The sequence below is a fragment of the Lissotriton helveticus genome, chromosome 1_2 (genome assembly GCF_964261635.1).
Source record: "Lissotriton helveticus chromosome 1_2, aLisHel1.1, whole genome shotgun sequence".
Classification (NCBI taxonomy): Eukaryota; Metazoa; Chordata; class Amphibia; order Caudata; family Salamandridae; genus Lissotriton; species Lissotriton helveticus.
The window spans coordinates 90238921-90311009 of NC_136058.1; the positions used below are offsets into that span (position 1 = coordinate 90238921).

At 45.8% G+C, this 72089-nt stretch overlaps 1 protein-coding gene across 1 annotated transcript; it reads right to left on the reverse strand.

Moving 5' to 3' along the window:
- Positions 1 to 810: 810 nt before the first annotated feature.
- LEPROT (leptin receptor overlapping transcript) lies at positions 811 to 48858 on the reverse strand. Its single transcript, XM_078668987.1, has 4 exons — positions 48686 to 48858; positions 23352 to 23427; positions 9280 to 9466; positions 811 to 2998 (listed from the first exon to the last, which is right to left on the reverse strand). The coding sequence occupies exons 1-4, from the start codon at positions 48699 to 48701 to the stop codon at positions 2882 to 2884; spliced, it is 396 nt and encodes a 131-aa protein (XP_078525113.1). The 5' UTR covers positions 48702 to 48858; the 3' UTR covers positions 811 to 2881.
- Between the last annotated feature and the right edge of the window lie 23231 nt (positions 48859 to 72089).

Here is a 72089-nt window from a genome sequence, read left to right on the forward strand (position 1 = left end):
CTTGCAACTATACATGAGCTGTAGTGCATTTTATCAACTGTGGCAATGGATAAAGTAAACAATGCTTCTTAGAGTGGGTCTCTAGCAATGGAGTACAACTTTAAAAAATGTATCTTGTCAGTTGAATACATTTAATAAAGCATGAGGCTATGAGCAAAGCAAAGTCAGCATATGGTAACCTCATGGCAGCAGATAATGGCGAGATACACGCATTAAGAGGTGAAGCCAAAACAAAGGTTAGACTTCTTGATCCTGGGAACATTTAGTCATAGGTCAGGCCAAAAGTGTAATAAAAGAAAAGCAATATGAGGACCTCATGAGCGGAAACATAATACAAGATACGGTAGTGTTTGGCTGGAACAAAATGAAAGCAGTAGAAAAGATGTCAGTATCTGAAAAGAAGAAATTGAAGACGTTAACATAAGTCAGTGGTTCAAAGACTGCATGAAAAATATGTGGTGTATCGTGACAAACATTGTAAAAGGTTTGAGCCCAATTCACAGTGGAATACCTTGGGAATACCTTTGTAGTACAGGAGTAAGCAGTGAGCTGTCCAGGAACATTCCTAAATTACTCCTCCTGCAGTTTACGATCAAGCCAGGTGTGCCACAAAATTACACAACTCCCACTCATCAAAATCTTTGTAAATCATGCTTCTTATGATTGGATTGCTGGTCCCATTAAATGTGGAGCAAGACTCAGAAGAGTGGGGCCCAGGCAAAACGTAGGACTAGGAGTAGGATTTGACAATCACAAACAGTCCAATGTGTTGTCTAATGTAGACAAAGGAATAACAACAATGATCTGGAGTTCATGGCAGCACTTCTGTTTATATATATTTTAATATAATCTCATTTTGAAAGACAAAATAGATTTTCATCTTAAAAAACATCAAAGTCAACAATTTATAACAAAATTACAATTTGGTATACATAATCAGATTAATGTCACAATAGTTCAAGAGGTGTAGTGAAAGTGAAGAAGTGTATGATAATAGCGTTAAATACTTTTAAAGTGGTACAAGTTGCATTCTGCACCATTTCTGAAAAAGTTCCTAATGGTCAATTGTGGTTACTGCTCTTTCTTTAGTGGTGCAAGCTTAGGTAAGTACACTCTGATAATGAATCCATGGCCAGTTTATAAAACCTTACTATTTGTTCTTGATTTGTTTTCTGATGTAACAATTTACAACAGATGATAGAATCATAGAACTATTCTCCCCATGCACTATCCATTACTGTTTACTTCAAATTGCTACAGGCTTAGATGCAACTGCTTAGGTTCTATGCTTTTCAATCATTAACCAGTTTGCTGCTCTTTAAAATGCGATGCACGTTCTGCAAACAGAGGTTTTGGGTCTTCAGCGTGGTAGTTTCTGGTAGTAAAACGTTATATTATCAGTTCTGTACATCATACTTAATACAAAAATTAAAATCACCATGAGCAATTACAGAGTAGTGGAAACAGTGTATTTAACAAATCCAGGTAACGTTTTAACAAAATGTATTTATTTTATGGAAATGAATACATTGAACTGGATAAGACTTCACAGAGACTTGTGGTATGATTATTTTCTTCTCAGCAGTGCCGGTAATTCTAAACAATCCCCTGTCGCCATTATTTAATGTGTTTTCAATAAAGGCTACTCATAGATGTAAACAAAATGTGCGTTCAAGAAGCTGAAAGCTTAAGAAAGCACAGAATTAGCCGTATGTAAACCAGCCTAAAATACCAATAATGTTCTCATCGTAACTCATTTACTGTACTCCTTTAACCCCTTCCATGCTGATGACGGCCCCCGTCCATCATGCATCACCGTGGGCGCGTGCTGATGACGCCTGGGGGCCATCATGATGCCGTCCACTCATTAAAACGCCCGCACAGGCGCAGAATTGCGGCCGCGCCCAAGGGGTTAACATATACTATGACATTCAAAAATATACATTTTCTGCTTGAACTCCGGCCCAAGAAGCAAGAATATTATGCAGTCAATTATATTTTAAAAAATATTAAATTACAATACATGTCTTTGATAAAGCTGTGTGAAAAGTGCATTATTCACAGTATATGTATTCTTTTATATAGCATACGCACATTCTTGTTAGCAAGTGAAATTGGCACTATGCTGAGAACTTGGATCAGTACAATAGCTCAATTGAGATTTCTACATTTATGGGTTATCAATTACAACTTCTACCACAATGCATCCATGAAATAAAACTTGTAAGGCTGTATGTTCAACTCGTTATTGGTCCTTAGACAGCATAAATTGGAAAGGTTACTTGTTTTTTCTTCATATCATTGACATTTTAAAGCCGCACTTTACTTGCTCATTTCACCTAACTTCCGATTATACCCTGTTGCTAAAGTTCCCCCCATGAGGCTTTACTCAAGTCCCAACTCCACAGGATGTTCCAAAAAATTTAAATAGATTTAAAAAGCAAAAAGTAGGCTTACAGGCAGAGTCTGAAAATGGTAGATTATCCCTAATCATGCTACTTAGGTAGAAAACAGTACAAAATGCATAACCAAAATGAGCTATATAAAGCTAACTTAAAAAAGCTTCAAAATTAATGGTTTTCTAGAAGAAAAAAAAAGTAGAACCTGATGCTGGTAGAAAGTGGATTATTGTCTTTTAGATCCTTTGTTCAATAAAATCTGAAAACGTCATGAATTTTCAGTATAAAAACACTCATGCTAACAAAACACAATCATGTTTAAGTACATTCAGGCATTTTGAAACTGTAGAGTCCTCTCCGATTGTAGGTATAAACTGGTTGCGGAACATATTACACACCAAAACTCAGTATTTATACTCTCTTCATACAAAACGATCGCAAGGTGCTGAATAATGTTGCCCTATCTCCACACTGTGCAAACTCTACCATTGTTCCCAGCTAAACTCATCCCCCTTATCAAAGACAAGAAAAAAGCCTAAAATGGTTATGAAAATAACAGCGTTTCCTGCCAAGACGAGGCCGCAGGCTCCCCATTGGATCTAAAACACAAGAAAAAAAAGTCATTCATTACTTACAATGTAATTACTCATTGTTGTGATTGTTAAATACAGGAAAGTCACAAAGATGCACTGCTACGAACATTAAAAGGTTCAATGCAATGTGTTGTTATAGGTTTCTAATTTGCCATTGGTTATATATTGTGAAAGGAAATGAGCCAAAGCTTTATTTAGGACAGATAAATCTGGTGGACTGACTACATTTTCATGCTAGCAACAAAGATTAGGGAAGTCCATATTAATTTCCAGTTGAATGAAAAATCACGTATGACAGCAATCTAGTGAATAATCTGGCTGATTTAAGTGATCATTTTGGGAAGCTCTAAATTTCACGTTCTGAAGGGGAAAAAAACAGTCACCTCTCGAACTGCAAAACTCCCAAATTAAAGTTGCCACTGCAGAAACAACAAGCAATTTACCTGTAAAATACAATTTCTTTGACTTTAACAATAGTTTGTGCATTATTTTGCCATGTAGTTGTTGGGCCAGAAAAAAAAAACCTTGAGGAAAAAAAAACATTTTGTGGATTACCCACAGATGGAATCTGTATAAATCCTGATGACGTCGGCCGTAAGCGACATTATCCTACTATGTGACCAACATCTTCAGATTCTGTTCTCCAGAAAAGTGATGTGCAAGGACAGGATGCAACTTTTATTTGGTATGCAACTATCTGCATTTTAATTTGTTCAGGGGCACTACTCTTCATGTCGGAGGCAATAAATGGTCTTGTGAATCTGGAATGCCTCAATTCATATTAGCCACCTATAGTTACTTTCATCTGTATTACAATCTATTATTTTCATACTCGGACCAACCACACACAGATAGTATTGCCCCAGCTCCCATATGGATAGTCAACTGCTAGGCCATATTCCCTCAGAACAAGAACACAGGCAACACCATGTGCAACTTGAGGCATGTGGAAAATTAGGAACTATGAATATGGACAATGATTCATAATAGCAAAGCACATAACTATAGCTGGGTAACAGTGAAGAACGGGGAGGCTTTTCACATAGGAGTTCTGAATGACATCAAATACAGTATTAGAGTGAAACTTAAATTGTCTACCATGTCACTTAGTGCCTTAAGGTTAAAATCATCCTCGTTATTCTCTTTTTACCCAACTACAATTGCATGTTATGTATGGCCCCTCAATGAATATGCCTCTTTCTGCCTGATCCCCCCCGAATTTTTGGACTGATGCTGCTGTTTTTTTACTTTGTTGCACTAGGGTCCAGCTAATCCGATCCCAGTATGTGGGCTCTGACCCCTAAAACAGGTTTACAATTGGTTAAGGTTTAGTTAACTTACCTGAAAAACCCTAGTATATTTGTACCCTGTGTATCTACGGTTTGTAAGTTAAATGTCACCAGTGAACTGCAACACCTAATGAGCTACCACTGAAGAGACAAGCTAAAACATGACTCAAGGCCTGTCACAGCAGTCTTGCCAGACAGTTGTAAACTGACATTTCAACTCCTTAGAATCACCCTTTTAACAGCCCTTAACCTTCCTTTTAATCAGCAGTATTTCACCCCTAAAGTAGGCCTTCCCAACCATAAGGCAAGGTCCATAGCTTTAAAAAGTAGGACATATGTATTTATTGTTTTTACATGTCCTTAGATTGAAAAAAGCCTCAAACTCGTTTTTCACTGTAGCAAAGCTAGCTGTGCCATCGGAAACACTACGTTACTTTATTACACTTAATCTAACTTCAAATTGGCACAAGCCAAAAAAATACTCAAACACATTATTTATCATGCTTTTAAAAAACAATGTGAAAGTCAAATTTTGTCTAACTTTTGCAGACACAGTGACTTTACAAAGTCACTGTTTAGCTGTCTCATACCTCTGGTACCCTTTTTAGAGTTAATCTCCGACTGTCACCTGTCAGCCTTCTGGCTCCCTGCAACAAAGTGTGAATGGCTCCCACAAAAAGGACCAAAAGGACCTTGGGTAAAAGGAGGTGTGACCTCCTCCTGACAGGATGGCCTGGGAGATGTAGCCAGTAATTGCACAAGCTTCAGCAGGGCATACCTTGTCATAGGCAGATGCAACTCACACCTCGGCCTATCTTTTCCATTGTCCAATAGCACCAATCCCAGTGGAGGAAAAACCTGTTACATAACTGCAAGGAGGGGGGTAAATGTCCCTAGACACACCTCAGGTGTGTGCCCAGGGCTCTGCCCAGGGGAAGAAAGGTTCTGCCATGTTGAGGTTTGGCATAACAGTGCACTGTTGGAGCCAAACCCCCAGGACATTATGTCAAAGTGGGTATGGTTGCCCCTGGGAACTTTTTCTATTTGTCAGGGAGTCTACCCCATCCACAAGCTAGTCCCTGGCATAAATATGGCACTCTTGGATACCTATATTGGACCACATCTGAACCTGTGGTAGACAGAAGGGCAGCACCTGCTTTTGAACCTGTGAAGAGAGACCGCCAACAGCTGGACCTGCTACCACTTGTATACAGAAGAAAAAAGCGGACTCCAAGGGTCGATTGGCTGACTTCCTGTTAAGCTAAAGGGCCACAAAACCTGCAAGAATTATACATTTTCAAAGAGCCCCATTGACCAGAACCAAATGGATGTGCACTGGGCTATGCTGGTGACTTCTATGAAATGGAGTCCTAACCCCCAAGTGGTGCCCACAAGTTCAAGGACCCTTTGCTAGTGTTAAAGTGTAGTCCTCAGACCCTACGATCGGCAAAACAGGACACTGAGAAAAAAAAATTCAGACCTCTTCTGCCAGAGAAGCAATGGATACCAGGCCTAACACCAAAGCCACAGTTAGGTAAATCAAATCGTCAGTCAGATTTCCTGCTCAAAGGATTTTGAGTTCTGGAAAGAAAGTACAGTGGCTTCACCAAGGACCAAGTCAAACAGCATATGACCGCCGATAAGACCTTTCAGGGCACATATTCCCGACTTAGCCTGCTCTGAGCTGTCCTACCATCAATGGCGAATGCATCAAGTTTCCTGCCAGAACAGAGGCTCCCACAGAGGACCCGCGCTTCACCAGGTCACAGTTGTTGAGCCCTCTTCTAAGTCAGTTGTAAACTTTCCACCGGGACAAACCTAGTCCCTGTACCTGACCAGCAGTAGATTGCAGTGTTCCTTACTGTTTTTAATTGGACCCACTCTAGGACAACCAGATTACCGCGAGTGGCGTGCTGTGCTTTTAGGCACTATTTTGACTTAAAACCTTTAAATATCATACCCCTGTTACTCTACATCAAATTTTTGTTGTTTTGGTATCTATTTGTTCATTAAATAGCGCATTATTTTTTTAAAAACTGGAGTGGGATTTTTTATTGTGTTTTCTACTTTTTAACTGTTTTGGTACTATAAGCCTGTCTGCTCTGTGCTACAGAAAATTTACCAAACGCTATCACACCAAATTTGGAAGGAAGCCAGAACTTGTTCTGCAGATTGGTTTTTTTATACTTTGGTGTAAATCTGTTCCGTAGTTCTTGAGAATTTTAGGGTAAAAAGAATTCTACATCTGGACAGTTGGGTCCACGAGAGGCGTGAGCACCGATGGGAAATTAGAGAGCTCTGACTGACCCAGGGAGGTTTTATTTTCCCTTAGGCCATCCCACTCGAGTCAGACCCCGTTGGATCGAGCACTGTAACTGGCTGCCAGCAACATCAGAAATATTTTGCTGCCAGCCATTGCAGGAAGATATATATATATATATATATATATAGATATGTATCCAAGAATGAATACGCACTCAACAGATGAAGAATTCTCCTGAATTCTTTTTTTTTAAAGCCAAACCAGCATTTGCATTCAATTGCACTTTTTACGCGTTTCAGAGGACCAGCTCCTTGATCACAGGCTTGAATGCAACTTCACAGCAAAACTGAAACGGCACCCTCATCTACATACTAATTACTTATATTGCCCTCCAGAGGGCCTTATAGGCGAGTGTAACACTTCATGCATGCTGGGATTTGTTGTTCCGCTTTAGTCCAAACTTTTCCTCTTCCGTGGGTTCTGCTCCGTGACATTCGCATTCTCTATTGCTCACAGACCTCCACTGGGCCTCTGAAATACAAGATGCCAGGTTAATTTACATTTTCTCCCCTTGTCTTCTGTTCCGTTATTGGGCTACGGACAGTGCCAACCTCTGCAGCCTCACATTTTCCTTCTGTGGTGGCGCAGCCTTCCTGGCAGGACTGCCAGCAAATTCATTTCCAAGGTCTCTAAGAATGGTGCTCTGAAATCTGTAAGGCAGAAGTACATCCGAATGCAAATGCCAGTTTTGCTTTTAAAATAAAGAATCAAGGGGAATTTGTCATCTGTTGAGTGTGTATGTGTGTGTGTGTGTATATATATATATAATGTGTTTACAAAACTCATGTCCTTCTAATGCATCATAGATGTGCAGAGGTATTGAACACGTTATAAATCTTTGTAATGAAGTGTAATTCTGTGTGCAGATGACAGTTGATGACTTGTGCCTAGTATGTCCCACACAAGTGTTTAGCAGTAGGTACCAAGTATTTTAAGAAGCATAGTTATTAGACAGAATCACCGTAGCAGGACAATTTCTAAATAACCTGTGCAGCAGGTACTAACCCATGTGCATGTGCTTGTTAAGGTTCACAAGATGGGCCATCTGTAAATTTTTCACTACTATATAAAGGCTGTAGATAGTATAATCTTTAGTACCTTCAAACCATGGTATTTTAAGGGAATAGTGTCTTTATTGACAAGTGCTGCATTGTGCGTACACTGTTCTAAATATATACTTTTTAATACTCTGTGGTGTATTTCTCATGAGAGTTTCACTGTCTGCAAACAGTGTGCTACAGAGTAAACCCTCTCCATAGAGTAAACTGTTTACAGTACCCACTTTTCTACTCATATCCACTTCATTTCTCAATGTAGGTGGATGTCTGAGGGGTTTGCTACAGGTAAAAGCGATCCTTAGTAGAGGACCAAAGTCCTGAACCTCCAATTATAAGGAGGGGATGTACCACAGGTCCAGACCGCAAACAGGCAAACACTCCAATAAAATCCAGGTACGCGGGCTCACAGATGCATGATAAATTTACTCTTCCATCAAATGTGCAGACAAGTGTCCGCCCCAGACGCGTTTCGATCGCCTCCGCGATCTTGCTCACTTGACGCGCTGGTGCCGGACCACCACTTTTGTATGTAAAGCGCCAAATCAACACCGTGATCGGTCATAGTGAAGGGTAAACATAGAAATATTACTATAAAGGGAGCACACAATTGGAAAAGAGCCGTCTTGAAAATACAAAATGATTCAGTTCGAAATCCACAAAGTTCATGGTAATCTTATTCTTGGTCAAACTGAAAACAATTAATAATGATGCGCCAAAAACACGATTGAATACTAAATGTAACCATGCCTAATTAGTGAAGTGTTTAAACAAAGATATGGGGCACTAATTACAACAACTATACATTCTTTCTGAATAGTGTTGATGTCAATTATCCCCCTCGAGGCTAAAGTTAAGGCAAGTGCCGTAACACAAAAGGTTATTTATACATCTAGATACAGTACTTTAAGCCAAGAATGATAAAACATTGCTAATACATAGGCATCAAAAAATATATTAAAAATGTATTATAAATGTACAATCGTAAATAGAGGCCCCTGGCACTCAATAAGATTAAAACAGAAGCTCCCTTTATAAATATGTGCAAAGATAATGTGATAAAGTGCTAAAATAAAACTCAATAATAGTTGATAACGACACACAGATTAAAAAACATGGGGGGGTTGTTTAGGCAAAATTCAGGGAATTGCTAATGCTGTCACACTCTGCCAATAAAGTGCTAATGCTTAAATGGCTGTCAACCTCAGAAATACAGTACAAGGATAGGTATGTGCAAATAGTTCATGAAGTGTCCCTACCACCCCCTTCTTATGTGCGTCAACCACACAGATGTCGTCAGCGTCCATTATACAAGCCAGTATTTAGAGACAACTGTAAAATGATTGCGTTGTACTACGATGTCACCAATATATGTTTTATTTTTGTTATACGACTCACTTGGTGATGTTTTTATTACCGAGACACATCACAATAAATACACGTAGACTTTTCGCTTCTGTGTTAAATCAGCACAATACCGTCACGTTTTCAAAACTGACTTTTTAATCTGGAAAGGTATTTATAAAGCTGCAGCGCCCTCTGGTGGATTATTAGAATGCATAAGCAAGCGAACATAACTGTAAAACACAGAAAATAGGCCTTGTGAAATACAGAACTCACCAATCCAGCTCGTGCAAGAACAATAGCAAACCCAAAGGCAGAAACAACAATTCCCGTTGTGAAGAAAGAAGCCAGCTCGCTGCAGGCGCTGCTGGAAGCATCCGAATCGCCATTTAGCCTCTTGGAAATGAAATATGGAATTGGGCTGATGACGTAGAAGAGCAGGACAAACATCGGCCAGTATACTCTAAGGAGTGAACCACATGTACAAAACAATTAAACATACAGCTTTTTAAATGTTGTTTTCTTTTTTATCCTCATTTCACCGTCACTAATATAGCCACATTAGCTATGTCGTCTATCTGTATGCGCCCCAACAGACATATATGTATCATAGCTGCCAAGGTTTCAGATTGCCATGTGTGAAATTTTCATAATTTCAGTGAAATTATGAGTGGCATTTTAACGACTATGAGTGACACTTTGTTATGAGCAAAAATCAAGCAATGAAGACGAGGGAAACATATAGGGGCACGGCAGGCAGCTAGGAATGAAGAAAATGTTAGCAGCCATAGCAAGTTACCAACATCAGGCACACTTACATCAGTTCGCACATCATGCAAACATTGTACATCAGGCCCAACCTATTTCCTGCAATGCTTTCTTTGACAGATCAATTTGCTATTGGTAAATGAGTAAATGTGCAGTTTAATTTGTCATAAAAGTCATAACTTTCTAACAAAAATAAGAAAGTGGAAATATTTGTAGTTCTTGCCAAGATGTGAGGTTTTTAACAAACCTTCACACAGGCTCTGAAAAATCTCTTTACATCTTCACGCATGGCTGCATGGATCTGTACCACACATCACTGCCTGTCACATTCCTGCTTGAAACAGGGCAGCAGGCCGCTGAAGACTATCATAATGACCACGCTCGTCTGGGATTTACGTCCGCCACCATACATTCTACTAGTAGTAAATGTGCTCCACTCTGACTCCGAGTCATGGGGTCACTGACTGAGTGAGTCCCCGCCGGGGTCTCTCAGGCCGCCAACGCGGTTTTATTTATTGCGGCCGGCGCTCACCTCAGCCTGCGCACGAAGTCAGTGCAGCACACCACCAGCCACGACTGACTGCGAGAACTCCCTCTCGATTTGAGTGGCCAGCTGTTCTGCCACAGTGTGCTTACAGTACTTCCTCCGGACGTGACCGCAAGTAAGCGTCACATCGGGATTATGGCCAGTCAAATCACCTTGGCGCCCTGTGAGTAAACCTGGCTGTGTCAGCCAGTTACATTACAGCATCGTGCTGAGAGGGCGGCCCCGCCACCCCGTAATTCATTGCTTAAAGTGTGTGTCCGTCAAACTTAAGCGCGGCGGGCAGGAAATTACAGCACCAGCACCGAGGATTGTTTAATGTTACTTGTAGCCGCGCTCTCACTCAGCCCACGAGCTGAGAGCAGCGATTAGAACATACATGATTATAATGAACTAGAGCAGCTGCTGGCACCGGCTGCACAATGCTCTCGGACGGGACTCGGAGCAGCAGGAGCCGTGTACAGACGCCACTGGTGGCGCGAGCGGTAAAATGCGTGACAATGCATTTCAGTGCGGTGATGCGCAACACCGCACTGAAATGCGTGAGTGTCACACCTGTTGCGTGATACTTGACAGGACTGATGCATTAATGAACACGTTACCACTCGCAGTGCAACAGTGGTGTAATTATTTTATATTGCCCAATTTTTGAGTCAGTAGGCTGATCTTACTGCACTATCCCAGAGTGCCCCACAACCGATTTCCCTGAGCGCTAGCAAGATCAGGTAAAACAGCAGCTGCTTCTCTGTTTCATCAGGTTCAATGAAAAATAGAATTAGGGTATCCGTTACCTTCAACTGCTGCTTGAAGACGTGAGACAAAAAAATACTAAAATACTGCCAGAATAAAGAGAGATTTGGGCATGTGCTATAAAGAGGTTCGCCATCAGCCTCAGGAAACGTACACTGTACACATATTTGTTTCGCAATTTTGACCAACTTTTTGAAGACCAGTACAGTCTATGCAGCGTGAAGAAATGAACGTGCTTTAGGTAAGCAGTTCTAACTATTCAAATCAATACTTCAGGAGATGTTAGCCAAAGATCTTCAAGGAGCGGGAGATACGGTTCATATCTACCCAGATTAGACAGGGCTGTCAAACTTTGGCATCCTTTGCTACAATTCATTTCCAATACCAGTGTGGTACTTCTAGCCGGAGTGGTTACTTGGAGACCATATTATACTCAATATCCTGACTCTTCTGTCCTCCCCATACTTGAGCTGACCACCATGAAGTAATCTGCAAATATTTAAACCTAGAAAGTGTGCCCCTTGTCTTATCGAAAATCTCCTGCAGGACATAGACAGTGATCCAACTCTGAGATTACCCTCCTCCTCCTCAAAAGTTCAAAGGCCAGCCACTCTAAGGATAGTGAGGCTATCTTTCATACATTCAGGTGTTCCAAGGGAGACCCAGATCAGTGAGTTATTATACTAGTGGGGTATTCCAAAGATTGTCCTTAAGGCACACCATACAGAGAGGGCTGCTGTCAGTACCTTTAACCTAACTTTTTTGAAAAACTTCGGTTTCCAATATTTAAAAATCTTGCTCTTTTAACGTAGCTGAAAAGAGACACCCCAAAGTCAATTACTTTGGGACTTAGCTTACCATGCAGAAATGAGTACACTGAAAGGCATAAGCATACACTTGAAAGTCCGGTAATGCTATGCCACCACTCTCATTTGTTCCTAAGCTTTTTCCACGAAAGTCTAGGTATCTTATACCCAGATAAAGGATATCACTTCCCCCTGCAATCTGTTTATCATTTTCTTAGGGAAAATTATTGGTATACAATCAAATCAAAAGGGAGAATCATCATCTTCACATATTTATTTACTCGTCCATATAGGTTTACAGAGAGGTTCCTACACTTCCGCAACAGTAGGCTGATTTCTTTAACCACTCTAGTGATATTGGTAGGAGCTATGTCATTAAACTTCTGGGTTATTGTGACCCCTAAACATCTGATTTCATGTTTCAACTTATGTGCATCACCTCCTTTACACCATGATATATCCTCTTTTTTATCCTGGTTAATTTGGTATCCCGAGAACCATAAAGCCTAAGAATTGTGATATGTGGACCTGCCGTATATATAAGGATATCATCCGCATATAGAGGCAGTTTTATGGAGAAAGAGTGTGCCATAAAGGAGGTGATTATAGAATCCACGTGGATCGTCTGTGCAAAGGGTTCAATGTATAGGACAAGGAAAAATGGAGAAACAGGCACGCCTCTGTGTACTAATACTTATATTGATTGGTCTGGATAACTCTCTGCTAGCTAAAACCCTGCCCGTTGGTGAGTGATGTAGCTTTTGAATTGCACTAATCATAATTTCAGGGAATTTAAAGCTTCTGAGGACCTCCTATAGAGAAGACTAGTTGATCCAGTCAAGTGCTTTGGCCGCGTCTAAAGTGACAATTGTAAGTGGATGATCTAAAGTTGTGGCATATCCATGGCACCTGTCAACAGGCGGGTTAGTTCATTCAATTGCCTGCCCTGAATAAACCCCTCATAGTCATTGCGTATTAGTTGCTGCATAGGGTTGGATATCCTTCCTGCGAGATTTTTTATTCCTTGTTCAGCAACTTTATAGGCCTGTATGAACCCGCTCAGTGACTTTCCTGGTTTTAGTATTATAACAACTGTTGTCTCAGCCCAGGAAGCTGGAGGCTGATGGCCATCTAGATAGATATGATTGAACAGGGAAAACATAAAAGGGGCAAGATCTGAAGCAAACATTTTGTAATACTCTGCAGCAGTTAATGCATCTGGTCCCACCGCTTCCCCATTCTTTAGTAGTTTAATATGGGCGATAATCTCTTCTTCCGTGATTTCTGCAGTGATCTGTTGAATATGAGATTTTTTAAGTTGGGGGAGTTTTTTACGGCAATCCAGCTTTTGATATATAGGTGATCTGGCTGTAGATTTTCACGGTAGACCAAGATCAGGCTTTTAGCTAATTCCTTCTTCATCTCTGCTGTTGTGGAGAGCAGTGTTGGTGTCCCCGCCTGGTCTACTGAGTGAAGAAAGTTCTTAGCATTGTCAGTTCTTGATTTCATGCCAAGAGCTTCCCACGGTTTTCCCCATAGTCAAAATGTTGTAGCTTTCTCACTTTCCATTGACCTGACGATTTCTTATAGAGATATGCCTTGCATTCATTGTGTACCTGCTCCAGCTACCCCCTTAGTACCTAGAGTTACTAGCAGAAAGGGTAACATTTTCTTGTAGCTCCCTAGTTTTTAAAGCCAATGTCGGCATCAACTCCTCCTCCTGAGTGCGTGCTTTCCCATGGTTAAATTCCGCAACATTTAAAAGAAAGCCATTCATACATGCCTGTGGAACCCAACTTTTCTTTACAGTACTGCTGGGTCTGGATTGATAAATGATGGGTTATCGCTTGATCCTTTACCAGAGTTCTATCCAGAGTCCACCTGGGTCTTGGCTTCTGCGTCAGAAAGTCCATTGATAGGGTGACTGCTGCATGGTCTGATAGGAGACCGAATGATGGACCACAGCTTGTACTTGATCTAAAAAAGGTATTGTCTAAAAGGAAGAGGTCAATATGGGAGTGGGAACCATACCATGCGCTATGAAAAGATAAAAGACTGTGTTTTTCAAGTATTTTCCAGCCAATATCCGTGAGACCACGCACCTTCATACAAAGGATTTTGGATCTCACTTTCTTCATCTAGCTCCCCTTATATTTAGAACAACAGTAAAATCTACCCCTATTACCATGACTTCCAAGACGTTGTTCCATGATCAAATATAGGGGATTGTCTATGTTTGGGCCATAATAGCCACAACAGGGAAAATCTAGTGTGCTGACCATTAATTTTGCAAGTAACCATCTCCCCAATGTATCAATCCAATATTCCAACAGTTACAGACTTTTTTTTTTTAAATAACTGCTAACCATTTGCAGCTCCAAGTTGTACGAAATGATGACCTCCTGAACCCAAAAAAGTTTAGAAAAACAATCCCAACACTCTCCTCTCTCTAGGTGGGTCTCCTGTAAGATAATTTTCTAGGCATTCATGTACTTAATGTACTGGACAGCAGTCATCCACTTTCTCTTTTCCCGCAGACCATGAATATTCCATGATAGAAATGTTACTGTATTATCCATAGGATCTACACCTCCCACCATCAGGGTGAAGCCGAAGACCCCTCATGCTATGTGGTGATGATATCAGATGTAATTTGGTGAATTGAGGATTCTTTTTTTCTTTTCCTCACTTGCTCCCCACCCTAGTACACCATCCCTGAAGAATCCAACCCTTTACATTTGGTGATACCTTCTAGCCATTAGGATGATGGAGCGGAAGTAGAGATTAATGAAACATGAAAGTGAAATTATTATAATAAAGAATAGAATAGAAGAAGGAAGTAGGAGTGAAGAACAAAAATTCAAACCTGCCTGCAGAGCTATATACATCAGGGATGTGGAATTTCTATAGCCTGACACCCGGGACATATTGTTTTGGGTCAAGGGCAACAAGTTTTCATGCGTATTTTGTTCTTGGAACAAGTAGGCCCAACCCCCTACAGCACAAACCCTTTGGCCGCCAGTTTTTAGTACCACGTTATGGATCCGGAAAAGGCATTGCCTGCAGTTAAGGTAATATTTGCATCCATGTATTAATGCTGTTCAAACCTGTATTTATGGTTCATAAATGCAAAGCCTTTATTATTAGGGTGAGCTCTCTAAGTAAATGTTGTAAGCTCAGACAGCACTACTGACAGTGGTTAGAATATAAAAATATGCACACACATTTGCAAAGTTTAGCAATATGAGGCTATGTTTGGGGTCAAGGGCAAGAAGTTTTCATGCGTATTTTGTCCTTGGGACAAGTAGGCCCAACCCCCTACAGCACAAACTCTTTGGCCGTCAGTTTTCAGTACCACGTTATGGATCCGGAAAAGGCATTGTCTGCAGTTAAGGTATTATTTGTGTCCGTGTATTAATGCTGTTCAAACCTATATTTATGGTTCATTAATGTAAAGATTATTAGGGCGAGCTCTCTAAGTAAATGTTGTAAGCTCAGACTTCACTACTGACAGTGTGTAAAGTATAAAAATGTGCACACACGTTTGCAAAGTTTAACAATATGAAGATATGTATACTGCTCCCAGAATGCTCTCTGATTAGATGCAAATATTGCAAAAAAAATGCAAAAACATTTTGCTAAACTCATGAAAAAAATGTAGGTACCATTTCTTTGCAGCATCATTTAGTAAAATGTGTTGATACCTGCTAGCATTTCCCAAAAATATTCATAATGGAAAATGAGTGTAACAAGTTTTAATAAGATTATGGGAAACTTAAAAACAAACAAGCATTGGTAAAGACAGGAGGTCTGAAATTGTTGGTCAGACTTTTGGTTTTGTCAATGCGTGACTTGTTTAAGCATGGTTTTGTAAAACATTATTAGTGTGGGAGCTGCCAGGCCCTAGCAATTATAACAAACATTGGCAAAAGCAACCATTGTTTTGGTCTAAAAAAAGCAAACATTGCACAGTAGTTCCTGGCACTGAACAAAACAACTGTGGCGATATGCTCCTTTTGAAAGAACAGAATGCTGTCACTCCCAGTGAAGCTAGTCGATAGACAGAAAATGTTTTATTAAACATAAAAGGTCATGCTTAACGCCAGACCTAATTAGGGGCCCGATTATTAAATAAAGTGCACCCATGTCCTTGGATAAAGTGCAGATACAAGTCTTTTGTGAATCCACAAGATTTACAGACAGGCCAAGAAATAGTACTCCTAGCAAATATTTGTGAACTGCATTTTAGCATGAGCAAATATGCAGGTGTAGATTTGCTCATGCGAAAATCTGAGTATTTGCAAGTTCACTTTCCCTCCAACCACTTTTTTCTCAACCCATGAAGACATTTTAGGTTTGCCATTGTCAGGAGTAAATATCTAACTTTTCTCAGTATGGGAAAAGATTAGATTAGAGTTGGTGAAAACCCTTAAAACATGCAAGTTAGTAGGTTTGCACAGACTCAAAAGGGCATTTCAACCCTGGAACTGCTGCTTCCCTTTCCTTCAGTCCCAGTATGTAGATCGGCGGAAACGCGGCAACATATGGAAATTTCTAGTATTCAAACCCTGCTATGGAATGAGAACTGCCATAAGAGAGTCTATTTCAGAGCTCTTCTAGAAAAAGATTGCAGTCATAATTTGTTGCTTCAATACATTGCACAAAAGGGACAACTGGATTTTGTTACAGGACAAGTAGATTTATGAAGCAACCTGCCACATGGACAAGTAGATATTTTATTAAATTCAACACCCCTGATACATGAGAAATTTCATTAGACCTTACATATTACATTAGACAACCCTCTGCCCTCTGAGCAATATGTATTTGTTTTGAAAAAAAGGAACATTATCTAACCAACCACAGAACCCTCAAAATTACCCTATGGTGAAAAGAAATTGCAAGAGAAACGCTGCTTAGAAATCAGATCTTCCCATCAGCTCCTCTGCCTTCTCTTCCCCTCATATGCATCTCGTTAAGCCACATTACTTTCAGCACTACCGGAAACTTAAATTTGACAGACAACCAACACCCTTAATTCAGCCATTTTGCCCCCCAGATCCCACTGTCTTTGAGCAGTGGCTCGCCCAATGTCAGACCTGATCAGATAAGAGAAGTGACCATGCTGTATTTTCTACTTCTTTAAGGCTGCACTGAGCATTCTTTCTTTCAGCATATACATATAGAGATTAAGTGGTATATTCTGGGGTGAGGTGTTGTACGTGTAGTGTTTTGCCTGAATTAATGCAAATGCAGTCACATCGTACAGATCTGCATTTAGGAGTATTTGGTGACCATATTTAATGAAACAGTGCGCACACAGACCTGAGAGAGATTGCTCCTATTCGGCATGAATTGGCAAGTTATTCGACAACTTGAGTCTCAAGACCAGAACCTTCCATAATACTATCACTTTAGATTTATGTTAACACCCATTGGCTTTACTCAACTCCAATCACAGACTATTTTCAATAATGCTAGAAACTGATTGCTTAGCACACACCGGCCAACACGATTTTCTGGTGAGCAGATGAAAATAAATGTCCCAAACTTCAAATACACAAGGTTAGCTGTGGAAATCGACATGAAAAGTATTAGCTGGGCGTTCTCTGGGAGAAATTCGATGGGACATTTTGAGAAATGTATCTATTGACTATATCAAACAATCAGTTAATGACTGAATCAAGATTGAAGAGACACTGATTATACAATGGGAATCAGGCAAGAATGTCTAGTGTCCCACGCTGCTGTTTACACTATGTATGGAACCACAAGCAAATTCTTTACAATGCACTGGACACTGTGAAAATATGAAGTTCTGATGATTTTAAGTAATGAAGCCCCGAAATGCATTACATCGATTTCAGAAGAAAAATATCCATCAATTGACCAGCCCTATAATAAAGGGGCGTGGTTCGACTCCAATCAGAACAGGAATAGTCCAGCCCGAACCACCAGGCCAGATCCTCTCTAAATGAGAATACAAGCTGGACTAAATTTGATGTGCTGGTGGCTAGTTCCGGACATGAGTCGCACAGTATGCAAAACAAGCATTTGCAATGCAACAGGTCTTGCAGTTGTGAGAGTTTAAGCTATTAGCATTGTAAATGACAATGCCTTTTATTTATTTATCTGTTTTGATAGTTAACACACAAATAAAAGAAATTGTAATTTACAATGCCAATAGCTCAAACTCCTGCAAATGCGAAACCTATTTCACTTCAAAGAAGCGGCCACCATTTTCCCGGACTGCTTGTAAAGTGAAAGCACGCATGGCGCGCTGAACGCTGCAGGAAAGCATGACGTGTCCGTAGTAGGAGCAACTCATGTGCTAACAGACTAAATAAGACATACCATGAAATACAAATGAATATGACACCAAATAACAGATGACAAGACACATGTTTGATACTTTAAATGATTGGGTACGGAAGATATCCCTGTTGCCTTGGTGAAGGTGACCTACCGTATTTAAGACCAAGAGCATTTTGGCTCAAATTTTAGGAATGTTTTTAAATGTGGCATTTGAGCCCTCTTCTTAAAATATCATACAAAACAATTATAGCATGCAGGCACTTTGAGTGATGGGACTCGCTGCGCCTCTGCTTAGACCAAAATGTGTGCCAAAGTACGTCGGAGCCCCATTTCCCCCTAAATAACATTAAACTTGACACCTATTTAGCACATAAGACTAGGGGGTTTAAACTAAAATATTGCTCCCCTCCTCTGAATTTTTTAAATACGGGAATCCTGAAAGGCTTTGTACGAAACAATGAAATGCAAGTAGAACATGGACTCCGAGAAACACAGCCCATGAAGCCGCACCACACCAAATTCCTATTCACTATGCCCGGCGGGGCAACCGCTTCACCTCGTCCGTTACCATCCCCACTGTAGCGGTCATACAGCCTCAGATATAGGACAACAATGGGGAGGTGCAAAGACGACGGACTGCGTGTGCTGCACCCAAAGTTGTTCGGCAACGCAACTTCCGCTGTGCAGGCAGCAACGGTAAAGCCCTTTGAAAGCCGAGAAAGAGGCGGCCATCTTGGAACATCAATGTTTTCATTAATTCCTAAATGCGGCTGCTAACTCAGAGAATCCCAATACGCTATAATGAGAGTTAACTTTTTGTTATTTTCTAGTTTTCTGTTGGTTGAAAATCGTGTTTCAAATGAGCTTCCTTTTTACATTTTACCATTAGCTGGCAAGCACACTGACAAACCATTTAAGACGCCAGTCTTAAGTCATGTGGCAAATATGCAAATTGTGTTAAATGTTTTACATTGTGCTGAAGCTTTAATCTAAACTAGTGCCCAAACCATTTAGAATCACAACCCTATTTTTAAAATAGCATTTGCAATGCAATAGGACTCGCATTTACACTAGACCTATTGAATTGCATCACAGACAACGGGAGGGGGGAGGGCGGAGAAGGCACGAGCAACGGGAGGGGGGAGGGCGGAGAAGGCACGAGCAACGGGAGGGGGGAGGGCGGAGAAGGCACGAGCAAACGGGAGTGGGGGGACAAAGTAGTTTGCACAGTCTGAATAACACGTACGGTATGGTGTAACACTCGAAGTAAAGAGGCCAGTAGCCATGGGAGTGTACAGATGACGACATGACCATAAACAGGAGGGACTAACAAATTTCATAATCAATCAGTAGACAGCATTTAGAAAGACAAACACACAAACAAATGAAAACTATGGGCGGGGCTTCTCTCCCGTACTGATCTACCCCAGATCAACCCAAGAGCAGCGCTTGCGAGCTGGCTCACGGCTTGGCCTAAAAATAAACTATGGACTGAAATGATGCTCGGGCAATTCATTCCAGTGGCTGAGACATTTGTAAACATTTCACTGTTAACTTTCGGTTTCAATGACAATCTATTAACCCTCAGAAGCTTTGTAACATGTTGCAGCATTCCCCCCCCAACTTGAAAATGCTTCTCTCACCAGATAAGAATGTTTCTAGATGTAATTGACATAAGAATTAAATGGTTTACTCAAGCAATTAGCACGTGCCCACCCTTCCCGTCCTTTGCCCCCTTCAGATTGTTTTCAAAGTTCCTAAGATTGATTTCAGGTCCCAAGCCTTCCCAACCTATCAAACAATATAAACGTTCCCTTGATACTTGTAAATTAAAGGTTTCTTCTACGTCAAATTCAGGGGGCTCCCCTCATTTTAAATCGACCAAGGGTAAAGCAATTAGAACGAGCGCAGTGGGGAGACGTCTTTGAAGTGGCGAGGTGGAAGACAGGAGGAACCTACTACATCATAAGTACTGCCAGCTTCACTGTCAATAAAACATGATCAGAACAAAAAAAGCTATTTTTATGGGACACTAGAATCTGAATATTATTAGTAGATTTCAAACTCCAAACATAAATGGGAGCTGGTGGTCTGCAGTAATATGCATTATGCCTTTAATTTTATCTTGCAGACTGCAGCTGTTTAGAAATAAGCTCCTGCAATTGCTGCAAATAGCCCTGGCAAACCACAATGGTCACTTTGGGATACTGATGGATTGATGCTGGAGATTATATAAATATAGTAATAGTGAGACCACATTAGACACGAGGAGCACTAGTATGACTAAGTTTTGCTGTTAGCAGGGAGGAAATCATGCCCTCTAGCAGAACATTACTAATGAACCATTGTGGCAGTAAGAGAAGGTGAAGTTACTGTCCATAGTGGTAAACTATCACTCGATGTTGCTGTCACTACAAATGTATTATGCTAAAACGAGTACCTAAAACGCACATGATCTAGGACAGCAGCAAAGTGCTGCATGGGCAGTCTGCAGCACCAAATGTTCTATAGGAACTTACTGCCATACTCTCCAACCTGCATTGGTGCTCATTATAAAGTACTAGATGAGAGAGCGCAAAGGAACAAAACAACTACAAGTGCAGTACATTATGAATATTGGGTTATGGACATTTTTTTAAATTCTAAATATACATGCTGTAGAGCAGACTGCTGAAGTTAATGCAATGCGGTATTGTGATAGGTATACTGCCCTTTTTGCTATGAAAGCACGCCAAGCATTCTCAAAGTAAATACATTTCAGTTGGATAGATTCTGCCAACAAAGCTAAAAAGTGTTTCAACTGTACCACAAGCTTCCTGGATAAACACTTAATTTATAAAATCTGTCCTAAGTATTACAGCAGACAATTTATCTACAGTGTAACCAGTAAGGAAAAAAAGCTGCCTGTATGTGTTGGCAACTTTCTATATTAAAACAAACTACGAAAAGCCAACAGGTCCACCTTATATGTCGAGGCTTGAGTAAAACTTCCCAAAAACAAAAGGCTGCTGCTAGGTAAAAACAAACTAAACAAGCATTTACAATGCAATAGGTCTTGCAACTGCGAATTTTGGAGCTATTTGCATTGTAAATGGCAATGCCTTTAAAAAAAATAAAAGCCATTGTTTTTACAATACCAAAAGCAACACCTATTGCATTGCATAGCGCGGTGTCCGTGAAGACGGTAAGGCAGAGTGCAGAGCGTCACATTCGACGAAGAGTGTGCATGAGGGGAGAAGAGAAGCGACAACCCTGACCTATAGACCCCCTTTCAAGGGCATTCATCCACTGCAGTGTCCCATTCCCAGGCAGGGGCTGTGCTGTGCTTGCCCGGTGTGTGCATGGGCTAGGGGGAACACCTGTGCGCTTCCAAGCACAAACCACCGCTGACTGCTCTCATGTGGCCCTGAAGTGACATGTCTCGGCCCTACACAAGCCCCCCTCCCCTTCCTAAATAAACACACGCCACGGGACGTGCACAGCAGGGTGCTCCGTGGCTAGCACGGGGAGGTCACTTGATCCAGAGGTCTGAGTGATGGCCTGGATTTAAGCATTCACTTTACATGTTATTAAAAAAAGTCCTCTTCGATTAAAATCCACACTCTTAAATTGTAAAAGTGAGTTCTCTGACAAACAGATACTGGTCTGTCTTGAAGTTTTGTTTAAAACATATTTTTGGAGTGTCACAGCAGTGAATTGATTATTTTGCTAGTGAGTTTGTAGCTAAACGACTTAGCATGTTCTGAATTGCACAGTTAAAGAAATGCATTAAAAAAAAAACAACTATTGCAGATAGCTAGTGCGAGCGTTCATCACGTTGGTCTTTTGCAGATTATTGTAACGTTAATAGCTGTCTGGGAACCCCTGAAGCAGGTAGGTTCGAAGGGGATGAGCATGGTCTGTCAGCAGTGCTGGAACTTCATCTCACAGTTGACTGACCGTTTACTGTCACTGTGCCATCACACACCAGGCTCGTTTACTGATGCCCCTATTGGCCAGAAGGGGGCCCGGCCATACAAACGAACCACCTCCTCATGCACCAATCAGGCAGCCCAGACTATTCTCATCCGAAGAGGGACTTTGCCACCAATGCATTTCCCGCTAGCTTCCCACCACAGTACCTGACCGCTCGCTCCGTCTGCGTCACCGCGCCTCATGAATAGTTAAACAAACGGGGAGCGGGTGGTAGTGCCGCGGCGGCGGAGGTGAAGGAAATGGTTGCAAGATGGCGACGTTGAAAGAAGAGCAGAGCTATGTACTGTCCTGCGGGAGAGGGAGAGGCAGCAGTAAGGTGTGTCTTCCACGTTAAACTAACCGACAGCGCCCTGAGGGCCTTCGAGGGCTATCAGACCACCTACACCCAGCATTCCTACCTTTTGATTTTCCAGCAACTTGGGTGGCTAAACCTTTATAAAAAAAATAAAAAAGCTCTCCAAACAGTGCTTCTTTGTTACCGCCCTTTCTCCTTTTGGGACTGCCCACCTGGACTGGATCCTTTGCTTCACGCTTGTTTATATAACACGCCTCCTTTAGATAAGAAATTGCTTTACGACAACCGTGAAGCAAGGGATCCAGTCCGGATGGGCCGTCTTAAAAGGAGAAAGGGCAGTAACAAAGAAGCCTCATTTTCAATTGGAGGCCACTGTTTACTGTTAACAATGACGCCATCCAATGAAAATGAGGGGCAGGGCTTCAAGTCCCCTTCTGAAATCTCCTCTCTCACAATATCTCTCGCAGAGCGAATAGCACACTAGTCGAGACCTAAAAACTGCTTTCTGAATACACTGAATCTACGGCATAACATGTTTTTATGTGTGATGCAGGAGATTTGGGATATAAAATAATCCCAAGCGTTGCAAAGTAAGCAATCCAGAAAAGGCAGAATGAAACACCAACCAGCCAATAGATTGAGGTGAGAGGAATACTCCTCTGGGCGGAGTCAAGGCCCACTTAGCAGTTATTTTAAAATATACACTAACAAAAATAACACATTTCAGATACACAAAAAACATAATAAAGCTAAGACATGATGAACAAGCATTTTGTAACACAAAAACACATTTATAAAAAAGTGCCTAGAACAGAGCTTTACAAATGTTTATTTGTTAAACACAAGTATTCGATAACGTCTTTGATTATGTGATCCAAACCACAAAAAATCTTACCCATAATTCTGCAAAACACAGCCGAGCATCAGGAACGTTAGACCTATGGCTCCACTGAAGGATAAGGCAACAAGAGCTAGACAGAAGGAAATCAAAACATGGTTCTCATGAAAATGATACAGTGCATGAGCCATACATTTGAACAAAATTAACAATGTTTCAACAACCAATGTGTACTTTTAAGACAAAAAGCATCACTGTAACAGTAAATCTAATAAATGACCTCCATGTAGTTTCCTGCGTACGGGGTTCTGCACTGAGGGTAACCAAGCAGCTTACCTTTCTAAACATAGCTTGTAAATGTTTCTGTTGCTAGTGCCGGTAAAAGGTTATGTAGAGAAACCTATGTAGTCTTTAGGTCTCTGGGAGAGTAAAACTGTGGTTATCAATCGTGCAGCAATTGCAGCGCAACCTGGGCCCAGGGATTTGAGGTGCCCATTGCTCTGCTATTATGGCTGTCTTTAACTGTTCACACCAGTGCTTATTTTGTGCCGGTGCTTTCCGGTGCTTAGCACCGGCACTTAATTATCAGGGCCGGGTCTATGTGTGTGCTGCACGCAGTATGTATTAGTCACATATGTATGATATATAATAATATAACTCACATATATTATAACTTTAAACTCACTCCAGTACTGACTTGGCGCAGAGTGTTGTTTTTCATTGCTCCCGAGCCCCGACTCTGCTCCGGGAGCTCCCGAGTCCCGGTGAAGAAGAGTGTTGCAGCGGCTCTGAGAGCTAGAGACCTGAGCCATTGATTCGGCTAAGTGACAGTCAAAACAGAAGATTCAAAAATCAAATCTGATGGCTTTGATGCCCGCCACCGTGCTGTGGCCCTTAGTTCAGTTACTGTTGTGCTGGTGGGCGGGACATTGGCACTGGACTGGATTTGGTTGTTCGGGGTAAGGGCTGTGCGGCAGCGTGCGCAGATTTTATTCAGATTGCCACGCCCCAGCACACCCCCACCAAGTCATCATCATTGAAGGCAGTGGCCGCAGCACGACGACGTTGAGGGCATTCAGACAGCCAGGGAAGCACCAGGCCAACTTCAATCAGTTAATAAAGGCTCCATGACAGTGTGCCCCGGCCCAGCCCACCACGTAACCGTTAGTAGTAAAAAGTACTACTAAATGTAGCAGTATTACAGTAAATTAAATTAAATAACAACAATAGGAGCCACACGCATCGTCTTTACTGTCCGCCCCAACCTGTGGCGTAGGTTGGGCTGCCAAATGAGCCTCTTGTTGTGGCACTGTCTGCACGTGTACAGGGCTCGGGGACTGTTGAGGTTCGTGATACTTAAATAACGATTTTCTCGAGCCGGTGCACACACCACAAAGTCAAACATTATTTGCTGGCGCTAACTTGTACTGCAATCGGAATGGATGATCATCAGTGAATCTTAGCGAAGAAAGAACAATCTTCCTCAGTGCTGCTCCAAAATAAAAAACAGACAAATGGAGTCCACTGTCCACCCCACCGAGAATGTGTTATTATCAATCGTCCTAGCTAGCGCACAAAACAGACCCAAATGATTGAAGCAATTCTTGTGGTCAAAACGGCAGTTCCAGTTTTGGTGCTGCGATGGCCTAGACTGAAAAGCCAATCCGATGAGGGCATAAATAGCCCATTTACATTGCAACTGGGAGTCTCACGCAGGCAGCTTGTGCAGTCACATTTCTGCCATCTGCGACCTGCCCCCAGCCCCGCACTTGTGAGGCAACAGCAAGGAGCTGCACTATGAGATGTGTTTAACATCATGGATTGTCCTTCTCTTAGACCTAGCCTGGAAGAGCTGTGATAGGTTTAATACATGTTCTCTGCATTCCCAGGGGTAGCAGGAGAGATGGATTTGCTGAAGGAGGCTGTAAAATATGTGATATGTGATATTTCAGTCTGTGTTTCATGTCTTCATAATTTCACATGTCTAGGCCTGTAGCTTCATAAAGCTTTAAGATGTGGCTGACAGTTTATATGACCCCAGTGAGCAGGTTGGTGAGATATGGCAGTCCTTGCTTGCTTAGATTATGGAAACAAGAAACGGGGGTCATGTTCAATGTATTTACTTAACTGATGATATCCCACGTGCCACTGCATTGATAGGGCGCCTGTTGCTCTCTGCTTATTTTTTTCATAATTAGTCTTTACTTCCAAGAGGGTGGCGTGGGGTGTCCGGAGAGTATGTTATTAGGTAGGGGATAAGATGATTATTTCGGTGGTCATTTATAGCATGGGAGTCGGTCTGCCAGGGCACTAGTTTGGTGAAGGGCAGGTCATCATTCCCGCAGAGGGCAGTAACGTTTTTGATGCATGGGCGCCATGTTTGATGCATGGGCTCATCAAAGTTTTTGGTATTTCAAGACTAAATTCCCAAAGAGTTTATTCTTGAATAACAGAACACAATGGCCACAACATTCAGGGGGTTTTCTCCTTGTACCCAGGCAGTGAAATGTAGAAGTGGTCCCATCACCGCATGGAGGGCATATGCATCCCCATCAGAAACTCAGCGCTTCCCATGACTCTAAACAAGGAGCAGCGAAGCACAAGTTTGCCTTTTTAATTATGACATGTTAAGTGTGCATCTCACCCGGAAGTGTATCCTTGTGCTAATGAGAAAGAGGGGTTGCATGCTGCCTGTCTGGGTCTTATGTGAAGAGCCAAGTTTTCAGTTTCTTTCGGAATTCTAGGTCTGAGCTGGCAGCCCTAATGTGAAGGGTCAGTATGTTCCAGGCTTTAGGAGCCAGGTACGAGAAGGAGCAGAACATTAAATAATGTCTTATGGATTTGACACTAGTTTTTAACTGACTGGAAAACTTGAATTAAGAAAAAAGGTTAAAGCCAGTGGAGAAAGTGGGTGGAGGCGGAGAAAGGTAGGTGTGGCCTCCGACAAACATTTGAGCACCTGCACTTCATATTTTACAAATTAAGCACTGGTTCACACAACAGATGGGCAGGAGGATCCCATTAAACGTTGCTTGTATTAAGGACCATGGTACCCTTTCTATGCCATTGTGTTAAAGACACACTGGCTCTTGTAACACCCAAACCTGGAGGAAGATCCACAAACGCCGACACATATGCATGGTGGGTAATCATACCTTGAACCTCATGGCTCATAGTACTCAGGGCAGCATGGCTCATCTTTGACTGGAGAAAAAGGATTTTATATTCCAGTGGGGTGGTCAGTCCTTTATGCACTTCAAAGAGGTGTAGTCCTTTCTGTACCCTAGGAATTGGATCAGAGCACAACACTGACAAAATAGGGTCCTAATCTACATGGAAATATGAGAGGTCACTGCGAGTCGACAAACTGGATCAAGCCTTCAGTTGACTTTATCTGACAGGACTTCAGATAAGGGTCAGGATTAATTACAGCTCCTAGCTTTGGAACTTTCTTGCAGAGGTAATCACTAAGGTATTGCCCTAAAAGAGGTCAATAAAACATATTTCATAGGCATAAGTGGTTATTTTTACAGACTTTACTGAATCAAGGACGCCTATTGAAGGCAACAGTGCATTAACAGCTTATCTGTGATTCTGGAAGCTTTGCAAAAGGCAACCCACACTGACATTAACTGCCATCGATTTTTAAATGCACTAAGTGGGTGTTCATTCACACTGTAAGAAAGATTTAAGCCAATCACTTCAAAAACCCCATTACCAAGTAGTCAAAGATCTTTAAAGAACAGGGGTGTTGAATTTAATAAAATATCTACTTTTCCATGTGGCAATTTCTTTCACTAAGAGCTCTGAAATAGACTCTCTGTTTATGCCAAGGCTCATTCCATAGCAGGGTTTGAACACTAGAAATTTCCTTATGTTGCCGCGTTTCCGCCGATCTACATACTGGGGCAGAAGGACAGGGAAGCAGCAGTTCCAGGGTTTAAATGTATTTACTCCCCTTATGTCATTATGCTCCATCGTCTAGCCCATTCCTCGTTCACCCAGGTCTAAAAATGATCTGTTATGTGTGCACTATTTGACTCAATGCCTATTAGATTCCCCATGTTAGACTCATGTTTTGATTTGTTACCTTCCTTTCCCTCAAATTGTAAAGCGCTCCGATATCCTTCGGGATCAAGTTCGCGTTATATAAAACTTTATAAATAAATAAAAATAAATGCCCTTTTGAGTCTGTGCAAACCTACTAACTTGCATGTTTTAAGGGTTTTCACCAACTCTAATCTAATCTTTTCCCATACTGAGAAAAGTTGGATATTTACTCCTGACAATGGCAAACCTAAAACGTCTTCATGGGTTGAGAAAAAAGTGGTTGGAGGGGAAGTGAACTTGCAAATACTCAGATTTTCGCATGAGCAAATCTACACCTGCATATTTTCTCATGCTAAAATGCAGTTCACAAATATTTGCTAGGAGTACTATTTCTTGGCCTGTCTGTAAATCTTGTGGATTCACAAAAGACTTATATCTGCACTTAATCCAAGGACATGGGTGCACTTTATTTAATAATTGGGCCCCTAATTAGGTCTGGCGTTAACCATCACCTTTTATGTTTATTAACATTTTGTCTCTATATTTCTGTCTATCGACTAGCTTCACTGGGAGTGACAGCATTCTGTTCTTTCACAAGGAGCATTTCGACACAGTTGTTTTGTTCAGTGGCAGGAACTACTGTGCAAAGTTTGCTTTTTGAGACCAAAACGATGGTTGCTTTTGCCAATGTTTGTTATAATTGCAAGGGCCTGACAGCTCCCACACTAATAATGTTTTACAAAAACCATGCTTAAACAAGTCACGCATTGACAAAACCAAAAGTCTGACCAACAATTTCAGACCTCCTGCCTTTACCAATGCTCGTTTGTTTTTAAGTTTCCCATAATCTTATTAAAACTTGTAACACTCATTTTCCATTATGAATATTTTTGGGAAATGCTAGCAGGTATCAACACATTTTACTAAATGATGCTGCAAAGAAATGGTACCTCCATTTTTTCATTAGTTTAGCAAAATGTTTTTTGCATTGTTTTTGTGAATATTTTATTTTGAAAGCAAAGAATGACCAATTTTGCTTTCAGGCTTCTGCAGATATTTGCATCTAATCAGAGAGCATTCTGGGAGCAGTATACATAGATTCATATTGTTAAACTTTGCAAACGTGTGTGCACATGTTTATACTTAACCCACTGTCAGTAGTGCAGTCTGAGCTTACAACATTTACTTAGAGAGCTCGCCCTAATAATAAAGGCTTTGCATTAATGAACCATAAATATAGGTTTAAACAGCATTAATACATGGACACAAATAATACCTTAACTGCAGGCATTGCCTTTTCCGGATCCATAACGTGTTACTGAAAACTGGCGGCCAAAGGGTTTGCGCTGTAGGGGTTTGGGCCTACTTGTCCCAAGGAGAAAATACGCATGAAAACGTCTTGCCCTTGACCCCAAACATAGCCTCATATTGTTAAACTTTGCAAACGTGTGTGCACATTTTTATACTCTACCCACTGTCAGTAGTGCTGTCTGAGCTTACAACATTTACTTAGAGAGCTCACCCTAATAATAAAGGCTTTGCATTTATGAACCATAAATACAGGTTTGAACAGGATTAATACATGGGCACAAGTATTACCTTAACTGCAGGCAATGCCTTTTCCGGATCCATAACGTGGTACTGAAAACTGGCGGCAAAAGGGATTGCGCTGTAGGGGATTGGGCCTACTTGTCTCATGGACAAAATACGCATGAAAACTTGTTGCCCTTGACCCCAAATAATATGTCCCGGGCGTCGGGATATAGAAATTCCACATCCCCGTAAGTATCACAGGACGGTGTGCATAAACCAGATTCTCTTTTCTATTTTCTCGACATTGGCCCAATGCTATGCACTACTAGTAACTCTATATGACTACCTGGACTTGTGCAAATACATTCACCTTCCAGAGCATCCTTGCTCAGAAGAGAATACCTTTCAACTTCATGCTAATAGGCGATGACACGAGAGGGCTGACAGAGGAGGAGTAAGGTAGAGGATGGGACACATGAGGAGCTACTACTATCATTGCCAATACCTCCTTCTGATTCTTCAACAGCACCCTGAGCTTGAGTGCGATGGGAAGGGAGAGGAATGTGTATGGAATCTGGTCCAGCAAATAAAATCGCATTGTATCCACATCCCCAACCCACCTGAACATGGTTTCAGAATCGCAGAAGCAGAATATCCTCCTTAGGCATGTGCCAATCCCGTAAATGATTCTTAAAAGCATAAAAATAATTCATAAAAAGACCTGTGGGTGTAACTGGTATACAACTCAGGAAGGGAACCTCACTAAAGAGGCCTGCTAACAAATTGTCACTCCTCAGAGGCACTGAGAGCCTTCAGAGGTTTGCAGAGCGTTACTCGTTAACAAACGTGGGTGTCCTGTCAGCTGTTTTACAACTGCCATAGGATAGAACTAACTTTTAATAGGATGGAAGAGATTTCTGTCACGTTTTAACAGGTTATCATGTCTGCCAATGTCTACATAAGGCCCCAAGATCCTCCCTGTCCAGGGTCTGTGCAATATAAATAGAAGTGGGTGAGCCAAGAATTAACAAGGTGAGCCGAGCCTAGGCTTGGCTCTTGGAGACTGTGCATGAGACGAACCCTGGAAATGTTTGCCATATAAATCATACAACAACATCATGTAAAATGGGACATACTCACTTCAAAATTCAAAAACTTTTATGTGGAAGCTCTAAGGTTAATATATCACATTATAACACTGCACTGAGAAGAACTTATTAAAATTGACAGATTTTAAACATGGACTTAGAACTAACCATTCCTGCCCCAGCTCCCTCCAGGGCAATAGTACCATCAGTGAACTAAGAAGCAATACCGTTTTCATGTGAGCCCTGTATGTTTGTGGTTCAAATTCTTATAGGCAGAGCAACATAATGGTCTATTAAATCAAACAATAGGTTTTGTACAGCCCGTATAAAAAAAACACAAATTTGAAGATGCTTTCAAATGGGATAATGAAGACAAGCATTTACAATGCAATAGGTCTCGCATTAGGAAAGTTTGAGCTATTGGTATTGTAAATGACAAATTTTTTATTTATGTTTTGTTTTTGAAAATAGCTAAATTAATAGCTATGTCATTTACAATGCTAATAGTTATAACTTTCGCAAATGCGACACCTATAGCATTTCTAATGCAATATGTGTTGTATTTACGCGACTTAGATGTATTGATATTACAAATAACAATGGCTGTTAATTTTTACAAATAATTAATACTTAAATAAGTTATTGTAATTTATAATGGCAATAGCTTAAACTTTTGTAAATAACTTTTGTGAAGATTATGTTCAGAGTATTTTATTGTGACGAAAATCCAAGAACAGAAGTGAAAATTTAACATCTTTTTGTTACATTTGTAATAAAGCTTGAAACATTGACAGAACATATTTGAACCAGTTGTTGAATGGTTGCACAGAGGGTGTGGGGGTGTGAGGGTGAGGGGGTGTGAGGGTTAGGGGGTGTGCAGATGAGACGCTGTGTGTTTTACTTGGTAGGGCTGCTTCTCTTTTGGGTAATGTAAGAAGGGCAAGTCCAAATGTTCTTTCTAGGACATGCAAGATCCTCATGCCCCCATGGCATTTGCTCGTTCATTTGTCACATTCATCCGCACCTGATGCACTGCCTCATCTTTGGGACTAGATACCTTAAGACACTGAAATCTGATGTTCAGTGGTGGGGCAGGTGGAGCGCAGGCGGTGTGTGGCGGCAGCGGGGGATTTAAACATTAAAATAAACAAGTGCATGGGTGGGGAGAGGAGGCAGGGGAGGACGCGTGTGCATGTGTTGGTTTTGTTAATGCTAGAAAAAAACAGCTAGTCCCTTTATATTGCTTAGGAGGCGGAGGGGGGGTTAAAAGGCCAATAAAGATGATAACGGACGAGAGGGGAAATGTGCTGGAAGGGGTGGAAGAGACGGAGGAGAAAGGAGGACACGAAGGGGTGTAACGTGAGAGGGGGAAGCAGACTAGGAGGAGGTGTAAGAGGACTGAATTAGCAAATGGACTGGAAAACACGAGCACACGGACGTACCCTGCGCTCTGACCTTGCTGCTGTGCCCCTGTTTGGCGGAGTCGGTGCAGGAGCTGAGGGCGCCCAACAGCAGGATGTTGGTGGCTGCATGGCCGTGGCGGGAGCTGCCCTGCTGCAGCCCGCCCGCCATGCTGCATCTTCCCCCTCCGCCTTCCTCCAACAGTCCTCAGCGCCGGCGCATTTTTAGCTTTCTCAGCTGGCTTCCTCGCTCCCCGCGGGCAGGCTGATTGGATAGAGTGTGTCAGAGCCACGTCCGGAAGGAGGGACAAAGGGCCGGAAGTCTCGGGCGTGGCTATCATGTAGTGGCCGGAGCCGAAGGGAAATACACGGAGAGCCCCTTAGGGACCGTTAGTGTGCGACCTAACGGGATGGGGTGGGGGTCGGGGGGTAAAAGGGCCATCCTCACGACCTTGTCATCCCATAACAACGTAATGCGCAGCTCCTGCCCTCAAGGCTATCGCCTTCAACTTCTGCCGCGGCTCACAGTGGTGTTTAGGAGTTCATTATTATTATCAGTGGTGCGCGGCGGCGGCGGGCCGGCTGGAAGACCTGGACACGCTGGCCACAGTGGTGCGAGCCTGGTAAGGGGGGGGGGTGGTGTTTGCCTGTTTGCCTGTATGTCTGTGTCTGTGTCTGTGTCTGTGTCTGTGTCTGTGTGTGTGTGTGTGTGTGTGTGTGTGTGCCTGCCTGCCTGCCTGCGCGCTTGTGTCTGTGTCTGCGTGTGTGCCTGTGTGTGCGCGTGTGTGTCTGTGTGTGTGTATGTATGCATGCATGCATGCGTGTGTAAAAAGATCCGATGACTGGTGGGGGGATGTAAAGTGAAAGTAAGCAGCGCGCGTGTGTTTCAGTCTGTGTGGTGGCAGGCTGTGTGCGCATGCGTGGACGGAGGCGACGTGCGCGTTCGCGTACCCAAATCCGGCCGCTTTCAAGCTCGTAACACCCTCTTGTCCTTCCTCCCCCCGAGACAGACAACATTAGGTCTCCAGCTGGACACCTGCATCCTTTGGATGCAGTTTACCAGCTCGACCTAAAAAAGGAGGATCTGTAAAATCGAATATCTGCCTAAGATCACACAATTTGGTAAAGTGGGTAAGATGCTTTCTGGTTTCGCTTTATACAAATCTGCCACTAACTGGAAATCTGTTTATCCTTTCTAACCTCAAATATTAAGGCTTTGTTTTTAACTCTTGTGCATGAGGGTACACCGAGGATAGCAGGCAAAACCCACATGAAAGCTCGGCTCGTTATGGGCTCAAGGTTTCAACTGGACCTCAAGCTGAGCGAGAGCAAGACTTCTGGCTTGGACCTGGCTCGAACTTTCAGCAGCTCACCCACCTTAAAATATAAACAAACCAAGGTCATTGTGGTTTTGGACGAATGCTTTGGATTTGCGATTTTATGCTCTCCCTTGAACTGCTTCTGGTACAAAGGCAGTACTCGAGCCTGTCTCCTTGCAAGAGTGAATGGCATAATTGCCTTGCTAAATGCAGGTTAGAGCATTTTATCAAGAAGGTTGAGCAAGGTGATGTGTGAGACAATCCATCAGAATTTCTTACAAGGCAGGACAATGCAAGAGTGAGTGCAGCTGCTGATAGGTTCTATAGATCGGCAACCGTACACGAGGCACCGCTGGCAATAATGATGTTTTACGCAGTAAAGGGTTTTGGCCAGGTGCGGTGACATTACTTATGGGCTTGTTTAATTGAATTTCAAGTTCCGAGGGAATTTATTAAAGTGATCAAGGTCCTCCATGCTAAGAACTCAGCCAGGGTATTTGTCAATGTGGCTTTAACAGGTATATTTAAGATCAGTAGGGGCAGCAAGCAGGAATGCCAGCTGTCCCCCTCTTCTTTTTAAGGCTTTTGCGCACAAGCTAAGAGAAGAACCGGCCATCTCATGGCATGTTATTAATCAGGACAATACTGAGTTAATGCTCTGGAATCAGGACCTGCAAAGTAACCTGGTGAAAAAAGAAATAAGGTATCTGGGAGTTAGGGTATACCGAAATTTGGATGTGATTTTTTATAAAGTGTTTAGCAAGATTAAGGCTACTCTCAATAGGAGGCAAAATATATCCTTGACTAATTATGGCAGAGTCGATCAAATAAATATTTTACCAAGAGTTTCCTTTCTGTGCAACTGTATTCCTCTCATTTGACAAAAAATTTATCCAGAAAATACAGTGGGATATTGTGAGAAGTTGGCCTGGTATATGATGTCCACTTATGTAAGTAGGCACCCTGCACCAGTCCAGACAACCCTTATGGTGATTTAAGAAATCTTAGACAACCTTAGAAATCTCTCCAAGTGATAGCTGCAGAGAGCAGCCTCCGGGCTTAGTCCACAAGGAGTGTAAAGCAGCTTGTTTTACCAGAATGCAATCTTATAGTATAGATTAAGTGAAAAAGAACCACACAAGGTATTTATAAATGTATGTATTTATTATACATTATTCACTTACACATACAAATATCTCCTACCCAGAGATATGCACAAAGCACACAATACTTTGCAAAGAAACACAGTAAATAGCACAGAATATCGTGTGGACCCCACGGGGGGACCAAACGATATACTAGGAAAGTGGTATGAGAACTACAACTCGGATCAAAACAATGTCGAGAGGACGTACAAGTGCTGGGGACCAAATGAACCACCCAAGCTGAGTGACAAGGAACCCCCCAGAGAGTGTGTGCAGTGTGGAACCACGACCGGGTGCTCCGTATAAGTCTATGTGTAAGTCGCTGTTGGATTTTTAAAGATTAAGGACCCTTCCCAGTGGACCCTGAAGAAACCCTGTGGCAGACAGAAGGTTGGACAGCCACCTCACCCGCGGATACCCTAGTACCAACGTTACCTACACCAGGGAAGCCGGGTGCATATGTGTGAAGTGGTGTCGGAAACCACTGTCGAACCCAATGGAGAACTACAGTAAAGTGCCGCTGCTAAAGAAGGAGAAAGTGTTCGGTGGAATCCGAAGGTAGATTCAAGTTGAGAGCTGCCTGCAAGCAGGGGGGACAGAGTCTATGCCACTCAGTAGTGGCCAGGAGACTTGGAAGACTAATGCCCTCCGATGTCGGGTGTTTTAGGAAAGTTGACGATGACCTTGACTATGCAGCTGTGAGGACCAGGCAGAGCTGAGGGAGACTAGGATCCATGCACGAGCTGTCCCACGAAAGATGTTGAGTGCTGAGGAGTCGGTGTCCAGTTGGATCACCAACAAACCTTGGCTAAGGCAACCAACGCAGGAGCTGAGAAAGGAGCAACGTCAGGACCAGCAAGGTCCAGGGGACTCACCACAAGCAGGGGAGTCAGGGCAGGACTCGAGCAATCAGGGGAGCCCAAGAGAAGCAAAGATGACCCTCAAATGGACCCACAGGCCGGAGGCACTGGTGTTGCAAGAGGACCTCAAGCAGCTCACCAGAAGATGCAGGCCACGATGCGGTGTGGCCCAAGATTCTGGTCACTGGAGATGCTTGAGGTTGGGGCTACTTGGAGCCTGAAGATGTCCTTAGAAGGAAGCAAACAAGCCTTTGCAACTTCAAGTTGACGCAGTGCACAGGGGTTCAGTTATTGCAGCCCCCACAAGGGATACTGGCCTCAAACTTGGTGAGAGGGCAGGGCACGCCTTGGGAGCTGTGTAAAACCACCACCTGTGTTGCCGAACCTTACGGAGTCCAGAGGAGTTCAGGATCAGCGGACCGGTCAACCTATTTGCGGTGCCTGCGAATGCAGGGATGTGACTCCTTCACTTCAAGGGATATTCCTTTAGGTGACTTTGATGCTCACAGGCCTTGGAAGGTTCCTGTATGGTGCACAGGCACAGCCAATGGAGTAGACTGGAAGAGAGACTAAATTGAGCCCAAACGAAGTCCAGAGAGCCCAGACGGTAGAAGAAGTGGTGTCTGATCTGAATCTTGTCCCACGACGAATCTAGGGACCCACCTACCGGTAAGCCCTTAAGTACCCTAGGAAAAGAGTTAGAATGATTCATTGAACTCTCCCAGGGCAGGGTCTGGACAGTGGAGATGTTACTCCCATGTCCTTTGTCCAGTTTCGCTTCAAAGCGGGAGCTACTGGTTTGAACTGGACTATGCATGGGACACCAAAAGTGTCCCTCATGCAGACTGAGTGGCTCTGGAAAGAGCACCCACCCTGCCCCAATACACTAAATCCTATTTGGGAGGTGGTCACACCTCCCTGTGACAGGATACCTATTGTTATGCCTTACCCTGCTCAAGTTTGGCTCAGCAGCAGCAGGGCAGAATCGTGTCCCTGGTCGGCACCAACCATTTTGTGCTGTCTAGGTCTGGAAGACTGCTACCGGGGGCATGAAGAGCCTAACGGAGGTATGATTCCAAGCACTGGAAGAACCCTCCAACACTGTTTACGGTATGGGGGTATGATTCCAACATGTTTGATACCAAACATGATAAGATTTGTTGCAGCCAGTTTTGAGATGGTCATTGCATAATTACGATGTGCCCTTCTATATAGTATATGGCTGCTTCACTGACAACCCGGGAGAATGGACTCTGTAGGCTGTAGGGATGTCCTGCTCATGCAGGGGCACCCTCTCACTTAGACCTAAGCACCCTGCCTTCAGGATTGCAAAGGCCTGCTATAAGGGTGATTTATAGGTTTTAAGTGCAGTGACCCTAGACATAGGAAACCTATATCTTCAGTAAGTGGTGCTAGCACCAGCTTACACAGGCTGCAATGGCAGGCATGTAGTTCCATTTGGAATGGTCTCCCATGGGTGGCATTATGCATGCTTCAGCCCATGAGGGACCTCTGGGATACCTATGCCCTGGGTACCTTAGTACCATAGGCGAGGGACTTCTAAGGGTAACCTTGCATCCAATCTGGGATGTACCCAAGTACTGAACATAACAAGTTAGGGAGAAAGCAGATAGACTGGAGTCCTGATTAGCAGATTCCCAGTCAGACTAGTCAGTAACAGCTTAGCACCAGGCAAAAAGTGGGGGTAACCACGCAGAAGGATCCTACTATCCTACAGATATTTACAGTTCTATATGGACTTTCAAAGAGGCCAGGATTCCTGGAAAGAAGTTATGAAGTAAACTAAGGAAAGGAGGTCTGCAACTCCCAGATGTTCAATTGTATTGCATGGTATTTCAGTTTGTCATTGAGGTTTTTGTTAAACTTCCAGGAGGGAGAAAAGACTGATAAGCACAGATGTTTAGGGCTATTTTCGAGACCCAGGGGGTAGAGAAAGGATTCCTCTACAAGTTTGTGGACACAAAGCACTTATACCTAGTATTCTACACTATCTCCAATATGTGACATCCCCGGGTACTCCGGGTTATTTGAAGGATGGACTTTGTCCCCAGCTTGAGGTTGTAGGGTTAGAAAGATGAGGCGACTTACGTGAGGGCGTTGAGAGAAGCTAAGGAGAATTACAGGTGGTAAGTTAACTGAATTTAAGTGCCTTCAATTATATCCCTCGATACAAAAGGGGATGATGGACGGAGCGTTTGAGCAAATCAAACACTCACCCCCAGTCAACTGATCTGGGTGTAATCCATCAGCAAGCTTTGTTCGCCCTAAGTGTGGCAGGGTATGCTCAGACGGGAGTCCCTTGCTCACTTGGCCACTGGATTCAAGATAGCCTGGCTGATGAGGATTATGAATCCGAAACCGGTCCCAGGATGCTTGTTTCCGGTCCATGGAAGACATGGCTTGGCAGTTCGGGCTGGACTGTTCCCATGAGGCACAGGGTCAGACTGATTTGCATATAGCCATGTTTGAAATGGGGTGGCTGAGTGGGCTAAAGAATGGTGATGGATTAAACCCAGATCAGTTGACTGGGGGTGAGTGTTTGATTGGCTCAAACGCTCCGTCCATCATCCCCTTTTGTATCGTTCAATTACTTCCCTCGACATCGACCCATAGGGAGATCTTTGAAGAGACTCAGGACTTTGAGCTTACTTTGATGTCTCTGAAAACATCCAGATAGATCGCTGAATGGTATGACCTGATGTGGCGAGCAGAGGATGAAAAAACTTCACCATCTCACAATTTTTGGGAAGGAAGATTGACTGATGCAGATATAGAGGAAGTCTGGCATGCATCTTTTGGTATGTGATATTGTGAAACCGGCTGCATTCAAAAGAAATCATCTGTTTACATTACATAGGGTATATTGGACACCATATAAAATATGTAAGCCTCCAGGGAGGCAAGAATCTAGGTGTAATAAGTGTGAGCTTCTAAAGACATATCATTTTCATATGTTAATGGAGTGCCCAAGATTAATGTTTTTTAGGATAATGTTAGTGTGATTCTTACCAAAGTTTTGAGGAAAGTTATTTCAGCATGCCCTCTGCTTATTTTCTTTGGATTACAATCAGAAGAGTTGGTAGATAGGGAGAGTAGAAATAAACGGAAGCTTAGGTTCTACCTAATACTATTAGCCAGACGTATGAGCTGTAGAAAATGGGTTGAACCATTGTCTCCTGACCACAGAAAATGGATAGCATTGGGAAAGAACACTTGTATCCTCGACTCGAAATACCAGTCTTAACAGAAAAGAAAATGACTGGTTTCTAATCATTGAATGGTTTAGTTCCCGGTCCAATGATTACAACACTTTTACTCTGCTGATGAAGGTTAATATTTGCAGAGTATGAAGGCCCAAGTGCCCAGCCACGAGAGCAACCGTTTTCCATTGCTTGGTGGTAGGGCGTAGTGGCTATCAGAATTAAGGTGATGAGGACAAAGAAAGAAAGAATAGAGTGAATGGAATAAATGGTGGGCATTTCTTTTCGGTTCTTTAGGTCTCGCCTATGCAGCGCATGGGCTGCATAGGCAAAAAGACCTTTAGCAATCGCTTTGGCTTTTCAGCCAAAAACGTGCATGGCTTCAATGGCAACGCGTGCACGTGTGGCGATTCACTTGCGGGAGCGCGCGGCGCCATATGGTAGCAATTATCGCTCCTGGCGCTGCTCGCAAGTGAAACGCTTTCACTTTTGACAGCACTCCCTCCACTTGTCAGTATGAAACTAGCCTCCCCATTATGTCCTGTTGCCTTCGCGCATTGAAGTTGGTGACAGTCGGGAGCGAAGCAGAGGCCGTCGCCTTTGGAAGATCTTCTGCCAGGAGGAGGGAGGTAAGGGTCGCGTTCAAGAACCTCTTGCAAGGATTGGGATAAGTCTATGTGCCCACTTCCGTCTCTCCCATCCACCCTTTCTCTTCCCGTGGCGTCCTGTCTCTCCTGCCCCAATCGTAGTTTGTGTTGGTCGCATGTTATTCTGTCACGTTCTGCCTCCTCGGGATACCCGCCCCAGTCTCTCTTCCTCTGGCTCCCTTTTACCTCTTGCCTAATGCCCATCTGTTCTGCCCTTACTTCACTGCCCCTTGTAACGTTACATCGTCAACCATTCGCCACCCCCGTATGTTGCTCTTCAGGCCCACTGTGATCAGTTGTTATATTGCCTTTTCCGTGCACCCCCTTTTCTGTGTGCGTTTTTAGTGCGTCCTGTTATTACAGCCATTACCGACAAGGGAATATTTAATGAATCACAAAAAGCACTGTTGTCTGGCACCCTCACTTTCACTTCTCTCACAATGTATTCCCTTGTTTCTTTTCGAACCTCTAACGAATGCTGTTTATAGCAGTGCCCATAAAGTCTTACTTGCTTACTCGTGCTGATTTTTTGTCTTTTATCGTTACTCTGACTGAGTAGGAAATGCTGCCCACATTTAATGAGACTTTTTTTTTTGCTATTTACGTTTTTTTTGTTGCTAGAGGCCACTTGAAATGGGTGACATAATTTTTTTTTAATGCTGCCCCTAAATGCCACCCACAATCATGGGTCTTCATTGCGGTGAACGTACCATGTTTTTCTATACCCCATCTTATTTGCTCCTCTGTGTATGCTGAATGATTAAAAGTCTGAGTCGGGGATTGCCCGCATTTCACCATCAGTTTATTTACAGATGGCAATGTGGAGTCAACACTAGAAAATCCGCTGAACACCTAGTAATATAGTCCAGCTCTAAAGAGAACTAGGGCGTTTGTTTTAAATAAGAAACAGTTTGTATGATTAAGTGTATGATAGTGTGACAACTCAACAATTAGATTTAAATTATTATTATTATTATTTTTTACCTGGGCGTTTCCCAGTTAAGGCTGCCTACATAATCGAGCAGTGCAAACGAGTCTGTAGGCCTGTGTGATACTACACCACCTTGACTGGTGTCAAAGGCCTAGGTAAGGAGTTGGCATGCCCATCCACAAAAGTGGTAATCCTATTAGAGACACTAGTAGATTCCTCAAACCTGGGTTCTGCAGGGGACATGCTGAGGTATAAAAACATTTTTTGTACAGCTGTTCCTCTAGACAAGCAAATCCTTGAGGTCTATTCTGCCTAACGGGAGTGGGTTCAGTGGTATTAGGCCCACAGTGTGTTGCATGCATGCTATTGACTGAGGAAGTAAGAGTACCGACTTTATTTCGCTTTGGCATTAACCGAGGCCTTTTGATTTCACTAAAATCAATATTATATAATAGCTAGGGTGTTTCATCCACCCCATTCATCCATTTACCTGTTATTGTGTCATTCACATTTTATTCCTCACCCTACAGCAGGGTGCAGTATATCAGCCCACATTAGCCATTGGCTAAATTCACTGTGATTGACTGCATACTGTCCTTTTTCATGGAGCACATCCACACGCCTAGCAATTCCCTACAGTATCGGGGAGTACTAAGATGACAATGTGTGCTCTTTGAGACGGCAAACATATTCTTTTTTGTCATGTTTGGTTTACATTGACAAGGGCCTGGCAGCAAAAAACGTCTGTCAAATCAAAACAATCTCGCACAGCCATCTCAGTGTATTTTGTCTGTGCTGTTTTTTGGGAGGGGAGCTGTACTGGTGGGCAATGAATGGGGGGGGATTACAAGTTCATGCTTGTGTAATGGATGTGTATTTGCTTCTATTTTTAGGGATATGTTCACTGTGTGCCGTTGTTGCGGAAGAATGAACTTTCGAAGGGGGAAGAATGAATGCCTGTTGATGTGCTAGGTTAGTGAGTTCACTGCGGATGTATTTGGAAACTTGTCTTTATTTGTACTCTTAATGTGCGAAATATTAGCACCTGCTGTTATCTTGTTAGTGAGCTGTTATGTGAGTACCCACAATTGTCTGGTTGAGATGTTCAGGAGGCTGAAAGATGGCATGTGTCATTGGTATGTTTCTTAAGGATGAAAATAGACCTGGGTTTGTGTAAGCGTCCTAGTACTTTTCAGTGTTACTTCATAGGGTTGTGTGTACTCTTGGGTGGTGTATGACCGTAGATTCTCACGGTGTACTCCTGTTAGCTTTTCCACTGGTAACGGAGCAGCACTTAGCTGTTGTATACTGTTATTGCGTCTTATACTTTTTTTATTGTTAAGCTCAGAGGTGTTGTACTTGCTATTTATTGTTCCTGTGCTTTGGTTGATGTTTTTAGCACTTTTTTTTGTTGCGAGGGTATGTCCCAATCTTTGTAGCTTCACTGTCACTATGCCCTGCTAATGTAGCGAAGGTTCCATGCAAAAAGAACAATTGATGGACAGAATGCTGAAAATTGTCAAAACGTTAACCCAGTACTGAGATTTGTTCCTAAATTTATTGTTTTTGGCTCTCCATGCCATTCCAGTTGAAACCCAGCCATAAGCAAATGTTATGTTATGTTATATATAGATTTGTATCGCGCACTGCTACTCAAGAGTGTCCTGGCGCGTTGGGGGAACAGTGACATCGCAGACTAGGGAGGCTACGCAGCTTGTTTGAACATATATGTTTACAAGAGTTTTTTGAAGGTGGTTAGTTCCCTCGTGTGTCTTAGCGCATCAGGCGGAGCATTCCACATGGTAGACGCTTTTACCGCCAGGGACTGACCTCCCAGGCGTGCTCTCCGGAACCCAGGGATTACCAGCCGCCTTTGCGCAGCGGAGCGCAGGTTGCGGGTCGGGAGGTAAAACGCAAATCTAGCACTCAGGTAGGAAGGGCAGGGACCATGTAGGGCTTTATGGGCTAAGACCAAGGATTTAAAGCGCACTCGTTGAGCAACCGGGAGCCAGTGCAGGTCGTCCAGCTGTTTGCGGACACTTAGTCTCCTTGGGATGTCAAAGAGGAGCCTGATCGCAGCGTTCTGCACAACCTGTAATTTCCCCAAGAGAAAACCAGGAGTGCCAATGTAGAGGGCATTAGCATAGTCAAGGCGTGAGAGTATGAGCGCCCTGGATATAGCCTCCTTTGTTGCGCGGGGAAGAAAAGGGAAGAACTTCCTGAGGGCTTTGAGTGTACCAAAGCATGCTCCTGAGAGTCGTGTGATCTGTTCGCGAAAACTCAGGTCGGCTCCAAACCAGATCCCCAGGTTCTTGGCTACACCACAGTCCCCTTTAGGACAGGGGAACCCCTTGGGTCATAGGGCTTCCCTGAATGCCACCGGGAATTGGCCATATAGGAGTACTTCTGATTTGTCCTCGTTGCATTTCAGGCTTGCCTGGGCCAGCCATGCAAACACCGAAGATAAGCAACGCTGAGCCTCATCCGTCTGGAGGTCATCACCCTTCCAAGTGAAGAGGAGCTGGGTGTCATCGGCATAGGCCATAATTTTGGCACCCATCCTCTCCGCCAGATATATGAGGGGGGTCAAATATACGTTGAAAAGCAGGGGGCTCAATGTCGACCCCTGCGGGACCCCTGTGGCCACATCACTGCTGGATGAGTGAAAGGGGGGCATCCACACCTGTTGGGACCGGTCTTCCAAAAAAGCCTTAACCCAGGCAAGGGCCATGTCCGTAATACCAATATCCGACAGCTTGGCGAGTCGCTGGAGGTGGGGTACCATGTCAAACGCGGCAGAAAGATCCAACAGGATCAATGCCGCCCCCGTCCAGACATTCTCGGATGGCCTCCGCGATCTCCACCAGCGCTGTCTCGGTGCTGATTGATGTTCTAAACCCAGATTGAGCAGGGTGTAGTGCCCCGGATGATTCAACAAATTTCTCCAGCTGTCTGAAGGCCACCTTTTCGCACACCTTGGCCAGGGCTGGGAGTAGAGAGATGGGGCGGTAGTTGGACAATAGGAGCGGGTCAGCCGTGGGCTTCTTGATAAGGGGAAGGAGTTTAGCGTGTTTCCATTGTAGGGGCATTATACCTGATTGACGTGACTCATTGACCAAGGCCCCTACTACTGGTGCGATTATTTCTGCCACCCCGCTCAGAACTCTCGCAGGGCAAGGGTCCACTGGTGACCCTGATTTTAAAGATTTCAAAATGGACAGAACGTCCTTCTCTTCTGCTCGATCAAAATGCGTGAAGAGCTGGCTCGGCATGTTGAAACACTGAGCCGGCAGCAGGGTGGAGAGATGTAGTTCCGGAGTTGGAGTCCGTAGACTTGCCTGGATTTTGTGGATTTTATCTATAAAAAAAGTAGACAACTCCTCGCACCATTCAGAAGCGATGGGGGCGGTGGATAGCTCAGCCACCGGTGACATAAAGCTGCGAACAATAGCAAAGATTTCTCTACTGTTATTGTTAGCGCTGGATATTTTGTCTGCAAAAAAGTTGCCTTTGGCTTCTTTAATGGCAGCATAATATTCTCTTTGGGCGGTGAGAAGAGGAGTCTTAGCTCGAGGGCAATACTCCAGGCGCCAAGCCCGTTCCAATTTTTTGCAACCCAGCTTCAATGTTTTTAGGTGGTCAGTGAACCATGGTTTCGATGGGGCCCCATGTGCGACCACTCATCGAAGGTTGCGGGAGCGAATGGACGGCTTTGCGAATCCATTCCGAGAATCTCTCTACTGCACTCTCTAAGTTGGAGGCTGTGGCGGGGGACGTAAGAGCCAGGGCTGTGGCCAGGGCTGAGAGGTTGATCTTTTTCGGGGGAGGGCCAGGGGTTTTCCCTCCAAGCAGGGGGGGGCTGCAAATGTCCAATGAAAATCTAATCAGATGGTGGTCCGACCAAGTCACTGGCCGCGGAACCCCCATATCAAGATCAAAGTTAGAGCAAACTAGGTCTAAAAGGTGGCCACAAGTGTGGGTGGGATTGTGCACCTGCTGAGTAAGGTGGGTTCTACAAGTGTATATTGAAGTCGCCTAGCAGCAAAAATTTAGAGAACCTGAGCGCTCTCTGGGTAATGACCTCCTCAAGAGATTTGATGAAAGTGCCTGGCGGACCAGGAGGACGGTAGATCAGAACCCCTCCCAGAGTAAAGTGTGGGGATAAGGCTAGGGAAAACTCCAGCGCTTCGCCTTCAAAATTTTCCCCTGTGCACTCCTTTAGAAGTGCCCATCTTTCCCTGAAAATCACGGCGATGCCGCCACCTCTGCCTGACTTACGATCTAGTCTAGCGATCTTATACCCCGTGGAGTCGCTAGTTCTATCACCGGAGCCATGTAGCCATGTCTCCATAATAAACAGAAGATCTAGCTTCTCATCTACAATCAGCTCATGTACATCTTCTGTATGTTTAACCAGTGAGCGTGCATTAATAAGGGCTGCACGAATGTTAGTGTTGTATTCAGAGCGAGAGGAAAAGGTGGAGGCAGGTGAGGATGTCTTGAAATGAAAGCGGCAGAAGGGGCAGGTTCGTGACCTAGAGTGCAGTACATCCCAGTGCTTATTGGTGTTACATAGATTGTAATTAAGCCTAAGCAAGGACTCACGTCTGTAGCATATTATGTCGTCCCTAGACCCTGCCTCATTAGAGCCAGCGTTTCTGGCCCTGTGCGCTGTCGGTGCGCGGACGGGCGCAGACGGGCTTACCTTTGGAGCACCTTCGGCGCGCCCGCTGCACGCTTTTGCTGCGCGCACGGGGACACATGTGGTTATATGGCATGTTCCCCCGATAAGCTGGACCGCTAACCACGGCCCAAACTCGGTTCGGGACACAACCCAAAATGGCGCCTCGCCCTCCACACAATCGGCACAATCAACCGCGGTGGAACGGGGCGAGGGAGGCCACAGAAAGGTAAAAAGTGCTCTGGCAGTAATGTGATCTAAAACAGTATTATAGCTGGTGAGTAACACATTTTAAAAATAAATCGACGCCAGCATCTAAATCATGCTAGCGCTGTCAGCGTAGTTCAAACAGGCTCTGAAATGGTTTTGGGAGCCTCAAAAGTAAAGCTGCCCACGCTGTCACAGAATCCCCAGTGGACTACAGGAGCTGCCACCACCTGAATGATCCACGGCGAGCCCTGCACCGCCTGTCGTTATATGGCGTGCTCCCCCGATAAGCTGGACCTCTAACTCCGGACCAACCTTGCTTCGGGACACAACCCAAAATGGCGCCTAACCCTCTACACAATCGGCACAATTAGCCGCGGTGGAACGGGGCGAGGGAGGCCACAGAAATGTAAAAAGTGCTCTGGCAGTAATGTGATCTAAAACAGTATTATAGCTGGTGAGTAACACATTTTAAAAATAAATCGGCGCCAGCATCTAAATCATGCTAGCGTAGTTCAAACAGTCCCTGTCCCTGCACTTATGCGTGCAGGGACAAATCAGTCTTGTCCCTGCACGCATAAGGAAAAGTCCAGCCCGAACTGCCAAGCCAGGTCCTCTTCATGGACTGGAAACGAGCATCCTGGGACCGGTTTCGGGGTATTACCCTTTCATCAGCCAGGTTAGCTTGACTCCAGTGGCATGGAGGGCAAGATAACCACGTCCGGGGTCTGGGAATATCCGTCACACTTGGGTGACAAATGCAAAAAGAACAATTGCTTCACAATGTCAAACATTCACCTCAGTACAGAGATCTAGGCCTAAATCCATCATTTTATTGCTACCCTTGCCATTCCAGTTTTAACGGTCCATCATTTGTGTCTTTTGTAGTGAAGGTTCCATGTATGTATGATATTTTGCTTTGAGTGTTGAGTGATCTGAATTGTGAGGAGCATTTGTTTTTTTGACACAGTCAAAGGGAAATCCCTGGAAATACTGTCTTTTTACTCACTCTCACGTATATTATGAATCACATACATCCAATGATGTCTGATTACACATGTAAATATTGAATTACCACATTAAAATGTAACGTTTACAATCTTATTTATTTAATTATATAACATGGAAGAAAACGTTATCCTCCACACGTAAATTAAAATTCAGAAAAGCTTCCTGAAAACATACACAATTAAAACATTGTCAAGTTAACAATACATAGCCTTTAAAACAAATATTCACAAAATCGCATTCAATGTACACAACTTAAATTAGAAAATTAAAAAAACCTTTTTGTTGCAAAATTACAGTACATCAGTTGATCACAATTTAAAACATAAAAAAGACCTAATCATCACAGAATCACAGTACATCTGTTGATCAAAACCCCTTTCTATCATTAGCTTAGGATATTCTCGCTATGAATATAATAGATCCAGAAAGCCTTTTTTATTTTGTTCTATGGGTCACAGTACCAAGAAATTATGGATATCTGTTATTCCCTGGACTTTTCTTGGATTCTATTTTCAAAACAGAGCGTCAACGCGTTTCGGTGTCAAAGAGCATGGATATCATAACACCTTCTTAAGGACAGGACAATTCTTGGGGTCATCGTTTCCAACATTTGTGGTATCCTTCTCTAATTACTCCTTGCCCTCCTTTCAGGGAAATGCGGGGGAGGGGGACTTCTTTTGGGTTAAACTTCTAACCTTATGGCTGATGTGCTTCAGGTTCAAAGTCAATCTTAGTCATCTAAAGCCCGAGTGGTCCTTCCCGGTCAAGGAAAAACTAGGCAGAAGCACGGATACACGATCCAGCAGAACACTTCCAGTTCAAGGAGAGTGGGACGTTTTTACAGTGGAGAAAGATCTAAAATCACTTTATTCCTCGTTGAGAAATAGGACCTGTTCATATAAGCAAATCCCAAGGCTCGAGATATCAAAAAGCCTGCAATAAAGAAGAAAATAAAAACAACAAAGGACTAACGTTCCATTTGTAAGAGCCCAAAGGTCTAACCTAACCCGAAAAGATACAAGAGGAGAATAACTCTAGGAAATAAGGACCACTCGGGCTTAGATGACTAAGATTGACTTTGAACCTGAAGCACATCAGCCATAAGGTTAGAAGTTTAACCCAAAAGAAGTCCCCCTCCTCCGCATTTCCCTGAAAGGAGGGCAAGGAGTAATTAGAGGATACCACAAATGTTGGAAACGATGACCCCAAGAATTGTCCTGTCCTGAAAAAGGTGTTATGATATCCATGCTCTTTGACACCGAAACGCGTTGACGCACTGTTTTGAAAATAGAATCCAAGAAAAGTCCAGGGAATAACAGATATCCATAAATTCTTGGTACTGTGACCCATAGAACAAAATAAAAAAGGCTTTCTGGATCTAGTATATTCATAGCGAGAATATCGTAAGCTAATGATAGAAAGGGGTTTTGATCAACAGATGTACTGTGATTCTGTGATGATTAGGTCTTTTTTATGTTTTAAATTGTGATCAACTGATGTACTGTAATTTTGCAACAAAAAGTTTTTTTTAATTTTCTAATTTAAGTTGTGTACATTGAATGCGATTTTGTGAATATTTGTTTTAAAGGCTATGTATTGTTATCTTGACAATGTTTTAATTGTGTATGTTTTCAGGAAGCTTTTCTGAATTTTAATTTACGTGTGAGAGGATAACGTTTTCTTCCATGTTATATAATTAAATAAAGAAGAAGATTGTAAACGTTACATTTTAGTGTGGTAATTCAATATTTACATGTGTAATCAGACATCATTGGATGTATGTGATTCATAATATACGTGAGAGTGAGTAAAAAGACAGTATTTCCAGGGATTTCCCTTTGACTGCGTTGTCTACTGTACCCTGTTCCCTGGAACAAGTGGGGTCTTCTCTCTTCCCTTAACGCATTTGTTTTTTTGAACTATTATGTGGTACCCTCTTTCACTGATTATCAGCACATTGTATTCATGTAAAAATATATTTCATAACATAAAGAAAGATAAAATGATAAAAAGGGAACAATGGAAACTTAAGTGAGGACTCTGTAGGTGGGAGAAAGGAGGTAGCCTGGAATAGAAGTAGTAAGGCAAAGGGAGAGCAAGAGGTAGAAAGGTATGTGTAAGTATAGTGGACTGGCAACAACATAATGGGGCTAGCTGAAGGTTACTCCACGTAGAGCTTAACATTTGAGTGTTGATTCTTTGTAGTCCAAACCTATTGTGAGCAGACTCCAACATTCTGCTCCTGCCCTAGAATTTTATTTGCTGCCTTTTGGGTATATATTTTCAGATTTCTGAGGGTGAGGTATCTTCTCACCATTGCTTCTGATGTATCTTTTACATTTTCACTAACGCTGACCATAACTGGAAAGAAGCATTGGCATAGCCAACAGGTCTCGCTTTTGGGACCTTTTAAGTATTTAGTTATGCAGCACAATATCCTTGGTGCAACAACATACACTGTTGCATGGCTAAACATGTATAAGGTCCTAAAAGCGAGACCTAATGACTATGCCAATGCTGGTTTAAATCCTGCTGTAAAGGTTCATTATTAGGTGTCCCGGCTTCCTGTTATTTATTTTATGCATTTCGGTCTGTACTTATCCATATATATTTTTTTGTTTTGTCACCTGCATTTATACATATGTGCGAAAAAATAGATCCGCAACTGGTATATTTTAACATTTATTTAACATTTATTTAAGGTACACTAGCACTTGGGGTGCCTGATGACTTTTGGGTGTATACATGATTTCTTTTGGTGTCTTCCAGGGTTGTGCAAAAGAGTAAATTCTGTTTGCAGTACGTGGGTCCATGACTATGGGACATGGAGTAGTCAAATTCAATGGCCCGTGGGAACACAAGAAGGGTAGAGGCTTTAAGTCTCCCCAATGAGCTGAGGAAGCTGTCATTTACATGTTTATTTCAGTCTCAGTGGGGACTTTGACCTATAACAGCTGTTACTGCGCTCACTTCGTCAAAGGAAATGATGTCATCTTAGCATAACCTTCACTTCAAAGTGTACGTTTCAGTCAACGATGAAATGTAAAACTTTTATACACACACAAACGTGCACAGTAATTAACGTGCATGTTCATATAAAAAAATAACATACACGTCTATGCACTTGTTTCTCATTGAAAAGCAGCAGTAAATGGATTAATAAATGAGCCGACAGTAAAAAAAAAATGCATTTATAAACACTGCATTTGCTATAATAAAACACAAACGTAGGACTCCAAACATTGTGTTAAGCGTGCATACTCCTGCAAGAGCCAACCCCTGAAGAGAGAAAAGTTACCTTTCATTCCAGCCATTGTAACGCTTCAGTACATACGAAGGAACAGCCTTTGTTAGCCACAGTATCTCTTCGTTTTACAGGAAACAACAGAGGAGAAGATGTCCGTCTCCCGTAACACGCAAAGCACTGGATACTTTCACGTAACCACGTCCGCGGCTAGGCTGTAGTTCTCCGAGTCAGGGGCGAATCCGGCTGTTGCCCGAGAGCGCCCATTGGTTAGAGAGACGCGAAGGGGCTGGCCCGTGGAGCAACAACAATAGAGCGGAAGCTGGAGGTCCGTCAGACACAAACTCTACGTCTAAAGCGAGATTCAGACGCTACTCCCCTCCCTGAAGAGTAGCGTCTATCCGTAATCCATAGCCTTCCTTTTAAAGGTGGGAGTTATAACATTGAATGCATGAGAAGCGAGGAGGAATGGGTTTGTGCACTGACTGATCGTTATGCTTTTGAAACAGATATAGTGGAAGCAACTGAGGATTGGTAACCAACACACAAATTAGTAATCAAATGTAAATATACCATGCTCCTCAGTACCATGCTGTAAAAGTAAAGTTTAGATGGGCCAAAATAACACGTACCAAGAGCTCAGCTCTTAAATCTAAGGTCAAGGGACAATCGATATTTGCCCGGCGGTATCGCCTCTTTAACCCACGAATTATTAATCAATGAAGAGGCAGGCGCTGGAGACGGGAAGGCAGGAAACAAGGTTTATTCTCTCCAGAGGAGAACACATCAGTTCAAACAGCAGGTATCGTTCTGAGGTGCTCTAACCGCATCTCTGAGGCCTGGCCTCTTATACACGGGTTTATTGCTTTATTACATACAACACATTCTTGGCAATGCTTTGATGTACGGAAAGACATTCTCGGAATCCCCACTCCAAGCCCGTTCCCACACACATATACAGTAGAAGTCCCCACCCCGGTCGCAACAGGTGATGATTATCGCGCAGCGGGACATTCCGCCGATTCACGGAATGTGGGGGGTTTGATCGGATCTCATAGGGTGGGGGCTTTGATCAACTCGGGGGTCCTTTGATGAGGGAAGCTTTCTACTGTACGGGGAGGGGCAACAAACAGTATCGGCAGAGCTAGGTGTCGGCCTGGGAACGAGGAAGACAAACGGGCACACAGGAAAAGGGGATTTGTATCAAAAAGGCCTGGGACCATGAAAGGAAGGAAGGGAGGTGTCGCGCCGGGGACAGGATGGGGTTCTGAGGCAGAGCTGCGCTGAAGAGGGGTTTATGACCCAAGGCATGTGCGAGCGGGGGTTGTCAGAGTGTGGGCTTTGTGAGGGAGGAGGGCTATGCTGGGGGCCAGTGGCATGCAAAAGGGTTTGTTCTGATCGAGGCACCTAAAATGGCGGGTGCGCACAACAAAAAAGTGTGGCATCAGGGGAAAAAGGCAAGATGGCGCAGATAATGTTTACCAGACCGTACTAATTTTCCACAGTCCTCCCTTTAACATATCCAAGACATCTTGCTGGCCTATTTCCAATTCACGTCGACTGTGGTGATCATAGGAAAAGAAGTAGGTACCCAGGTGAAGGAGTTATAAACATTACATTTTAAAATCTTCCATCTTAGGAGGTGGGTCTATCGATAAAAAACTCGTTTACAGGAAAGCCATAGTAATGCAATAACAGACAAAGATGATTCTGTAGTGAGAGCATTGGGTACATTTCATAGCTGCTTATAGTCGTTCGGAATGTAAATTGATAGGTCATTACATATGTGAGTTCTGTTCATGTTTGGTTGGAGCATAATTAATACAATGGTGGCTGGGAGAGAAATGAGACGTAGTAGAAACGATAATTGAGGGTGTCAATGTTCGAAGTTAATGAGTTCTCAGCATTCTTTGTCGTCTTTTGTTGGCGCTGTGGAGCACCGGCGGTGGAGCTACAGGTCCAGCTCTATTCTAGGTCCCGCGTTGCAGGGCACGACCTTTTCCTCGTGTTTCTGGTCAAAAAGGTCCTTTTCGCCCTGTGTCCTTTGAGTTGATTGTCAAAAAAGGGTTCAGATGGAAGAAGAGTGTGTAGTCCATAGGGTAGGTCGGAGAAAAAAGGGGGGGGGGATGGAGCTGGGCCAAATCGGGAACAGACCAGGGGGGCGGAAATTTCAGGTAGGCAGGCTCATGACCGAATTCAGAGAGCGGGGACTTTCCGGCACACGTTGAACATTGAGCAGGGGCATCAGGTCAGCCCTTTCCTCTCACTTTGACGGAAACAGTGCCTCGTCCTGCAACTCCTTTCTGTCGCGGTCTCGCCTTGGCCGATGTCGCAGATGTTCCACGATCTGTAGTCAGGCCACGTGCTCCCACATCCGGTCCTTCTTTCCTCCGACAGTCGTACCCTTAAATGAGTTTGAAAAGACAGTCTTTAGAGAATTGGCAGAGGAAGGTAATCACATAAGTCTATTTCTCTCCCAGCTCCAGGCAAAAATGGAAACGTCCGTTATATTAGGGTTCGCAACTAACATATAAATGATTGACGATGGGCCTGCTGGATTTACTATAACTTTCCTTCACTGCTATTTCTTTGGTGTTTGTTGGTCATGGGACGAGATCTGGCACCTTTTATTTCATTACAGTTACGTCAGTTCTTTTGACGGAGACCCACCTTCTTAATACGAGCCTTACAAAGCTATACCGTTCTCCAGGGCTTTATATTTAAAAAGGGTGCTGTGTGCTATCACCATGGTCTGACAGGTATCTTGCTGAGGGACGAACATAGGCTAAACATTTTTCATTCTATCAATGCATCCTGCCTAAACATTTTCGCTTTCAACAGGGTTCATTGCAATGATTTCTTCGCTTCGGTCTAATTTTTAACTTTGTAAAACATCATTCTGGTTCCTACGTAGCCTCTTACGGCCTGACTACTTAATTAGAAAAGACAGGGGTCTTATGGGGGTAAGGGCGTAAGTAGACCCATCTCTTATGACCGGGGGTGAGGGACAGTTTTATAACCCTCGTCTGGGGCAGCTGATACGAAACAGGGGGCGTTCCGGGAACATGAGGATGTTTCGATCACCTTTACTGTTTGGGCATTGCGACAATTCGGGACGGGGAAGGTCGCGTTATCTGAGGCATCTTTTTATAACACAGGAGCCGCTGACATGTAGTTCCCTTATTTCGGGTCAGATTAGGGAACCTCAGTCGTCTTACCTGTCCTTTCCCTAATGGCCAAATCTCGGTTTCATCAATTTTTAGCAGAAAGGAGAGGTAGTGACACGGCGTCAGGGTGATTTTTATTTAGGATAAATTTTGAGCAAATACTTGTGGTATTTGGTGCCAATTGGGTGGTGCACTAGGGGTGGCGGTTTGCCAATTTAGGTGCTAGTCGCTCGGAAGAGCGAGAGAGAGAGAGAGAGAGAGAGAGAGAGAGAGAGAGAGAGAGAGAGAGAGAGAGAGAGATGTGCAACAACAGGCTAAATAGTACACGTGCGACATGGGGAGTGACCGTGCATTAAGATAGGCTATTCAGCGCGTTATATAACATAAGACATTACGGGTCTGTGTTAGAATTTTGAAAGCATGCAGTTTGGGATGGACGAGCATTAGGCCGGGTACAGGGGACATGCATCGAGTAAAAAGGGCACCATTGTGTCGCATTTCTTGCATTCTAGGTCTTTTAACCAGTTAAGTCAACGCGTCAGTCATACACAAACATCATATCATAGTTTCGGACATACGTGACAGGTGTCCATTCACGCAACACGGATCAAGGGTGATCGCTTTCATCATGTCATACAATTTATTGGCTCTTTTGGTACAAGAGCAGTTTGTGTGTGTGTTTAGGTGCCACCAGGCAGTGTTTAGTCCGCTTCGGGTATCAGACATGGCGAGGCTTCAGATCTTCACCATACCTTGGTCGTGATTCCGATGTGGCCTGCAGGGGGGGAAAAAAGAGGGGAGGGGAGGGGGACAACATTCGAGCATATCAAAAGCACGGGTACGAAGGTCTTTTACTTACCTCATACTCGTCTTATCTCCTCGGGATAGAATCCCTGGCGTTGTGGTTTCTGGAGCCAAGGGGGGGGGGGCAGTGTGTCCTTATAGGCTGTGAGTAGGAAAACGTTAGAGAATCAGAAGCACTTAGCGCGAGGTTTCTAGTTGGTAGGTGTATTTAGCTATCGGGGTCCTTAAATCTCTTCCAACGCTGTGATGTTCTAAGGTTTATCAGCTCTTCGGTCAACTCTATTCCCTAGTACCTTTGAGTGTCGTATCTTTATAATATTATATCATTTACATCGTTTCACTTTACCCATCCTTTATATTCCATTTTTTACACCGTTTCGCTTTACCCATCCTCAGAAGTCGAGGTCTTTCTCCATGCGCGAGTCCCTGAGTCAGCCGCATATTTGACGGCAGAGTATCGTGTCTTAGATTCGATCCTCCATCCGGGGCTGGGCAACCATCTTCTAATTACCTTAAAGAGAGAGCAGAGTAGGGTGCACAGAAAAGAAAAACTCTCCCGCCGATCCCATATTTTAAATAAAGCATGCAATACCCGTTCATAGTTTCGAAAACCTTTATTTGCACAATCGTTCAGCATGATGATAGGACAGTGTGATCGGGGTTGGCCGGATACGGCAATGGCTAAAGTGCGTACAGTAGAGGGGGGGGCTATCTTGTAGGATTAAAAACATGTTTAAAAAGGTTCATTCATTCATTTGCAGGGAACTAAAAACGTCTATCGAATAGTTGAGGGACCAAGGGGCATTCATTTCATAATTGGAAACACAGTTGGACTAGTTGTAGTCAAATTCCTATAGGTATACCATGGGTGTGTGTTATAAGCGAGGTTACATGATAATATCATAATGAATCGTACATTGAAAAAACAGTTTTCACGGGGCCCTTCTACATGTTCATCGAGTGAACCCTCCCTCTTTTTCGTCAAGTGTACAAAGGATCATATATATTTTTCAGAACATCGAGTCTTTTTAGCTAAAAAGAACACCACGAGGTGTTCGTGAGTTTCTATTGATACCGGCGCCATTTTGGGCGGGGCCGGGTTAGTCCGGAAGTAGTATCAAGGAAAAAATGTTTCCTACAACCGGCAGTTGGACCAGAGTCCTTTTCGGCAGTTCGAGAATTCATGCTAACAGAAGGAGTGACTATGTCATGCTTAATTCGTTGGCGATCAAGGCAGTTGTTCCTCACCGGAAGCCTGCAGGGGCCGAGGGCTCCTGGGACCTTTGTAGAATCTTCAAGGCTGTGGGGGTGCTGTCGGAGGTGGGGGCTCGTGCCCCGGTGGGCAAGCGCCCGAGTTACGTTGCTGTTCACAGTTACTCTAGCGGCCGAGACCCGCCTTCCAGGGGGCCCAGACGCCATTTTGAGGCCTGCAGCAGCCGCCCTTCGTCGAGTCTGCAAGAGTGGAGGAGACCTTTTGGAGTGAACCCATGTCCAGTGCTGCGGAAGTATGGCCACCTGCGGTGCATGTTCGGTGCTGTGCGGGTATTGGCGCAGCCGTTGCATGTTCGGTGCTGCGCAAGTATCGGCACCGTTGCATGTTCGGTGCTGCGCAAGTACTGGGGCGCCACCATGGTATGTTCGGTGCTACGCAGGTATTGGCACCACCGCCTGGCTGGAGGAGTTCGGCGCTGGGCCGGGGGCTGGGAAACCTCCTATCCGTGGAGGTGGGAGAGGCTCGTCCGCGTCGCCTCTCCCTCCCAGCCCGACCTGGACTAATTTTCGCGGAGGTATGTACAAGACATCCCTCCCCCCAGAGTGGTCACAGCCATTATTCAAGTGGCGCCGGGCGTGCTGCTGCGGCCATTACGGAGGAGAAAAGAAAGAAGTGTCCCGTCCTTCTCTGGGCCGGGCTTCCGGTGGATGTCGGCCGGACGCCCCTTGCTCTGGCCCCATGAACGGGTTCCTTGGCTCATCGGCTGCAGCCGGATCCAGTTGGCCCCAGTCCCCGGCCATTGGTGGCCGGACTGGGGGAGCATGTGGCGGGACTATCTGCAACTCTCACGTGCCACCGTGGCCGGACTGGGGGAGAGAGAGAGAGAGGGGGGTCGAGGACATAGACATTCCCCCCCCTACAACTCTCTGGTGTGGTCAAGGTGATCCCCTGGCTGGGTCCCGCTGGCCCTTGTCTCTCCTCCGGCTCCACCCTATGTTACGATTTCCTGGCCGACTGTTGGCAGCAGGACCCGCCTTATATGGGTTGCTGCCGGCTGGGCGTAGCCGTAACCCTGCCCTACTTTGGAAGGTTCCAGAATGGGGGGGGGCGAATGTTCTGCTGACTTTCATTTTCTAGTTTACTGTTATTATTACGTACTGTTATTTGTTTCTTGTTCGTCATGTTAAATAAAAGTTCAAGTTCATCAGTGGCCTACGGATTTCGTTTTCTCAATCCTTTCTTTCCAGGTTGTTTCATGCTAAAGCTTCTGTTAACAGAAGTTTAAGTAACAGGGTAACACAGGCAGAGGGATGACGCAGATTCATGCATCACGTACACACAAACTCAGACGGGGAGACAGTACAAATATTATATAAAAAGACCCAAGACAAACATAAAACAGTTATTGGCCACAATTATCTTATTTCTATATGCTGCGCATACTTTCTGTTAGAGCAATGGGGCAGGCTTTAGTTATATGCCTATAAGGATTTGGAAGAAAGGAGGTAGTAGGTTTTCAGACATTGGCAATATCCCTAGTCCTCTCGGCGAAGGATACTTGTGTAACCCTTACCTCGAAATACCCTAAACTTTTCCCTACTTGGCTAAACGTAAGGTTGCTTGATCATGTGTGTACATTATTCTTTCGGGTTTCTTCGGGGTTTGTCGTCTGTCAATTTAGAGCTAGACTGGGTTTTCCCGTCTTATCGTTGTTTGATCTATGAGGACTCGAACATGTCGCTGAAATCGGCCTGGCGAAATCTGTGCCATCGGGCATAATCGAACGTGGTGGTTCTATCTGGCCTGTCCATGTCAGTCTGATTCATCTTTGTCTCGCGCCTTTTCCCTTTCTTCCGGCCTGTTATTCCTGTCGGTCCTCTGCTCCTACTCACGTCCAGTAGAGTCGGGCATTGGGCTTTCCAGTGCCCGGCATATCTACAAAAAGCACATTGGTTTTGCCCTAAGTCTGGCCGTCCTGTGCGTAGTGTCGGGGGATTACTTTCGGGACGTTGTGTCCTGGGGTCGTCCTGTCGATACGTTCCTTTACCTGCTCTGTCCTCGTCTCTTTTCTTTTGTTGCATTGCTTCTTTGCGCCACATACCGAGGCAGTCGAGCATAATAGGCGTTGTCTTATTATCACGAAGGGCTATTTCTAACGTTTCTATTTTATCAAGATCGAAGGATCCTATCAGTGGCCACTGTTTCTCTTGATTTTCTTTGGTATACCTGTGCCACAGTTTACTATAGGCTATGGTAACTAATCCATAGTTTATGAACATGTCTTTATTAGGGGTGCCTTCCAGCGGAGCTAGATGATCCACCTCTAATAAACGGTCCGGGCTGAACCAGCTATCGACCAGTGGGGAGAAGACAGACATGACAGCTCAACAACGAGGGACAAAAAGTCAGCACTGCCTATCTTATCACTGTGCGCAAAGACTAGACAGAATATTTCTATTCTACGTTGTTTGCAGGCAGTGAATACCTCATGAACCAATATCAAAACAATAAATAAACGACCAGTGGGGAGAATAAGTAGGTCCGCAAAGGTCTGCGTCCTCTACCCTTTCACTATCTGCAAAGGGGAACCTGTTCTTTCCTGTTTGTAGACAGAGAATCTCCAGAAAACAATCCGCGAACAGTAGTTCGAGGTAAAAAAAAAACGTTAATCAGTGTGGGAGGGGGAAATCTCCCGAAAACAATTCGTGAACAAATGAACGATCAGTGGGGGAGAAAGATAGGCACGCTGGCTGCGTTACTTATCCTTCACTGTTTGCAAAGAGAAAGAGCCTACTGTTTCTTCGTGTGCAGACAGTGAATCTCCAAATAGGTCAACAAAGAGTAATACTAGTATTTTCTGAACAATTAAACAATTATTTCGAGATTCGTCGTGTCTACACGACCTTACCCGGACCGTATGGACAGTTTCTTGTCTTCCGAATCCAGCGCCCGATCGTCCTCTTTTCTTTGTATTCCTCGCAGCACTCCTGATGGTTCCCAGTCAGGACCGTAGATCACTCGGGAGAGGTCTGTTCGGAACCAGTGAAGTTCGGATGATCGGCTGCCAGACGAGGGTCTATTGGGCAAGAGCTCTCCCGATCGTTGCAGTCGTTCACTCTGTCGTCAGGACCTCTCCCACTGGATCCACGAGTCGCTGATGGGCCCCACGCTTGGGATGCCAATTGTTAAATCTAAGGTCAAGGGACAATCGATATTTGCCCGGCGGTATCGCCTCTTTAACCCACGAATTATTAATCAATGAAGAGGCAGGCGCTGGAGACGGGAAGGCAGGAAACAAGGTTTATTCTCTCCGGAGGAGAACACATCAGTTCAAACAGCAGGTATCGTTCTGAGGTGCTCTAACCGCATCTCTGAGGCCTGGCCTCTTATACACGGGTTTATTGCTTTATTACATACAACACATTCTTGGCAATGCTTTGATGTACGGAAAGACATTCTCGGAATCCCCACTCCAAGCCTGTTCCCACACACATATACAGTAGAAGTCCCCACCCCGGTCGCAACAGGTGATGATTATCGCGCAGCGGGACATTCCGCCGATTCACGGAATGTGGGGGGTTTGATCGGATCTCATAGGGTGGGGGCTTTGATCAACTCGGGGGTCCTTTGATGAGGGAAGCTTTCTACTGTACGGGGAGGGGCAACAAACAGTATCGGCAGAGCTAGGTGTCGGCCTGGGAACGAGGAAGACAAACGGGCACACAGGAAAAGGGGATTTGTATCAAAAAGGCCTGGGACCATGAAAGGAAGGAAGGGAGGTGTCGCGCCGGGGACAGGATGGGGTTCTGAGGCAGAGCTGCGCTGAAGAGGGGTTTATGACCCAAGGCATGTGCGAGCGGGGGTTGTCAGAGTGTGGGCTTTGTGAGGGAGGAGGGCTATGCTGGGGGCCAGTGGCATGCAAAAGGGTTTGTTCTGATCGAGGCACCTAAAATGGCGGGTGCGCACGACAAAAAAGTGTGGCATCAGGGGAAAAAGGCAAGATGGCGCAGATAATGTTTACCAGACCGTACTAATTTTCCACACAGCTGTTGCAATAATTACTGTTAGATCTGGGGGTCTCTAGTTGGCAATGGTTATCACCTTTGTCCAAATAGGGACCCTTACTTCTAAGTCAGGATAAGGGGATTACTCTCTTTAATAACCCCTGCTCACCCCCTTGGTAGCTTGGCACAAGCAGACAGGCTTATCTCAGAGGCAGTGTGTTAAGCATTTGTGAATATACACAGTAATACAGTGATAACACTACAGATGGACACAACACAGGTTTTATAAAAATAGGTATTCTTTATATAGACTTAAACACAAGACCACAAACGACAAAAATCCACAATACTTTACTAAAGGTTACTTAAAAGATGATAAAAGTCTCTTAATTCAAGTTGATGGTAAATGTGACAAAGTTCTCAACAAAGTTCTTGGATGCGGCACACAAAGTGAACAAAAGGCTCGCAAAAGGGGAGATGCGTCGGTTCCGTGACCCGGGGGAACGGTTGCGTCCTTCCTCAATGCTTGCGCAGAGTAGGGGACTCGTCGTGAGCCTTACCGGTGCGGAGGTGATGCGTAGATTCTCGACATGTTGTGGTGCGCAAGATGGCGCCTTGATGCGATGCGATGCCGATGCGATGATCCAGTTGCGATGCGAAAAGATGGCGCACTTGATGCGGCGATGCGATGACAATGCGATGACGCCCTGGCAGCCTTGCGACGACTCTGTACTTTGGAGCCGCGACAGCCCCTGCGATGCGCTTCTCCGGCGATGCGATGACAGCTCTCTCGATGCGTCGCGCTTCTCCGGCGATGCGACAGCAGACAGCTTCGATGAACACATGCTTCCAGGGAGATGCGACGAACTCTTGTTTCTCCGGCGTTGCGATGATTTCAGCTGCGGCGGCGTCACGCTTCTTCTCGATGCGTCGCGCTTCCAGCTCCACGCAAGTGACTGGAGTCAGAATTCCCAGCAAGGAAATGTAAATGTAAATGTACAGGAATTTATATAGCGCAAATCACCAAGCGGTTTCTAAGCGCTTGCTTAGGGAACCCGTCCTGGTATTCCCCTGTGAGATAACCCCGGCAGGGTATCCGCAAGGTGAAAGCCAGGCATCCCGCCGCGAGGGGCCGTTGTGGAGATTAAGCAAGCTATTGCCCAGAGTCGCAGAGTGTGAACCTGTGAATCGAGTAGGCACCGGAGCGAGAATTGTCGAGTCCATGGACATTTTAGGACTCAAGACCCCGCCGAGCCGGGAATTGAACCCTGGTCCCGGGCTGACCTCTGCTTCCAGGTCTGCCTCCTCTAACCAGTGAGCCACACTTCTCCACATTCAAGAGGGAGCTGGAGATGAAGTCTTTTGGCCCTGAGACTTCAGCAGGAGGCAAGCACAGTTCAAGCCCTTGGAGAATATTCTGTAGATGAAAGTCCTTACAAAGTTCCTTCTCCTTTCCCTTGGCAATGAAGCAACCACTGCAGGCCAACCCAGCAAACAGCACACTGGCAGAGGGGCATTCCAAACTCCTGCAGCTTCCTTGGTTCTTCTCCTTGGCAGATAGGTTACTTGTTCCAGAAGTGATCTAAAGTCCGTGGGACTGGGTCCGAATATTTATACCAAAAAATCCTTTGTTCTTTGAAGGCAGAGAGGACTCTGCCTAGTTTAAACCAGTTCCTGAGCACTGTGTTTACATGACTATTCTCTTCTTTTCACTGTGCAGGGCAGAAACATCAGACGCCCCACAGGAGGTGGAGCCAGCACAGGGGAGAGAAGATGCAGCTCTGGAGTACTTTGTTGACAAGATTCCCCTTCTCCTTTCACTGTGCAGGGCAGAGACATCAGACAAGCCACAGGGGGTGGAGCCAGCATTGTGATGGGAAGGCCCAGCCCTATTCAGGTCCCAGGTGCACTCTCCCCCTCCCATCTGGATGTAAATCTCCCTAATCACCACTGGGCTGTCCCAGACTGTCTCCTGGAATTTCCCCAGCCCTGTCACACACAAACCCAGACAAGGAATATACAAGTCAGCAGAGGCGGGCTCAAACGGTTAGGCAAGCAAATACCTACTTTCCAAAAGTGGCATTTGCAAACACAGAATATTAAAATAAACTTTACTAAAAGATGTATTTTATTATTCTGAGTTCAGGCATACTAAACTCGAATTTCTACCATGTTCCCTGAGTCAGTTAGGATTGTAGGGATGTAACAATCTTCACTGCCATTCTAATCCATGAGAACAGGTAGCCTTCAATAGTGAAAAACGAAAATGGCTGTCATTCACTACTAGAACATGCTACACACATCAGAGCATGTCCTACCTTATACTTACAATGCACCCTGCCCTTGGGCCTACCATAGGGGTGTCTAATATGAAGCAAAGGGAAGGTTTTGGGACTGGCAAGTGGGTGCACTTGGCCAAGTCGACATGGTTGTCTCAGACTACACACATGCCTTGCAAATGGCAGGCCTGAGACACACTTTACAAGCTGCTTCTGTCGGTGACACAACCAGTGCTGCCAGCCCACCAGCAGCATTTGCTCTACAAGCCCTGGGCACACATGGTGCACTGTTTTCCATCCCCCCCACATCAGAATGTCAGCCTCCTTCCCGCAATTCAAGACTGTTAGAACCCGGGGGTCTCTAGTTGGCAGAGGTAAGTACCTTAGCCCAAGTAGGGACCCCTGCTTCTAGTCAGGGTGAAGGAATGACCCTCTGCGATAACCCCTGCTCACCCTCTAGGTAGCATGGCGCGAGCAGTCTAGGCTAAACAGAGGCAATGTGGATAACATTTGCACTTAACACAACAATAATCCACAATCCACCACAAACTGAGACCACACAAGTAAGTATATTTTATAAAAATATATAACTTTATCTAGTTTCAGCAATGTAAATGAGGCAGTTGCACGATAATCACTTGGTTATAAAAATGATGCACTTAATCTTAATGGTGGTACGCTGTTTCAGGAAGTTCTCATGTAAAATAATGTCTCCAGTCTCTCAAATCAGGGGGGTAAAAATAATGCCACTGATTTCTATTCCCTTAGCTCTCAAAACGAGCAGTCCAAGCAGTGCCAATACTAAATTATCGAAAGCCAACCTTCACAGGCGCTGAGCCCCCCCCCCAAGCGCGGCAAGCGCGCCTCACCAGGTATCCTCGGGACTCTTTGACCGGTGCTCAGTATGGCCACGTGCGCCCGATGGCCTCTGGCGCCTCGCGCATGCCAGAGCGCACTCGCTCCTTGCCCCGGCCGGTCCCCTCTGCTCCTCCCGCCTGCTCTCGACAATCCAACGAGCGGCGGGGGATGCAGCGCTCCTCGGGGGCCGGTAGGCCAGGGGCGAGGAACACACGCAGACTCCCTCGGCGAGGACGGGTCCAGCGGCTGCTCCGGCTGTCGGCTCCTCGCTGGGGGGACGAGATCACGGCTTCTTCGGCGGCTTGTAGGCTGCTCCACGCTGCGGGCCAATCAGGTCGCGGCCCTCTGGTCGAGCCCCTTCAGTACCCGGGAGTCAGCCAATGGCAGAGCGGCTCCCGGGATTCGGCTCTGATGATGCGGGCCGTCAACCAATGACAGTACGGCCTCGCGGATGACGCTACGCCGCACGGGCCAATCCCGTCGCGGCGTTACTGAGGGGGCTCGGCTCCCTCAGCCAATGGGAGCGCGGCGGCTTCGTTCTTCGCCGCTGCAGCTCCTACACGCGAGGCAATTCACGGAGGGTGTTTCTGGCCCCGGGCCGCGTCGGTGATTTGGCGGCAAGATTCCTTTGGGGCCTGGCATCGCGGCAGAAGGTCTCTGTTGCCACCCAATCAGCAGGGGGGATCCTAGTCAAAGAAACACACCACGGTCTCTCCTCGCCCCTGGAATCTGTGCCGATGAGCACAGCGAGCTCCCCACAGTTGGCAATTGGGACACACGGGTTGGGGCCGCTCCCCACCCGATCTTGCTGCAGTTTTTGGCAAAGCTTCAGGAACCTTTAGCCCTGGGTTCCAAGCAGGAGGCCAGCTCTTCTCAGGCCCTTGGAGATTCAGTTCAGGAGACACAGCACCCAGCAAAGTCTCTCGTAGTTTCAAGCAGGCAGGGTCACAGCACACAGCAAAGTCCCTTTCTCCTCCTCAGCGTCCAGGTAGACAGCAGAACAGGTCAGCCCTTAGAGCACACAGCAAGGCAATCTTCCTTTTGTTCTTCAGCCGTCCTCCTTCCAGCCGAGGTTCCTTCTTGGTTATAGAATTTCAGAATCTAACTTCTGTAGTCAGGGGTCCTTTCCTTATACCCCTCAATGTCTTTGAAGTCCTTTGAAGTCTTTGTGCATGGAGGCCCTGGGTCCAGTCTAAACCAGTTCTGGGGGTTGCGGAGCACTGAGGTGTCTCTGGTTTTCTTCTTCCTGTCAGCTTCAGGGCCAGAGGTGTCAGTTGGCCGGCAGGAGGGAGCTAGCATGGGGGAGGCAGGCAGGCACAGCCCAGCACTTATCAGGCCTTTCTTCCTCCCACCTCCCAGGCAGCAGATGTGCCCTTTCATCCCCGGGCTGGCTCCGACCCTCTCCTCCGGGGGCCCTGCAGCCCCCCTGTCACACCAAGGCATTCCACAAACCCAGGCACACAGAAGGGTTCAGACAAGAGAACAGCCACTTTCTAAAAGGGCTATTCTCCAACACAGGATTTAAAAACACCCTTCACTAAAAGATGTGTCATTAAATTCTGAGTTCAGGGATATCTTTCACTTATGTCCCATCTTGTTCCTATGGTAAGATAGGCTGGTATCACATGGGCCCAGCCTCCTCCATGTTACTCTATGGAGCAAGATAGCCTTACAGCAGTGAGCACATAAAATGGCTGCAGCCCACTACCAGAGCATGTGACCTGCACTAGTACATGCTCTACCTTATCCATACACTGCACCCTGCCCAGGGGGGTACCTTGAGCCTTCCATAGGGGTGACTGATGTGCACAGACAGGGAAGGGTTAGGCCCAGCCAGTGGAGACACTGGCCAGGGGGACAGGGCAGTCCACTGACTGCACACAGGCCCTGCGCTGGCAGGCCTGAGTCACCATTTTAAAGCTACTCATGTGGGTGGCGCAATCTGCGCTGCAGGCCCACTAGTAGCATCTGTCATCACCAGCCCTGGCACACACAGTGCACTTTACTAGGGACTCCATGGTGATACAAATATGCCAATCAGGTATATTCAATTAATATGACAATTTACAGAGGGAGCACTTACACTCTGACACTGATCAGCAGTGGCAGAGTGTCCAAAGCATCTAAATCAGCAAAAACGAAATCCAGCACAGCATCAAAACACATGAGTCAGAGGCAAAAAGATGGGGGAAGAACCACGCCAAAAGGTGTCAGGTCTAACACGTGTCACCTCCAGCTGAAAGTGGGGAGAACTACCCAACCTCTTGGGAGTCCTCATCACTAAGGCGGAAGAATCTGGACAGACCGTCAGCATTGGCGTGTTCTGTACCAGGGCGGTGCTCCACCGTAAAGTCCATCCCCTGTAGGGAAATGGACCACCTCAACAATTTTGGATTCTCACCCCTCATCTGCATTAACCATCTGAGGGGCCTGTGGTCGGTCTGAACACGGAAGTGAGTCCCAAACAGGTAGGGCCTCAGCTTCTTCAGAGCCCAGACCACAGCGAAAGCTTCTCTTTCAATGGCACTCCATTTCTGTTCCCTGGGCATTAGCCTCCGGCTAATGAAAGCCACTGGTTGATCTCCTCCCTCCTCATTGATCTGTGAGAGCACTGCTCCCACGCCTTGCTCTGAAGCGTCAGTTTGCACAATGAACTCACTGGAAAAGTCAGGTGCCTTAAGCACCGGTGCTGTGCACATGGCAGTTTTGAGGGTGTCAAAAGCAGTTTGACAGGCCTCAGTCCAATTCACTTTTCTGGGCTGATTCCTAGATGTCAGCTCTGTCAAAGGGGCCACAATGGTGCCATAACCTTTGACAAACCGTCTGTAATACCCGGTGAGACCTAGAAAGGCTCTCACCTCAGTCTGGGTCTTGGGGGGTTCCCAAGCCAGAATGGTATCAATCTTTGCCTGTAGGGGCGCCACCTGGCCGCTCCCTACCTGGTGTCCCAAGTACACCACAGATCCCTGCCCTATCTGGCATTTACTGGCCTTGATAGTGAGGCCTGCTTTCTGCAGAGCCTTCAACACTTCAGTGAGGTGTTGCAGGTGTTCCTCCCAAGTGGAGCTGAACACAGCAATGTCATCCAGGTAGGCTGCGCTGAATTGCTCCAGCCCCGCCAGCACCTGGTTGACCAATCTCTGAAATGTGGCGGGAGCATTTTTCAACCCAAAGGGCATGACACGAAACTGGAAGTGCCCCTCTGGCGTGGAAAATGCTGACCTCTCCTTTGCCCCGTCAGTTAAGGCAATCTGCCAGTATCCTGAAGTCAAATCAAAAGTGCTCAGGTACTGTGCAGCTCCCAACCGATCCACCAGCTCATCAGCTCTGGGGATGGGGTGCGCGTCAGTCTTGGTGACCGCATTGAGCCCACGGTAGTCCACGCAGAACCGAAGTTCTGGGGTGCCACCGGGGGTAGCAGCTTTCTTAGGCACTAAGACCACTGGGCTAGCCCAGGGGCTGCTGGAGGGCTCAATAACCCCTAGCGTCAACATCTTGGAAACTTCTTCCTTGATGCTGACTCTGACCTTGTCAGCCACTCGGTAAAACTTCTGTTTCACAGGCAGACTGTCCCCAGTGTCCACGTCGTGGACGCACCACTTGGTGACACCGGGGGTCAGGGAGAACAGGGGGGCGAACTGACCCAAGACTTGGCGACAGTCATCCTGCTGCTCTGGAGTCAGGGTGGGGGAGAGGACCACACCATCCACTGACCCATCTTGCTCCTTGACTGCCAGGGGTGGTAAGGAGTGGTGAATTTGTATGTCACCCCACACTCACTCCACAGGGACTTCATATACCTAGAAATGAAGTTTGTCCCTCTGTCTGAGACGACCTCCCGGGGAAATCCCACACGGGAAAAGATCCCCATCAGGGCACGGCCCACCACTGGGGCGGTGACTGTCCGGAGCGGGATGGCTTCCGGGTACCGAGTGGCATGGTCCACCAAGACCAGGATAAACCTGTTGCCTAGGGCTGTCTTGGGATCCAGGGGCCCCACGATGTCAATGCCCACCCGCTCAAAAGGGGTGCTCACCACGGGAAAGGGTTGGAGGGGGGCCACACGCTTCCCTCCGCTCTTGCCACTGGCCTGACAAGTCTGGCAAGATTTACAAAAGGCAGAGACGTGCGTCTTCATCTGGGGCCAGTAGAAATGGGTGACAAGCCTGTGATAGGTCTTGTCTTGCCCCAGATGTCCTGCGAGAGGCACGTCATGAGCCAGACCCAGTAGGAAGTTCCTGAAGCGCTCCGGTACTACCAGCACACGGGCTGCACCGGGCTCAGCAAACTTAGGCTCACTATAAAGTAAGTCATCCTCCCAGTAGATCAAATGCTCCTTGGACCCCAGGCCTGCTGCCTGGTCTGCAGCCTGCTGCCGCACACCAATGAGAGAAGGGCACTCCTTCTGAGCCTGGCAGAATTCCTCCCTGGAGGGACCACCCTCTTGCTGCCACTGGGACAGCTCAGGCAATTCCCCTAGTTCGGCCACCTGCTCCCCTGTAGGTTCCAGGGCATCCCCTTCCGGGTCTGCTTCCTCCTGGACCGTGGGAACAGTGGGGGCCGGTTTCCCGCGCCCTTTACCCCTTCTTCTCTTGGCAGGTTCCTGGGCCATTGTTCCAGGCTCCAGCTCTGCTAGACCGCCCTCTCTGGCTGTCATTGCACCGGTGGACACGCAGATCCACGCAGGCAAACCCAACATCTCCAAGTGAGTCCTGTGCTCAAACTCTTTCCATGGGGAGCTCTCCAGGTCATTACCTAATAGACAATCCACAGGCAAGGCATCACTTACAACAATTTCCAAAATACCGGAGACTCCTCCCCATTCAAATGGAACCTTTGCCAACTTGCAGTAGCGCACTGAACTGTCAGATGACACCACAGGCCGGAGTACCTTGGGAACAATGTGCTCTTCAGTCACCCACCAACACCTGACAGATGTCACGCTGGCCCCTGTGTCTCTCAGAGCCTCCACCTCCTGTCCATTGATGGTCACCTTCTGCCCGTATTTCTTAGTGTTTTGAGGCAGCAAGGTTTCCGGGGCCATCTCTTGGTCTCCCAGAGAGACAAGGGTCATCAATGCTAACCCCTTCTCCCCACTAGAAATCAAATCCCCTCCCAAAGCTACACTGGCTAACGCCAGGGCTGGAGCTGGAGCACCCGTGGGTGCTGATTTCTTCTTTGGACAGTTTGGAGCAATGTGCCCCACCTCCCTACATGAATAGCAAGTAAGGGTCTTTTTGTCCTGCGGGCCCTTATGGGGCCAGGACTTCTTAGGCTTGGGGGATTGAGACACCTTCTCCTGGGAACTACTTTGGGGCCCTTTAGAAGACTCCTTTTGATTACCCGTGTCCCCCCCACTCTTCTGCTGGGGACCCTGTCCACCTTTGGCGGGGGTACCTACCACCCCCTTGTGGACCCTGGTGCTAGTCTACCGGTCCGCCTCTTTAGCAAGCTCACTGGGATCAGTTAACTTGCTATCCAAAAGATGCTGGCGCAGCTCTGGGACACATAAACTACTTAAGTGCTCCCTACTAATCAAGTGACACAGCCCCACATAATCAGTAACTTTGCTGCCCTTCATCCAACCTTCCAGTGCACACGTGTACATACTCACACACTCCACCCAAGTACTTGAATCAAGCTTCTTGAAGTTCCTAAACTTCTGGCGGTACTGTTCAGCAGTGAGCCCATACCTGAGGCACAAAGCCTCCTTCATGGCGGAGTAGGATAAAGCATCCTCTGCTTCTAAGGGTGCCAAAACATCCCTGCCAGAGGCCTCAAAATGCTTCCACAATCCTGCTCCCCAATTCTTCTCAGGCACTTCATTAATCTTTAAGGCAAGTTCATATGCTCTGAACCACGCATAAATATCCTCACCCCTCTGATAATTCTGTACCAGATCCTTTGGTATGTATACTTTACCCGCCTGTACTGGTTGTGCGCTGCCACCATTAGAACGGGACACCCCCTCTTTAAATTTGAGGGCCAATTCCTTCATGCTCAACTCATGAGCCAATTGGAGTTTCCTCTCCTCCAAAGCGAAAGCGGTTCTTCTATCCTCCGCCTCTGCTTGTGCTTTGAGCTTAAAAAGCTCAATCTCATGGGCCCTAGCTTTCTGATTTTCCTCCATTTCCTCTAAAGAAATAACCCTACCGGGGTGGTTGCTGCCGGGCTAGGCGCTGGCCTCACCACTGGCAATTCACTGGACAAAAACCCATTCTCCTGTGTGCCTCCCTCTCCAATAGTAGCTTCTGGAACACCATGTTTGGCCTCCCACCAGGCCCTCAGAGCTGTCCGTAGCTCTTCCTTGTTTGCGCCGCCCCTTACTGGGCATTCAAGCTGTTTGCAGACTTTTCTCAGTTGCTCCTTGCTATAGGTTAACAACTCCTGGATTTCAAATTCCACTTTCACTTCTCCATTCACGCTTGGCGCTTTCCGAGACATGATGCTTCCTAACCTTTTCAACTAAAAAGGTTTCACAAAAAAGAAAAATCTTGCGCAACCTGTTCTGCTAAACTAGACTAGTGATGTACAAGAAATCACTGCAGGTCAAGTGCAATTATTAGTTCAAAATCCGCACCGCTGTCCAACAATGTTAGAACCCGGGGGTCTCTAGTTGGCAGAGGTAAGTACCTTAGCCCAAGTAGGGACCCCTGCTTCTAGTCAGGGTGAAGGAATGACCCTCTGCGATAACCCCTGCTCACCCTCTAGGTAGCATGGCGCGAGCAGTCTAGGCTAAACAGAGGCAATGTGGATAACATTTGCACTTAACACAACAATAATCCCCAATCCACCACAAACTGAGACCACACAAGTAAGTATATTTTATAAAAATATATAACTTTATCTAGTTTCAGCAATGTAAATGAGGCAGTTGCACGATAATCACTTGGTTATAAAAATGATGCACTTAATCTTAATGGTGGTACGCTGTTTCAGGAAGTTCTCATGTAAAATAATGTCTCCAGTCTCTCAAATCAGGGGGGTAAAAATAATGCCACTGATTTCTATTCCCTTAGCTCTCAAAACGAGCAGTCCAAGCAGTGCCAATACTAAATTATCGAAAGCCAACCTTCACAGGCGCTGAGCCCCCCCCCAAGCGCGGCAAGCGCGCCTCACCAGGTATCCTCGGGACTCTTTGACCGGTGCTCAGTATGGCCACGTGCGCCCGATGGCCTCAGGCACCTCGCGCATGCCAGAGCGCACTCGCTCCTTGCCCCTTCCGGTCCCCTCTGCTCCTCCCGCCTGCTCTCGACAATCCAACGAGCGGCGGGGGATGCAGCGCTCCTCGGGGGCCGGTAGGCCAGGGGCGAGGAACACACGCAGACTCCCTCGGCGAGGACGGGTCCGGCGGCTGCTCCGGCTGTCGGCTCCTCGCTGGGGGGACGAGATCACGGCTTCTTCGGCGGCTTGTAGGCTGCTCCACGCTGCGGGCCAATCAGGTCGCGGCCCTCTGGTCGAGCCCCTTCAGTACCCGGGAGTCAGCCAATGGCAGAGCGGCTCCCGGGATTCGGCTCTGATGATGCGGGCCGTCAACCAATGACAGTACGGCCTCGCGGATGACGCTACGCCGCACGGGCCAATCCCGTCGCGGCGTTACTGAGGAGGCTCGGCTCCCTCAGCCAATGGGAGCGCGGCGGCTTCGTTCTTCGCCGCTGCAGCTCCTACACGCGAGGCAATTCACGGAGGGTGTTTCTGGCCCGGGCCGCGTCGGTGATTTGGCGGCAAGATTCCTTTGGGGCCTGGGATCGCGGCAGAAGGTCTCTGTTGCCACCCAATCAGCAGGGGGGATCCTAGTCAAAGAAACACACCACGGTCTCTCCTCGCCCCTGGAATCTGTGCCGATGAGCACAGCGAGCTCCCCACAGTTGGCAATTGGGACACACGGGTTGGGGCCGCTCCCCACCCGATCTTGCTGCAGTTTTTGGCAAAGCTTCAGGAACCTTTAGCCCTGGGTTCCAAGCAGGAGGCCAGCTCTTCTCAGGCCCTTGGAGATTCAGTTCAGGAGACACAGCACCCAGCAAAGTCTCTCGTAGTTTCAAGCAGGCAGGGTCACAGCACACAGCAAAGTCCCTTTCTCCTCCTCAGCGTCCAGGTAGACAGCAGAACAGGTCAGCCCTTAGAGCACACAGCAAGGCAATCTTCCTTTTGTTCTTCAGCCGTCCTCCTTCCAGCTGAGGTTCCTTCTTGGTTATAGAATTTCAGAATCTAACTTCTGTAGTCAGGGGTCCTTTCCTTATACCCCTCAATGTCTTTGAAGTCCTTTGAAGTCTTTGTGCATGGAGGCCCTGGGTCCAGTCTAAACCAGTTCTGGGGGTTGCGGAGCACTGAGGTGTCTCTGGTTTTCTTCTTCCTGTCAGCTTCAGGGCCAGAGGTGTCAGTTGGCCGGCAGGAGGGAGCTAGCATGGGGGAGGCAGGCAGGCACAGCCCAGCACTTATCAGGCCTTTCTTCCTCCCACCTCCCGGCAGCAGATGTGCCCTTTCATCCCCGGGCTGGCTCCGACCCTCACCTCCGGGGGCCCTGCAGCCCCCCTGTCACACCCAGGCATTCCACAAACCCAGGCACACAGAAGGGTTCAGACAAGAGAACAGCCACTTTCTAAAAGGGCTATTCTCCAACACAGGATTTAAAAACACCCTTCACTAAAAGAGGTGTCATTAAATTCTGAGTTCAGGGATATCTTTCACTTATGTCCCATCTTGTTCCTATGGGAAGATAGGCTGGTATCACATGGGCCCAGCCTCCTCCATGTTACTCTATGGAGCAAGATAGCCTTACAGCAGTGAGCACATAAAATGGCTGCAGCCCACTACCAGAGCATGTGACCTGCACTAGTACATGCTCTACCTTATCCATACACTGCACCCTGCCCAGGGGGGTACCTTGAGCCTTCCATAGGGGTGACTGATGTGCACAGACAGGGAAGGGTTAGGCCCAGCCAGTGGAGACACTGGCCAGGGGGACAGGGCAGTCCACTGACTGCACACAGGCCCTGCGCTGGCAGGCCTGAGTCACCATTTTAAAGCTACTCATGTGGGTGGCGCAATCTGCGCTGCAGGCCCACTAGTAGCATCTGTCATCACCAGCCCTGGCACACACAGTGCACTTTACTAGGGACTCCATGGTGATACAAATATGCCAATCAGGTATATTCAATTAATATGACAATTTACAGAGGGAGCACTTACACTCTGACACTGATCAGCAGTGGCAGAGTGTCCAAAGCATCTAAATCAGCAAAAACGAAATCCAGCACAGCATCAAAACACATGAGTCAGAGGCAAAAAGATGGGGGAAGAACCACGCCAAAAGGTGTCCGGTCTAACACGTGTCACCTCCAGCTGAAAGTGGGGAGAACTACCCAACCTCTTGGGAGTCCTCATCACTAAGGCGGAAGAATCTGGACAGACCGTCAGCATTGGCGTGTTCTGTACCAGGGCGGTGCTCCACCGTAAAGTCCATCCCCTGTAGGGAAATGGACCACCTCAACAATTTTGGATTCTCACCCCTCATCTGCATTAACCATCTGAGGGGCCTGTGGTCGGTCTGAACACGGAAGTGAGTCCCAAACAGGTAGGGCCTCAGCTTCTTCAGAGCCCAGACCACAGCGAAAGCTTCTCTTTCAATGGCACTCCATTTCTGTTCCCTGGGGATTAGCCTCCGGCTAATGAAAGCCACTGGTTGATCTCCTCCCTCCTCATTGATCTGTGAGAGCACTGCTCCCACGCCTTGCTCTGAAGCGTCAGTTTGCACAATGAACTCACTGGAAAAGTCAGGTGCCTTAAGCACCGGTGCTGTGCACATGGCAGTTTTGAGGGTGTCAAAAGCAGTTTGACAGGCCTCAGTCCAATTCACTTTTCTGGGCTGATTCCTAGATGTCAGCTCTGTCAAAGGGGCCACAATGGTGCCATAACCTTTGACAAACCGTCTGTAATACCCGGTGAGACCTAGAAAGGCTCTCACCTCAGTCTGGGTCTTGGGGGGTTCCCAAGCCAGAATGGTATCAATCTTTGCCTGTAGGGGCGCCACCTGGCCGCTCCCTACCTGGTGTCCCAAGTACACCACAGATCCCTGCCCTATCTGGCATTTACTGGCCTTGATAGTGAGGCCTGCTTTCTGCAGAGCCTTCAACACTTCAGTGAGGTGTTGCAGGTGTTCCTCCCAAGTGGAGCTGAACACAGCAATGTCATCCAGGTAGGCTGCACTGAATTGCTCCAGCCCCGCCAGCACCTGGTTGACCAATCTCTGAAATGTGGCGGGAGCATTTTTCAACCCAAAGGGCATGACACGAAACTGGAAGTGCCCCTCTGGCGTGGAAAATGCTGACCTCTCCTTTGCCCCGTCAGTTAAGGCAATCTGCCAGTATCCTGAAGTCAAATCGAAAGTGCTCAGGTACTGTGCAGCTCCCAACCGATCCACCAGCTCATCAGCTCTGGGGATGGGGTGCGCGTCAGTCTTGGTGACCGCATTGAGCCCACGGTAGTCCACGCAGAACCGAAGTTCTGGGGTGCCACCGGGGGTAGCAGCTTTCTTAGGCACTAAGACCACTGGGCTAGCCCAGGGGCTACTGGAGGGCTCAATAACCCCTAGCGTCAACATCTTGGAAACTTCTTCCTTGATGCTGACTCTGACCTTGTCAGCCACTCGGTAAAACTTCTGTTTCACAGGCAGACTGTCCCCAGTGTCCACGTCGTGGACGCACCACTTGGTGACACCGGGGGTCAGGGAGAACAGGGGAGCGAACTGACCTAAGACTTGGCGACAGTCATCCTGCTGCTCTGGAGTCAGGGTGGGGGAGAGGACCACACCATCCACTGACCCATCTTGCTCCTTGACTGCCAGGGGTGGTAAGGAGTGGTGAATTTGTATGTCACCCCACACTCACTCCACAGGGACTTCATATACCTAGAAATGAAGTTTGTCCCTCTGTCTGAGACGACCTCCCGGGGAAATCCCACACGGGAAAAGATCCCCATCAGGGCACGGCCCACCACTGGGGCGGTGACTGTCCGGAGCGGGATGGCTTCCGGGTACCGAGTGGCATGGTCCACCAAGACCAGGATAAACCTGTTGCCTAGGGCTGTCTTGGGATCCAGGGGCCCCACGATGTCAATGCCCACCCGCTCAAAAGG

Excerpts from the sequence above, each read along its gene's own strand:
- LEPROT (XM_078668987.1), bottom strand. Across the intron at positions 9,467-23,351 it reads TGTGTTTTGCAGAATTATGG|AGTATACTGGCCGATGTTTG; the intron begins GTAAGATTTTTT and ends TTCACTCCTTAG. Across the intron at positions 2,999-9,279 it reads TTCTTGCACGAGCTGGATTG|ATCCAATGGGGAGCCTGCGG; the intron begins GTGAGTTCTGTA and ends CTTGTGTTTTAG.